This window comes from Pelophylax lessonae (assembly GCF_965119305.1).
Source record: "Pelophylax lessonae genome assembly, chromosome: 4".
NCBI lineage: Eukaryota > Metazoa > Chordata > Amphibia > Anura > Ranidae > Pelophylax > Pelophylax lessonae.
In genome coordinates this window covers 333,879,972-333,952,060 of record NC_138771.1, presented here as the reverse complement: position 1 = coordinate 333,952,060, position 72,089 = coordinate 333,879,972, and the positions used below count along the sequence as shown (strand labels likewise).

At 45.8% G+C, this 72,089-nt stretch overlaps 1 protein-coding gene across 1 annotated transcript; it reads right to left on the bottom strand.

The window, feature by feature from the left end:
- Positions 1-38,065: 38,065 nt before the first annotated feature.
- BNIP1 (BCL2 interacting protein 1) lies at positions 38,066-70,515 on the bottom strand. The gene is made up of 6 exons (XM_082256212.1): positions 70,378-70,515; positions 65,937-66,029; positions 57,834-57,925; positions 55,835-55,936; positions 43,673-43,791; positions 38,066-38,427 (listed from the first exon to the last, which is right to left on the bottom strand). Exons 1-6 carry the CDS (start codon positions 70,510-70,512, stop codon positions 38,234-38,236), a joined length of 735 nt encoding a protein of 244 aa, XP_082112338.1. The 5' UTR covers positions 70,513-70,515; the 3' UTR covers positions 38,066-38,233.
- Between the last annotated feature and the right edge of the window lie 1,574 nt (positions 70,516-72,089).

Below are 72,089 nucleotides of genomic sequence, written 5' to 3'. Positions count from 1 at the left end.
TCCCAACTTTTTTGGAATCGGGCTTGTGTGTATATATATATATATATTTTTTTTTTTTTTTAAGGATTTTTTACGGCATCACACTATGTGTATGATTTTCCTTTTTGCGAGTTCCTAATACCAATTCAGAGGAGAGGAAGGAGGGTTTTTCCAGGAAGGGCATAATATACAGCATTTTAAGAAGAGTGTAGCCCCCTCCAAGGTAGGTGTTAGAAGAGAGCAGGGCTTTTTTTCTGCCGGAACTCATCGGAACTTCGGCACCTCTGCCAGGGAGCAGAACTTTTTTTTTTTATATATAGCTTGCTGTATTTTTCTGCAGCCACGGAGTGAGCTGGTAGTCGCATAAGCTGACACAGCTCCTATAGAGCCAGCTGAAGCCTTAAGAGATTGGAGGGCGGAGAGATATCAGCTGCACTCTGCCTCTCCATGTAGCAGAGCCAATGGTTCTGTGGGAAAGAGATGCCATGTGGTGTCCTGTCCAAAGACTCCTGACTTCTCACTGCCTTAGGTACATTACATGCCTGCCTGAGTTAAGTACTTTGAATTTGGCAATTATTTAAACTGTCAATGTTGCTGCTGGGTACATATATAGGGTCTGCTTGGCTGTCTATTAATGCTGCCTGGATAGTAGCCTGTCTCTTGCTGCATATGGTGCCTGTCTCTTGCTGTATATGGTGACTGTCTCTTGCTGTATATGGTAGCTGTCTCTTGCTGTATATGGGCCTGTCTCTTGCTGTATATGGTGGCTGTCTCATGCTGTATATGGGGTCTGTCTCTTGCTGTAAATAGGGGCTGTCTATTGCTGTAAATGTAGGCTGTCTCTTGCTGTATATGGGGACTGCCTCTTACTGTATATGGGAGCTGTCTCTTACTGTATATGGGCCTGTCTCTTGTTGTATATGGGGACTGTCTCTTGCTGGATATGGGTGACTGTCTTTTACTCCATATAGGGACTGTCTCTTGGGGTGGGTGGGGGGTGGAGACAGGCATGACCTAGGGGAGGGGGGTGAGTTTCTGCACCTTTGCGCTGAGAAAAAAAGCCCTGAAAGAGAGTACAGTTTTTGGATCTTTCTGCTTACCAGAAAGATTGCCAGGTAAATGTATAGAGCTCTCTGACTACCATGGAGCAGGATTCATTGGTAGGGTCTGCTCATGGTACTTGGGTGAAGCTCAGTTTGTCTGAATGTATCACACTGGTCCACTAGGGAGGCATATTCGACAGTGGTAGGAAACCTGACAAATGAGGGCATAGGCATTGTTACAGCCCTGGTGATTGGCAGAGAAAGGTGCCTGGGTGTATGCTGGGTGACTGTATAAATGCCAAGGGCACATGTGTTCGGGGTCTTCCGCTGGAGAATGGGGTCCTGGAGGGAGGGGGCGGCTGCCCCTTCTCTGTAGAAGCTGCCATGTGGCCTTGGGTAGTCAACCTGAGGGCCAGAAAGTCAGTGAAGAGCTGAACCCAGATGTCCTGCAGAACTGACTGAAAGGGAGACACTAAAAAGAATTTGAATTTGCCTAAAATGAGTACAGATCTGTGTCATGGGGCCTGTTCTGTGAGGGCCATCTCTTCAAGTAGAAGAGCCAGTGGACGGGTGTCAGTAAAGGGGATGCTAGAGAGTGTCCTGAAGGTAAAGTAGTTGCATAAAGTCTGCTGCTAGAGAGAGCAAGAATACTTAATTCTTCCATACAAGTGGCAGTATGGTAAAAGCAGTGTGTCTGCTTCCACAAGTAATCTTGTGAGGCCAGTTGAGAGTTGTTCTTATCTACTGTGAATAATTCAGTTGGAGTATCCCACTGTTCCCTTCTTCCATCCAAGTTCCACAATAAATACAAAAACCCAAATACACTGGACTGTTTATTGGGTAATGAGCAAACGGGAGTAAGGAGGGATATGTGAAAAACCCCCAGCAACTATCTGGAGGTATTTAGAGGGAGGCCTAAGAAGTCAACACACAGCAAGTCCTACAGGGACAGTGCTACATTTGGGGGCGTCGTCCGGGATTTTCCTCTAAGAAATGCCATGTCTTCTTATGTAAAGTGCTGGAGTGTCAGTGAAGAAAGTAATGTCTGCTTCACCTTTTTAGCTCTGATTTTATGATTGATTGATGCTTTCTTCTGCTGGAGTTGCAGAGGTTCTAACGGGGTGCTTCTTGTCATGCAACTTTGAACTCTCAAGTTGCATGACAAGTCGCGGCAGTGTGAACTAGGGCTAAGGGAGAGAAAGTCTCCCCACTTCTGTGTTTGGATTTCACCATACTTCCTATTCAGGTGACAGGTGTCGGACAGAATGGAAAGAAAAATATTACCTTCTCCCTGGGGACAGAGCATGCCTTAAACCTGACAGACGTTATAACCCTTAAGTTGTGGCTGGAGTTTGGCTTTAAAAGACAAAACTTAACTTGCATAACATTGTGAGACAGACTGTCTGCAAGAAAGATAAGTGTGATGAAAGTCCTCTCTAAATTTAATTTTCTGACATGCAGACCCTTTTCATCTTCCAAAACACTAGATCCGTCCTCTGACCCAGCAATCTCTAAACACCTTCTTCCTCTAATGCATATTACAGCCTCTAGTTATTGCAGAGGAGAGATTTCTCATGTCTATGAGTTCTGATTTATAAAGGAAATGGATGCATTTGTATTACTTGGGATGACATTCAGATTTTCATACATCTTCATTGTCTTTAATGGCTCACCCATTACTTCGTGGTTTCCTCTAAAGACTGAGACAGCTGCCTGCCTTCCTGTTCACTACCAGAAAATGATTTGTCCTCTTTAGAGATGATGTTGAAGCCGCCATCTTAATGAACATCAGAGCCTTGTGAAGTAATGACTGTGGGTAGCAGCTGAGCTGCATCCATCATATGCGTGTACACGTCCCTGATCAAAAAAAGTTTGACTTAGGAAGTTATGATATTGAACTGTAAAAACAAATCATGAAAAACTGGCTATATTAAACCACGCTGAAAAGGTAGGCCTAGCCACTTGGGAAAATACTTTTTTTCAGCTTTCTTCCACTGCATGTTATAGATGTTGATTTTTAGATAGATGCTCCAGGTTTTGTAACCCCTTCCACTTATTTATTTGCTATACAGAAGGGTTGATTTACTAAAACTGGGGAGTGCAAAATCTGGTGCAGTTCTGCATAGAAACCTAACAGTTACCTGTTTTTTTGGCAAGGCTTATTTGAAGAAGCTGAACAATTTAGAAGCTGATTGGCTGCTATGCAAAGCTTCACCAGATTTTGCACTCTCCAGTTTTAGTAAATCAGTATTCAAATCACTTCAGTGTCCAGTTTGGGCACTTTCATAACCAGCAACATTAAACCTATTGTTTGTTTTCTGGGAAGATGTTTTCTAGAGCAAGACACGACTATAAATTGTGTCCACACTAGTGTGCTGGGCTGATAGACATCTGTATAGGTGGAATCAGCGAAGAATGGTGGTACGTACAAAACCAAGGCTTATCCCCACTCTGAAGAATGTATCAAGCTTTAGAAAGTCTTGGCATAGTGAATAGCAGTACATTGGTAGGAGGGAGAGACCATACAAAGAATGTTTGTCCTTCCTAGTCCGCTCCCATCACTACTTGGTCATTCTAGCTACGTTTCAGAGGTAGTCCAATTAACTCTGGTGAAGTATTTGTTTGTTCAGATATAAAACTGCAATTTTTTGTGAAGAATCAACAACAAGTGGGACACAATCATGAAGTGGAACAAAATGTATTGGATATTTCAAACTTTTTTTTTTTTATAAATTCAATGTTTATTGAAAAAGGAAAAAGGGCATACAATAGAATACAAGACAACAGAGCATATTGGTAGATGTCCAAGTACAATAGATGAACACTCAGCAGATCATGGAACAATCAAAAAGAAACACATGAGAGAACATGTGTACGAACCGCTATAACAGGATATTCAAACTTTTTTAACAAATAAAAAACTGAAAAATTGGGCGTGCAAAATATTCAGCCCCCTTAAGTTAATAGTTTGTAGCGCCACCTTTTGCTGCGATTACAGCTGTAAGTCGCTTGGGGTATGTCTCTATCAGTTTTGCACATCGAGAGACTGAAATTTTTGCCCATTCCTCCTTGTAAAACAGCTCGAGCTCAGTGAGGTTGGCCATTCTAACACCTGGATATGTTTATTTGTGAACCATTTGATGGTAGATTTTGCTTTATGTTTTGGATCATTGTCTTGTTGGAACACAAATCTCCGTCCCAGTCTCAGGTCTTTTGCAGACTCCATCAGGTTTTCTTCCAGAATGGTCCTGTATTTGGCTCCATCCATCTTCCCATCAATTTTAACCATCTTCCCTGTCCCTGCTGAAGAAAAGCAGGCCCAAACCATGATGCTGCCACCACCATGTTTGACAGTGGGGATGGTGTGTTCAGGGTGATGAGCTGTGTTGCTTTTACGCCAAACATAACGTTTTGCATTATTGCCAAAAAGTTAGACTTTGGTTTCATCTCACCAGGGCACCTTCTTCCACATGTTTGGTGTGTCTCCCAGATGGCTTGTGGCAAACTTTAAACGACACTTTTTATGGATATCTTTAACCGCTTGCCGACCGCCGCACGACTATATACTGCGGCGGTCAGCCCCTCACAGGCAGAGTGACGTAGCGGTACGTCACTAGCCTGGGAGGGTCTGGGGAGCGAGCGCGCGCCGCCGCCGGCGCGCTCCCGCTCCCGCGCGGTCACGGACCCCCCTGCGCGTGTGACCGGCGGACCCGATGTCCGCCGGCCACTCTGCGATCGGCGGGGGAGAGGGAGAAAGTCAGGCAGCTTGTGTAAACAAGCTGCCTGTCATTCTCCTCGGTGTAAAGACACTGATCACACGGATCTAGTATGTAGATCCGTTGATCAGTGTCCTTACAGCTCAAGCCACAGCCAATCACAGTAGAAAGCACGCCCCTAGGGACACACACAGCCCCTCCCTCCCAAATAAAGTTAACCCCTTCACTACCAGTGTATTTTTACAGTAACAGTGCATATGTATAGCACTGATTACTGTAGAAATGTCACTGGTAACCCCAAAAGTGTCAAAAATGTCAGTCAAGGGTCCGATCTGTCCGCCCCAATGTCGCAGTACCGCAAAAAAAATCGCAGATCGCCGCCATTACGCGTTAAAAAAAAAACAACAAAAATGACAGAAATCTTTCCCTTTGTTAGTAAACGCGATAACTTTTGCGCAAACCAATAAAAATACGCTTTTTGCGATTTTTTTTTTACCAAACATAGGTAGCATAAAACAAATTGGCCGAAAATGTTAAAAAATTTTGATTTTTACATTTTTTTTTTTGGGGAATTTCATATAAAAAAATGTGAAAAATATTGTTATTTTTGCAAAATTGACGCTCTTTTTTTGTTTATAGCGCGTGATCAAAAAATCGCACAGGTGATCAAATACCACCAAAAGAAAGCTCTGTTTGTGGGAAAAAAAGGACGCCAAATTAGTTTAGGTACAGCGTCGCACGACCGCGCAATTGTCCGCTAAAGTCACGCAGTGCCGAATCACAAAATACCCCCTGGTCGTTTAGCAGCCAAATCCTCCGGGGCTTAAGTGGTTAAGAAATGGATTTCTTCTTGCCACTCTTCCATAAAGGCCAGATTTGTGCAGTATACGACTGATTGTTGTCCTATGGACAGAGTCTCCCACCTCAGCTGTAGATCTCTGCAGTTCATCCAGAGTGATCATGGGCCTCTTGGCTGCATCTCTGATCAGTCTTCTCCTTGTATGAGCTGAAAGTTTAGAGGGACGGCCAGGTCTTCGTAGATTTGCAGTGGTCTGATACTCCTTCCATTTCAATATTATCACTTGCACAGTGCTCCTTGGGATGTTTAAAGCTTGGGAAATCTTTTGTATCCAAATCCGGCTTTAAACTTCTCCACAACAGTATCTCAGACCTGCTTGGTGTGTTCCTTGTTCTTCGTGATGCTCTCTGCACTTTAAACGGACCTCTGAGACTATCACAGTGCAGGTGCATTTATACGGAGACTTGATTACACACAGGTGGATTCCATTTATCATCATTAGTCATTTAGGTCAACATTGGATCATTCAGAGATCCTCACTGAACTTCTGGAGAGAGTTTGCTGCACTGAAAGTAAGGGGCTAAATAATTTTGCACGCCCAATTTTCCAGTTTTTTATTTGTTAACAAAGTTTGAAATATCCAATAAATTTCATTCCACTCCATGATTGTGTCCCACTTGTTGTTGATTCTTCACAAAAAATTACAGTTTTATATCTTTATGTTAGCCTGAAATGTGGCAAAAGGTTGAAAAGTTCAAGGGGGGCGAATACTTTCGCAAGGCACTGTGTATATATATATATATATATATATATATATATATATACAGTGGGTACGGAAAGTATTCAGACCCCCTTAAATTTTTCACTCTTTGTTATATTGCAGCCATTTGCTAAAATCATTTAAGTTCATTCTTCTTCCTCATGAATGTACACATAGCACCCCATACTGACAGAAAAACACAGAATTGTTGACATTGTTGCAGATTTATTAAAAAAGAAAAACTGAAATATCACATGGTCCTAAGTATTCAGACCCTTTGCTCAGTATTTAGTAGAAGCCCCCTTTTGATCTAATACAGCAAGGAGTCTTTTTGGGAAAGATGCAACAAGTCTTTCACACCTGGATTTGGGGATCCTCTGCCATTCCTCCTTGCAGATCCTCTCCAGTTCTGTCAGGTTGGATGGTAAACGTTGGTGGACAGCCATTTTTAGGTCTCTCCAGAGATGCTCAATTGGGTTTAAGTCAGGGCTCTGGCTGGGCCATTCAAGAACAGTCACGGAGTTGTTGTGAAGCCACTCCTTCGTTATTTTAGCTGTGTGCTTAGGGTCATTGTCTTGTTGGAAGGTAAACCTTCGGCCCAGTCTGAGGTCCAGAGCACTCTGGAGAAGGTTTTTGTCCAGGATATCCCTGTACTTGGCCGCATTCATCTTTCCCTCGATTGCAACCAGTCGTCCTGTCCCTGCAGCTGAAAAACACACCCACAGCATGATGCTGCCACCACCATGCTTCACTGTTGGGACTGTATTGGACAGGTGATGAGCAGTGCCTGTTTTTCTCCACACATACCGCTTAGAATTAAGGCCAAAAAGTTCTATTTTGGTCTCATCAGACCAGAGAATCTTATTTCTCACCATCTTGGAGTCCTTCAGGTGTTTTTTTAGCAAACTCCATGCGGGCTTTCATGTGTCTTACACTGAGGAGAGGCTTCCGTCGGGCCACTCTGCCATAAAGCCCCGACTGGTGGAGGGCTGCAGTGATGGTTGACTTTCTACAACTTTCTCCCATCTCCTGACTGCATCTCTGGAGCTCAGCCACAGTGATCTTTGGGTTCTTCTTTCCCTTTCTCACCAAGGCTCTTCTCCCCGATAGCTCAGTTTGGCCGGACGGCCAGCTCTAGGAAGGGTTCTGGTCGTCCCAAACATCTTCCATTTGAGGATTATGGAGGCCACTGTGCTCTTAGGAACCTAAAGTGCAGCAGAAATCTTTTTGTAACCTTGGCCAGATCTGTGCCTTGCCACAATTCTGTCTCTGAGCTCTTCAGGCAGTTCCTTTGACCTCATGATTCTCATTTGCTCTGACATGCATTGAGATCTGGAAGGTCTTATATAGACAGGTGTGTGGCTTTCCTAATCAAGTCCAATCAGTATAATCAAACACAGCTGGACTCAAATGAAGGTGTAGAACCATCTCAAGGATGATCAGAAGAAATGGAAAGCACCTGAGTTAAATATATGAGTGTCACAGCAAAGGGTCTGAATACTTAGGACCATGTGATATTTCAGTTTTTCTTTTTTAATAAATCTGCAACAATGTCAACAATTCTGTGTTTTTCTGTCAGTATGGGGTGCTATGTGTACATTCATGAGGAAGAAGAATGAACCTAAATGATTTTAGCAAATGGCTGCAATATAACAAAGAGTGAAAAATTTAAGGGGGTCTGAATACTTTCCGTACCCACTGTATATATATATATATATATATATATATATATATATATATATATATATATAATTTTTTTTTTTTTTTTTTTACATAAACTATAACATTGCCTTGTCCATTATTTTAACTGTTTGCATATAAACTTTTTTTTTGGTTTGTTTGTTTTTCTAGTATTGCATTACAAAATGCGCAACAAAAAAGAAAACGTCCATATTTCATGTATAAATAACAATGCTGTGCTTTGTACCATAATTTGATGTTGTTATAGACAGGACAAATCATAGAATAAAATTTGCACTTTTTAAAAAATATATTTTTCACCATGCCACACTTTTCACATCACAGCACTTCCCCTCCTAGTAATGAATTATGTAGGTTAAGGGTTGGTGAAAATTCTTGGCAAAGTGCATGGTGACAAAAAGAGAAAATGTGTAATGGGAAGTATTTGAACACATACATCACAGCTGCCATAGACAAGTCTGGATGTGTCCTGTGGTACTGCTTTTCTATGGTTTATTTATACATGTTTGCAGGGTTTTTTTTCTCAAAGAATAGGTGCAGGTACTCCCCACTTCTGGGACACCCTTGTCTCCACCCTTCCTCCGAGCACCATCCCTACCCACTGTCCAGTACCGCCCCTTTTAGAGAATACATAACCAATATAAATTTTTGGCGCTAAGTAATTTGAATGGAATTTTTTGATAACAGGAAAAGCAGTCAAATAGATCCCCTGCAGCCAACAACAATAGCCCCCTCCCCCCAGCAAAAATGGATCCACCTAAAAATAATAGACCCACTCAGCAACAATAGATTCCCCACAACAAAATATCCCCAAGCAACAATAGATACACCACAGCAACAACAGACCCCAACAAGTAACAATAGATCTCCCAGCAGCCAACAATAACCGACCCTACGGCAGCCAGCAACAATAGCCCCTCCCAGAAACAAATGACCCCCCCAGCAACAAATGTTCCCCTACCAGCAGCAATAGACATTCCCAGCAACAATAAATCCCCTAGCAGCCAGGATCAATAGACCCTCAAGCACACCCAACACCCCTTTCATTAGTCCCCCGCATTCCCACTGAAAAATAGCCCTGCTTGTTTGTTTTCCTGCTGTAAAGCACATGTATTTAATGTATTTGTAGCACTACACCCGAAGGAGCCGCTGTATTTCGAGCCTATTTCCCCCTTACAGCACCCACAGCCAGGCAAATGGTGTTTTCCACCCTGTTTCCAAAAGCTCAATAATCAGTCAAGGTTTTTTCTAGTCTAGTGTTGGTTTTTTTGGTGTTTTATTGGGAACAGTCAACTTGGATGGGGATGCGAGCATTGGATATCCCAAACTGGAACAAAACTGTGGAACTTTGTACACAAAAACTGAGACCTGCTAAGTCTCTGGCTGCTTTAAAACAGGTTGCAAGCTGTATTGCACAGCAGTATGTGGCAGTGTCATGTAAAACACTCTTAGAAAGTAGTACTGGTGAAAAATAGCAGTAGTAGTAGTTGAAATAGTAGTACAACGCTTGGCTGTCTTGCACTGCACCTGTTTGAACTAGCTTAGTTGCTGAGAGTTGGTGTGCCACTGGCCATTTTGCACCTGCTCCTGACTGCACCTGGACCTGATAGGTGAGGTATTGCGTTCCACAGTTACCTCTCCCTTACCTTACCCTTTAGAATATTTATGAGTTCATTCCCTACCTTATTATACATCTTAGCTACTGTAAGTAGATCCCTACCACTAGCTGACTAAGCTGTATACACTCTAAATTACACATTTTCCTGAAAGATTAGAAAACATTAGTACATACATATACATTCTAGGTAAGAGAACCGTCTCCGCAGAGATGATCCTCCACCCACAGCAATTCAACCTAACTAAAGTTCCATGACCCCAATATGGAATTCACCTAATGGTCAATGTTGACACGTCGCATCTCCCCAGAGCCCTGGGACGAAGGACATGCCCTAACTAATGGTTACTATAATGCTATCTACAATGTATACACATGCTCTGCACAACAAAAGTGTACAACACTTTGAACTCAGAATTGGCTCTGTAGACCCAGAGTCCTTGATTTGACTGCACACTAGGGAAGGAAACTTTAGGGAACAGATCTCCTTCCCTTAAAGTAGTAAGGCCAAACTGGCCAATCCCCCCAACATTAAAACTTCTTTAACAGCAGAGGGTGTGGACAAACAACAAACCGACCAACGTCTGTGAGAAAGGCAGAGGGTCCACTCTGCAGCAAAAGAGGTCTTCATGAGAATTCTTCTTTCCTCTCAGAAGAACTTGAGGGCTTAGAGTTCCAGCAGTAGCCCCCTTTAGTAATAACAAAATCTGAGTACAGACCCAGGTAGCAGCTGAGATTATGAAAGTCATTCCTGCTCAGCAGTAATAATGAGGATCTGGGACTTGGACCATCCTTCCACCCGGCCCCCAGATATTGATGTAGAACAAATTGGAAAAAAAAAACCTTGATTGGACTTTACCAGCCTAAATATTATTATGCAATTGTCCTAAAAAGGTAAGTTATCAACAGAGTATTTAAAAAATCCATACAAATTTTATAAAACAAATTGTTAATAAGAAGCAACAATAGTGTCTGGTTCATCCACCGTGTCCCCCAAGTAGACTGCATTCTCAACCTCCCGCAGACTTGATTGAATTTTGCTTTCTATGCTTTTCCCTTTCTTGAGGTGCCAACCGCCAGGTCTCACTGGACCTCACTTGGGTACCATTAATATTAAAACCACATCTCTTCCTGGGCTAATGCCATGGACATCACTGACTGTTTTTATTAATTTTGTGGCTATTGTATGGAAGTTCTTTCTTTTGTCAACATAAGTGATATACACCCCTGAGGAAAAAATTTACTTCTGAAACCCGTCAGGTGTTTTCCTTGCTCATTCTGCCATGGTGATCTCATCCTGGTAGTCTAGGTCCTTCCACACATGCCAGGGTGCTCGGTGTAATCCTAGACTCTGACCTCTCCTTCAGCCCCCCACATCCAATCACTGGCTAAATCTTGCCGCCTTAACCTCCTTAACATCTCCAGAATTCACCCCTTCCTAACGACACCACAAAACAACTTATTCATTCCTTGGTTATTTCCCTCCTCACTAGTCCACCTTTACACAGGCTATCCCCCCTTCAGTCTATCATGAATGCTGCTGCCAGATTAATACATCTTACTAACCGATCCGTGATTGCTTCTCCCCTCTGCCAATCTCTTCACTGGCTTCCCATACCACATCGCATAAAATTCAAAACACTAACCACAACATACAAGGCCATACACAACATCACCCTCAGCTACATCACCAACCTAATCTGAAGATATCTCCCAAATCGTCCTCTTTGTTCCTCCCAGGACCTCCTGCTCTCTAGCTCCCTTGTTACCTCCTCCCACGCTCGCCTCCAGGACTTCTCAAGAACCTCCCCCCTCCTCTGGAACTCCCTGCCCCAGTATGTCCGATCAGCTCCTACCCTGTCCACCTTTAGGCGATCCTTGAAAATACACCTATTCAGGGAAGCCTACCCCACCTCCACCTAAGATCTGTACTTGAGTCCCTTCCATCAGATCATCCCCCGCAGCCACTCATTTTGTACCACCTCCCCCTCCCTTTAGATTGTAAGCTCCATGAGCAAAGCCCTCCTATTCCTTTTGTATTGAACTGTATTGTAAATTGTGCTGTTTCCCTTTTTTATTGTAAAGCACTGCATAAACTGTTGGCGCTATATAAATCCTGTATAATAATAATAATATTGATGTCGTGGCGGACTGGCTTTCCCAATTTCACCAACGTTACATGCTCCATGTAGATATAATGCCCCAAGCTCCACTCCTTTATGTCTTGGAAACTGACCTACACTTTTGGACGGTGAGGCCTCCTGCAAGGCCTCAGCATGTGAAGAAAGTTCTACACTAAGTCCTCCTCCCATTGGAACCAGGTAGCTTTCCATTTGATCCATAATGTGTCCAGGAACAAAGGGATAATCAAAGCTCCACTCTTGGGCAGTCCTCTTTTGAACTTTCTGCTGGAACCCTGAAAAGCGGGATAGCTTTTTATTGTTCCCTTTCCCTGGTGGGACATACGATTCTGTGAACCCTAAAATAAGTTCCTTGAAAGCATAGTTCTTCACCTGGGCTCGGGCCTAGGAAGTGGGTGGGTCAGATTGAACCCTTTGCTCAACATAGACCTTCTCCAGTTGCCATTCATTGGTGCTCTGCAATATTTGCACCACTGCAGCTTCTCAATCTGCTGTGTCAGAGTGATTGACTTTTCCTGAGACCCTGCACATATTGCCTCCTTCCAGCCTGGGTTGCCCCCCCCCCCCCCCCAGTCCCATTTAATATCAGGTGAACTGGCCGCTGCCCAGTCACCCATATCTGCCTAAATGGACATGAAGCTTGTCCTAACTCTTGGGGAACCCAGGTCTATTGGCCTGCCACTGTCACTCCCCACTGGCTCACATGATGACTTATCCAGCTCCTTCCGAGTGGTTGAAATCAGTGGTGTACCAACAGGGGGGTGGGGGTCCAACCCAGGTGCCACACATTAGGAGGTATAAGGGAGCACCAGGGTGACACCCAGGACCGGCCACCAGACTGCCTCCGCCGCTTATTGACACAGAAGAGCGGAGCAGGAGGAACTGTTTCAAGCAGAACAGGAGAGTGAGAGAGACTCACCAGCGCTGAATAAACAGCGGGCGCTGCCAGAGTTAACTTTGCTAGTTAATTAGCAGGTGATTGGTTGCTAGGACCCCCTAGCAATCAATCACCTGCTCATCAACTAGCAATGTTAACTCTGGCAGTTTCCGCTGTTTATTCAGCGCTGTTGAGTCTCTCTCTCTCCCGTTCTGCTTCAGACACAATGCCTCCTGCTCCGCTCTCCTCCTAATAACAGGGTTCGTACGGTCCTTGAAAACCTGGAAAAGTTTTGGAATTTGTAGATGACACTTTCCAGGCCTGGAAAGGTCATGGAAACTTAGGAAACACACTAAGGTTTTGGAAAAGTCATGGAATTTACTGTGGAGGAGCGGGTAGCGGCGGGGTGGGGGGGGGGGGGAATGCTTAATTATTTTAATTTATTATTTTATTCCCTAATGTTATTTTATTGCCAGTGCCACATACTATTTACTTCCCTTCCGGGTCCGTGCTGTCACTGGCCAGCAGCAGCCGAGGAGATGACCGTGAACCAATCAGGCAGCGGGGAGGGCCGGCCGCGGTTTGCCTGGAGACACTGTGACTGGCCAGCAGCAGCAATAACAGCCGGGAGATAACAAACCAATCACAGGCAGCGGAAGCGTCACTGGAGGACGGGCCGGCCGCATGAACGTGATGATGACGCGGAAGGGGGCGGTAATCGTTTTGGTTGCCGCACCCCAGCATCATCACGTTCATGCGGCCGGCCCGCCTTCCAGTGACGCTTCCGCTGCCTGTGATTGGTTTGTTATCTCCCGGCTGTTATTGCTGCTGCTGGCCAGTCACAGTGTCTCCAGGCAAACCGCGGCCGGCCCTCCCCGCTGCCTGATTGGTTCACGATCATCTCCTCGGCTGCTGCTGGCCAGTGACTGACAGTAAGGGCAAACTGCGGACCCGGAAGGACACCTACCTGTACCAGTGCTATACGCTGAATGTAAAAATGCCCCCCCTCAGTGCTCTTTAGCCCCCCCCAGTGTTCATTAGCCCCCCCGTGTTCTTTAGCCCCCCCCAGTGTTCTTTAGCCCCCCCCAGTGTTCTTTAGCGCCCCCCCAGTGTTCTTTAATCCCCCCCAGTGCTCTTTAGCCCCCCCCGGTGCTCTTTAGTCCCCCCCCCCGGTGCTCTTAGCCTCCCCCCGGTGCTCTTCAGCTCCCCACAGTGTTTTTCATCTCTTTCCCCCCCCCCCCCATGCTTTCTGGCTCCCCCAGTGCTCTCCAGCTCCCTGGCTCCCCCCTCAGTGATTTCCAGTTCCCCCCAGACAGTGCTCTCCAGTCCCCCCCCCTCCCCCTGTGCTCTCCATCCCCCTGATTTTCCATGCTCCCCCCCCCCCCGCGCCTTCCAACCCCCTGGCAATGCTTTCCAAACCCCCCCCCCCTTAATTCTCTCCAGTCCCCCCCCCCCCCGTGCCCTTCAGCTCCTCCAGTGCTCTCTGCTTCCCCTGTGCTCTTCTATCTTCTATCATGTCCGCAGCCTCTGACTACCTCCTGTATCATATCCGCAGCCTCTGACCACCTCCTGTATCATGTCCGCAGCCTCTGACCACCTCCTGTATCATGTCTGCAGTCTCTGACCTTCTCTTGTATCATGTCCGCAGCCTCTGACCACCTCCTGTATCATGTCCGCAGCCTCTGACCACCTCCTGTATCATGTCTGCAGTCTCTGACCTTCTCTTGTATCATGTCCGCAGCCTCTGACCACCTCCTGTATCATGTCCGCAGCCTCTGACCACCTCCTGTATCATGTCTGCAGTCTCTTACCACCTCCTGTATCATGTCTGCAGCCTCTGACCTTGTCCTGTATCATGTCCGCAGCCTCTGACCTTCTCCTGTATCATGTTCGCAGCCTCTGACCTTCTCCTGTATCATGTCCGCTAAATGTACAGTGTGTGTGGTAAAACGTTTGACATTTCGAACATGGGAGAGGCAGCGCTGTCTAGCCACGCTAAAGGTGCAAAGCACCAGTCTGCAGCTGCGTGCTTGACAGCTTCCAATCCGATCGCTGGCTTTTTCACCCGTGCGCCTGAAGTGACACCGGCTCCCAGCTGCGGCAGCGGTGCTTCCATCTCATCCACTTTAAAACAAGGGACCATTTTGAGTCACGCTGTATCCAGAAACGAAACCCTAACTGCAGAGGTACTGTACACTACAAAGATTGTCATTTATTTTAGTAAAAATAAGCTGGGTGTGACATGGATTTTCTTCTTATTTGAAACATTAGGTCATGAATATTTACGTGAAGTCATGGAAAAGTCATGGAATTTTATTGGTGAAAATGTGTATGAACCCTGTAATAAGGTAGGAAGGGGAGGGGCAGTGGCTTTGTATTGTAAAGGGTTACATTGGGGGGGCCGTGTAATGTAAAGGGTTCTATTGGGGGGGCCGGGGCTGTATAATGTAAAGGGTTCTATGGGGGGGAGGCTGTATAATGTAAAGGGTTCCATGGGGGGGCGGGGGCTGTGTAATGTAAAGGGTTCTATTGGGAGGGCTGTATAATGTAAAGGTTTCCATGGGGGGGCTGTATAATGTAAAGGGGTTCATAGGGGGCTGGATAATGTAAAGGGGTGCATGGGGGTGGCTCTGTTGTTTAGCCCCCCCAGTGTTCTTTAGCCCCCCTAGTGTTCTTTAGCCCCCCCGTGTTCTTTAGCCCCCCCAGTGTTCTTTAGCCCCCCCCGGTGCTCTTTAGCCCCCCCCCCCCCGGTGCTTTCAGCTCCCCACAGTGCTTTTCATCTCTCCCCCCCCCCCCATGCTCTCTGGCTCCCCCAGTGCTCTCCAGCGCATGGGGGTGGCTCTTTAATGTAAAGGGGTCCATGGGGGGAGCTGTGTAATGTAAAAGGGTTCAGAGGTGTGAGGGGAGCTGTGTAATGTAAAGGGGTTTATGGGGGGGCTGTGTAATGTAAAGGGGCCCATGGTGGAGCTGTGTAATGTAAAGGGGTCCATGAGGGGGCTGTGTAATGTAAAAGTGTTCAGAGGTGTGGGGGGAGCTGTGTAATGTGAAGGGGTCTAGAGGTGTGAACCCCTTTACATTACACAGCTCCCCCCCCCCAAAACCTCTGTAATGTAAAGGGGGCGATAGGTGTGGGGGGCTGTGTAATGTAAAGGGGGCGATAGGTGTGGGGGGGCTGTGTAATGTAAAGGGGTCCTAAGGTGTGGGGGGCTGTGTAATGTAAAGGGGTCAATAGGTGTGGGGGGGCTGTGTAATGTAAAGGAGTCCAGAGGTGCGGGGGCTGTGTAATTGAAAGGGGTCCAGAGGTGCAGCAGCTGTGAACTGTAGAGGGGTCCAGAGGTGCAGTGGCTGTGAATTGTTAAGGGGTCCAGAGATATGGGGGCTGTGTAATGGGAAGAGGTCCAGAGGTATAGGGGCTGTGTCATTTGAAGGGGTCCAGATGTATGGGGGCTGTGTAATGTGAAGGGGTCCAGAGGTGGGGGGATGTGTAATGTGAAGAGGTGCAGAAGTACGGGGGCTGTGTAATGTAAAGGGGTCCAGAAGTACAGGGCTGTGTAATGTAAAGGGGTCCAGAAGTACGGGGGCTGTGTAATGTAAAGGGGTCCAGAGGTACGGGGGCTGTGTAATGTAAAGTGGGTCTTCCTACATTTTACCCGCAGTTATAGCTGCAGTCCTATAGATTTTTATTAGGTTGCACAGTTTTTTCTGCATTTTCTGAAAGCGCACCAAAAGTCCCGCATGAGGCATCTTTGGCGCATTGTCAGAAAAGATGAAAATTATTTTTTTGGGGGGGGGGGGTCCATGTTTTACTGCACCAGGTGACACCAACCCTAGTGACGCCATTGGAAGTAGCACACAGTAAGTGTGCCACTGCCAGTTACATGTTTTTCTGTCTGGCGCCTCAGGTCAGTCGACGCCATTTTTGCAGAGGAGGAGGGGCCTGGCCACCGGGTGGAGCAGAGGGAGGAGGATTCCAGGCCGCAGTGTGCGGAGGCGCTACCCACGACGTCATTTGATGACACATCAATGTGCAGTGCGTCACCTGTCCGTCTGGGAGCGGGGGTGGTGCCAGATATAGGATCCATCCCGGGTGTCAAATGCTCTAGGTACGCCCCTGGTGGTAATAGGGTGGACAGTAGCTGCCTCCACGTCTGTGTTCCTTCCCACTCAGGTGTTGCAGTTCCGCTGCATGCTATCGGCTATCCCTCTGTGGTAGACTTGTCCAGAAGCTCCTGTGTGCCTTGAATAGCTACGGGCCTCCTACCCCGGCACAGGTGAACTCCAACACTCCCCGGCTTAACTGTACTTGAAACACAGCCTGGCTGTGTTCCTCCCACGACTGGGATGTTTCTGCCACCTTCATTCATGGTCCTATGTGCAGTTTTACAGTGTAGTTATAAATCAAGTCGCGCTATTAATGAGCAATGAAGATGCAAAGTCCATAAAAGTCCAACAATAAGTATAAACTCAATTCCGGACCAGACCCCTTAAGGATGTGTGCTTACCAAATAAGGTAAGATAAAATGCAGGTTCTCTATATTAGATCTTGTCACCTTGATGGAAGATCCGGACCAGTGTACTCGTGATAACTCAATGGTCGATGAATCATGAAATTAAATAAAGAACGCAATAGCTTAAAACCACAAATGATTTATAGTGACTAAGACACCACAGTGATCATTCAGTGATAGGCTTGTAAAATGGTGAATAACCTCCACCAATGTGAATGTTCACAAATCAATAATGATTGAAAATTTAAATTGTATGTATTAAAATTCCATGCAGAAGGACATGTGATATATACCCCTTACCAATGTGTAATAAGGGTTAACACCAAACAATAAAGTGTATCCTACACCAGCTGGAGTCGCCTCTTACATGGCAGATATAGGTAATTGCCAAAGTGAAAAGGAAATAATGGTGTAGATAATGCGTGCTGAGCCTCCACCAGCTAAAATCGCCTCTTACCGTGTGAAATAAATGATCAAGCCAAAGTGTACCAAACACAATCCGGTGTACCACTTAAGAACCAGTGCCAGCTAACACCAGTAGGGGTCACCTCTTACCACATTGAGTTGTTAAACAAGCCTGGAGATACATCAGAAGTCCTGCAGTGTATTCTAGCCCGGATATCTCCAGAGATAGTCAGGGTGTTCACCACCATAAAGAGAGAGAGACTCCCATAGCGTAAAACCACTTTTAAATTTATTAAAAAAGGCAAATAAACTTACAATAGACCAGGAATAAGAGAGCCAAGAATGTAGCTGCCGGCCGGACGGCTCCGCTCGTCCGCACTCCCCGGTCGCAATCCGATGACATCAGTACGCCATGACCTTTTATAACTGTATATTGGGGTGTGGTCACACTTGAAGTTGCAGCTGTACACATTTTTTGTTTCCTTTAGCGCGGTTACTATCCCTTATTCTAGTTTTACAGTGTAATTTGTGGGTGGTAAGATGCTTGGTGTTAACTTCATCAGTGGCTCACCTCAATGCCTGCACTTTACCCATGCTCCGACTACTGCTGTGGGTCTCCCATATCCTGCAAACACCAGGCACAATCTCTCTGCTTCTCCACTCATGGCCAAACCGTGCTCCAACCGAACTCTAATATCCTCCTGCCACTCTGGCGTTTGGTCCTGACTCCTGAGCTCCAGGCATCGCAGCGCTGTACACCTGCATGAAAGCCACCATCTTGCTTCTCTCACACACACTTTGGGTGTACTTCTCCCTAAATGACTCACAGCCCCCCCACCTCTAGACACATTATAACCTGCTGCCAGGTGACTCTGGGTCGGGTCACAGGAGAGCAAAATTAAGTGCATTCCTGTGACTCACAAGACAAGTATGGCCAAAATAGTTTTGGCAATCCTTCTGTTTTAATGGTGGTGTTAGAGTGCCCAGAGCCAGCACAAGGAGCTCAATCTAGGTACCTTTATTTTTACAGCAAATGGTGACTATAGTGTGTCAGTACTTCTGGCCACTGTTTTCGTAAAGAACAGACTGGTGATAATATCTTATTTCAGAGAAATTGTGACTATCAGGGATGATTACTCCCCCCGTCTGACACAGAATATACAATGTCTCATGCATGATGGATCAGTCCCTTGGGAAGGCCTAATTTTCCATCAGACGTTTTTGTCATTGTTTTGCTCTATCCGTCCCATGGCTCCTGCGATTTAGTATGACCTACTGTGAATAGTCTTCATACGCTTACGAGAGTCTCTAATTGAAAAGCTAATTGCAATTAATCCTTTGCTGCAAATACTTCAAAATATAAAGCTTGCAGCTGTTCCCTAACCTTCAAAGTCAGCAGAGTAAGGCTGCATTCTTATACATGTCTGCAACAGGAAACATTTCAATGAAATGTGAGTGACCTGTTGACAGGACTGGCCAGAATCCAGACTGGGAATGTATACTGAATATTAGCAGCTGGACAGCAGCTCTCCTGTTGCAGAGGAGCAAAAACGTTGCCACCAGGACAAGACTCAAGGCCTGGGAACAGTTTAAATGAATCTTTTCAATAACATTTGAGCAGCTAGTCTTTGAGGTCCTTGCAGCAAATTTATGTATCTCATGCCCATGTGACAGTACAATGAAGCACTTTGTTCTTAATTATAACACATTATTTCCTACTAGCGTAAGGATTGGCTTGGATCACCTTTTTTTACAAAAGTGTTCATATAATACCATATCAGTAAATATAAGATGACATAAGTTGATTTATAAATGTTGGAATTATGGTATACAATACCTTCATTATACATACATAGAGCCTCTGTTGTTTTTTTGTATAATTCATTTTTATAGTTTGTGTACTGAAAAATACAAATGCAAAAATAGGGGCATTACAATTTCTTCACGTAGATGATGTATAGATCTCTAGGAAGGTAAGTACCATGTAATGCAATTAAAAGTCATACATTGGGGGGCGTGGCCAAGCAAGGCATGTGAGCGGACGCGCATCACGGAGCTCCCGCTGTTACCCTGCACACCGATACTTCCACCGGTATCTACCTTACCTCTAACCGGCACGAAAACCTTCCTCTCCCCCTGGGGACTCCTCTGATACCCTTTGTGCCTTGCTCCGCACGATGCTGACCCGGAAAACCCGCGAGGACTCTGCCGACCTAGAAATCCAACATGGCGCCGCGGCCTCCACGCTGAAAGGGACGCCGCGCACCACTGACAAGGGCAAGGATCCCGGGGGTAAGTCAGGCAAACCCTGCAAGGAGGGCACCAAGGACATGCTATACTATGCCCAGAAACTTACCTATGCCCAGGCGACAGGCCCCCAGATTGGTGGTGCGGGGGGGGCGGCTCTGACCCTGGCGCCCGGCCTGGACGCGGACCCCTCATCCAGTTTACCAGATGCTGACACCCCTGCTGATATGGACTTGGGGATGGATGGGGATGCAGTGGATGGCGATTCTCAGCCCACCCTGGGTCAGATACTCTCGGCGGTGCAGCAATGCACGGCCTCTGTTGGCAAGGTGGAGGAGAAGCTGGGGGGGCTCACTGAGGAGGTCTCCCTGCTCCGGCATGACCTCCAGAAAATGCGGGAATGGACTACTGCAGTGGAGGGCCGCATAACTGAAGTTGAGGACAAATTACCCTCCATTATCACGAGACCCGGGCAACTACATCCCTGGCCAGGGTGGTTCAAGATAAAACGGATGATATCGAGAACCGACTAAGACTTAACAACATCAGGATCGTGGGGCTCCCGGAGAAGGTGGAGGGCAGGGACCCCACGGAGTTCGTGGAACAGTGGTTCTGGAGACCTTTGGCAGGGATGCCGTCTCCCCCCTATTTGCTGTGGAGCGGGCCAATCGCACTCCTTCCCGGGCCATTCCGGGCAATGCACCGCGTCCTATGCTGGCGCGTCTCCTGCACTACCGTGACCGTGAAAAGGCCCTTAGGTTGGCAAGGGAGAAGACACTCATTAAGTTTAATGGGGTCCGGGTGTCTCTGTATCCGGACTTCTCGGCGGAGGTGCAGAAGAGGCGTGCTAAATTTCACGAAGTTAAACAATGCCTGCAGAAGGTCCACCTGCCGTATGCGATGCTCTACCCTGCTCGGCTGAGAGTGACCGCCGGAGGGCAAGCCCACTTTTTCCAGACCGCGGGCGAGGCTGCGGAGTGGCTAGATGTAAACGAACCGTCTTTGCGGCCCGACAGCGAGAGGGAGCGGATCCTTGAGGTTGCCTTAGCCGTTTGGATGTTTTCCTGCGTCTTTCCTGATGGAGGGGATTTTCTTTGCCTTACCGGAGGCCTTTTACCGTTGGCCTGTTCTGGCTGGATGGCTCTACATTTCCTGTGATGGTGAAGTATACCAAAGTTATGCGATGCTTACTGTACTATCTGATGGAGTGTGTTTGCACGTTGCCTACTCCTCGGGTATCTCCTGTGCCATGTTGGCACCGTTTTGTTTTTTACCTTTTTTGTTTTTTTCCTGGCCCCGGATGTCTTGACTCTGGGACATGTTTCTACTTTCATTTAACACACAGGCTTTCATTTTTTGTTTTTCTGCTGGTATCTTCTGGTGGAGGACTGCTTCCTGCCCTATGAGAGACCCAGGATGCTGGGTCCTGCTGCAACTGTGCTTGCTAACTTTTTTTATTGCACTCCTTACCCTTACTGTACTTATGCACTTTATGGAATATGTCTAGTGTACCTTTAGTGTCCTGGAATATCCGTGGCTTGGGGGATCCCCTCAAGCGGGCTATGGTGAGCTCTGTTCTGCGCAAGTATCACCCGGCGATTGTTGGCCTTCAGGAGACACATCTCACTGTGGACACAGTCGGCTGTGTACGGTATGCTTGGGCCCAACAGATTTACCATTCCACCCATACCTCCTTCTCTAGGGGGGTGTGTATTTTGGTTCATCGATCGGTGGACTACCAGGAAATTTCTAAATTGTGTGACTCGGAGGTAGATTTATATTCTTGTAGTGTACTATTTGTTCCCATACCTGTGTAATTGCTATGGTGTATGTCCTGCCTCCCTTCTTGCTTCATGTGCTGAGGGAGCTGGTGAGATTCACTTTGGACAAGCCCTGTGCACTGTTGTATGTGCTGGGGGATTTCAATGGGGTGCTGGATCCTTCCAAAGATAGACACCCACCTCCCAGTGTAGGGCCAGGCACCCGTGGTACCCCGTTGGCCCGTTTTCTGGGGGAGATGTCTTGGGTGGATATGTGGCGGACCCGGCACCTTGCTGCTACCAAATTTTCCTGCTACTCTAAAATGCATGGGTCGTTGTCCCGCATAGATCTCTGTGTGGGGACTCCTTTCTCCTTGGCAACGGTGTCTAAAATACAGTATGCCCCTAGGGGTGTTTCTGACCACTCCCCCCTGATATGCTGGCTGGAATTGGGACCTCAGTCGTCCCTGTCTCGGGTCCCTTGGCGTCTCAATGCCTCCTGGTTGAAACTTTTTCCCCCTGATAGTGATCTGCCCAGAGCTATGTCCCGATTCTTTTTGGATAATGATCTCTATCCCGATGTGTTGGTTCAATGGGATGCGTTTAAATGCTATCTTAGGGGGGTGTTTATAGATGTCATCAACCAGGTTAAATCTTCTACTAAGGAATGGGAGGCTCACTTGACTGCGCATTTGAGGGATCGAGAGGAGGAGTATATTGGCCAACCCACTGAAGCATCTCGGGCGGCTTGGTTGTCTGCCCAGGATGCGCTAACTAGTTTTATTTCACATAGGGCAGAGCGCAATTTTTTCTTTTCTAAAGTTACTTTTTATGAAGAGGGGGAGCAGACTGGCCGCCTCCTGGCAAAACTTGTTAATGTCCGCCCCGCAGTCCCTGCTATAGGGGCCCTTAAACTGCCCTCGGGCACCCTGGTTAACTCTTCGGAGCAAGTTATGGAGGAGTTGGTTCGCTTCTATACTGAGCTCTATTCCTCTAGAGCGTCCTATACTGACCTGGAATTGGCTGACTACCTTCAGGGAGTGGATCTCCCCGCTTTATCAGCAGCGCATAGGCGCCAATTGGATGCTCCTCTTACACTGGAGGAGCTTCGGGAGGCGGCTAGCTCTTTTCCCACCTTTAAGGCTCCGGGGGATGACGGATTGCCCATGGAGGTGTACCAGTCCTTCCCTGACACCTGGGTGCCACGACTGTTGCGGGTCTTTAATGAGGCTTTGCGCAGTGGTCGCCTGCCCTCGTCCATGTCTGGTGCCAGTATTACCCTAATACTGAAGCCGGACAAGTCCCCGGTAGACCCCGGCTCTTATAGACCAATATCTTTGTTACAATCTGATGTTAAGATTCTGGCCAAGGTGCTCGCTCGGCGCTTGAACCTTGTGGTGGCTACCATTGTTCATGATGATCAGGCGGGGTTTATGCCCAACAAATCTACAGCTGTTAATCTCCGTAGGCTCTATGTTAATATGCAGAGTAGAGTGGACAATGTGGGCTCTCGGGCCCTCTTGTCCCTTGATGCTAATAAAGCCTTCGACAGTGTCGAGTGGGGGTATCTTTGGGCGGTGCTGAAGAAATTCGGTTTCGGCCCTACGTTCATAGCATGGGTTCGCCTTCTTTACCAGGCCCCGCGAGCGGTTATAAGAGAGAAGGGCAAACAGTCGGCACCGTTTCTCCTGGAGAGGGGGATTAGGCAGGGCTGCCCTCTGTCCCCTTTACTGTTTGCTCTGGCCATAGAGCCTCTGGCGGCGAGGATTCGGGCCAGTGCCTCGGTGGTGGGCTTTCAGTACGGGACACTGAAGGAAAAGATACTTTTGTACGCTGATGACATGTTGCTGCTCCTGGGTGACACAGGCCCGTCCCTTCGGGTAACGATGCGCATCATTACGAAGTTTGGTGGCTTCTCGGGTCTGACCATCAACTGGTCCAAGTCGGCCTTGTTGCCGCTGGACCAGGGGGTGGATCCCCGGTTGCCTGATTTTTGCCCGGTACAGGTAGTGCAACGGTTCAAATACTTGGGGGTGGTGATCTCCGCTGTCATTACCGATTATTGTCGCCTGAATCTCTTCCCACTTTTGATGAGATTCAGGGACAGGGTGGCCATTTGGTCCAAACTTTGGCTCTCAGTAGCTGGTAGAGCTAACTTGGTGAAGATGATCTTAATGCCCCAACTTTTGTATTTCCTCCATAATTCCCCCGTAGTCATTCCTTTGAGGCTGTTCCGTCTGGTGAACTCCATCTTCCGCTCCTTGTTGTGGAGGTCGGGTGTAGCCAGAATACGCCTTGAACAACTATACAGGCCCAAGGATAGGGGAGGCTTGGCCTTTCTTAACCCTTGGATTTACTATTTGGCGGCGCAGTTGCAGCACTTGGTAAAGGCCCTCTGTGGGGGGGACCGGGGCGACGGGGATTCTACGGTTCAGGTTGTACTTCATGAGGTTGCGGCGCGCGGGGTCCCGGAGGCACTAGAATCGCAGCTCTTCCTGAAATCTAACAAATTATTCCCCACCTATAGATTAATGCATAAAATATGGTCAAAGGCGAAACAGTTGCAGGGGGTTACCGGCTTTACCGAATATAGTTTACTATGGGATAACTTGACCTATCCGGAGCTGGCCAATCTGCCATGTGCGGCGTGTTGGCGAGCGTGGGGAATTACTCACCTCAAGCAGGTGTTCCTCCGGGGACGCTTGCTGGACTTTGCCCAGCTTAGTGCAGTCTATGACCTACCTCCGAGCATGCAGTTTTCATATTTGCAGCTGCGGCATGCAGTCCGAGCTCAGCCCTCCCTGCTGGGCCCGGAACTGTCCCCGACTCCAGTCTTTACTATGATGAGACGCTGCATTACGACTAAGAGGTTAATATCGGAATGTTACTCTATGCTGCTAACGGATTACCTGGAGAAATTTCCTAGCCCTGCTAAATCTCATTGGGAGGCGGATGTTGGGGTTATCAGTGATGATCAGTGGGATGAGGCCTTGGAGTCGGTGCGTACATGCTCCCTTGGCGTTGCGCAGCGACTCTCCCAACTTTACATACTCCTGGTGCACCACACCCCCCTCCGCCTTTACGGGATGGGTCTTAGAACTGACTCCTTGTGCACCAGGTGTAGAAGAGACTGTGGAGACCTCATTCACCTTCTGTGGCGCTGCCCCAAGCTCCACAGGTATTGGACGGTGGTGGTCCAGACTGTTAACGCTGCATTTTCCTTATCTGTGCCGATGGATCCGAAGCCGTGCCTCCTTGGCATGGTGGAGGACTATTCGCCTGATGTCAACGTGCGATTAGCGTTGTCGAGGTCTTTTTTTCAGGCCCGGAAACTTATTTTGCAGCACTGGACGTCTCCGTCCCCTCCCTCACTGGAGATGTGGGTGAAGGCAGTGGGCGCTACCCTACGGTATGAACGCCTAATTTATCAGCATAGAGGTGTCCCGCTAAGATATGACAAAATCTGGGCTGGGTGGCTGGCACAACCAGGCCTGGCTCCTGCTGATCTTACCATGGATCGCTTATTGCAATAGTCTCCTACATGTTCTGATTACAGAATGTGGAGAGGGTACTGGATGTGTAATTCTGTTACCATGCTCGGGCGTATGGATATACTTTCTTTAATGGGAATGCACTCTTTTGGGGATGTCATGTATCTGTTATTTGATTGCCTATACTCTCTTTGCAAGAGAGCTTGCTGTGTTGAAGCCTGTTAATTTTCAATTTTGTTCAATAAACTTTGTTTCTGATTTAAAAAAAAAAAAAGTCATACATAAATTAAGCAGAAAAGTAAGTGGGTAATAGAGTATAAATTTTACACATACACTAGTGGAATGACTCAGGATATCATCCTGATATGGATAATAAAATAAAAAGATGCGTTGTCTCAATTTGTGCACAGTGATAGTTAAGAGATTGTTATGAACCAAAGCATATAATCAAATGTGGCACCTAGGATGGTGTGTGCCCTTTATAAAACAGACACTAACACTAACAGACACATGACACTAACTAACGAAAAATTTTCTGTTGATCATCATTTATTGTATTGTAAACGTATATCGGTTTTGTCTTGTTTATTTTTACAGAGAATACTGATTGGCCCATGTTTGACATGTTCCCGAAGAAGGGCTAGGGCACAAAACATGTGGAACACACTGTCAAAATTTGTGCCACTTCGTCAATGTGGACATCCCACCACTTTAACTATCTTCTGCCAGACCTCAGGATCCTGGATTTAAGTTAACTTGGGTTGTTATTGTCTGCATTGACGGTTAGGGTGAACTGAAGGGTTGTTTTATTGTCATAGGTCTCGTCTACAGTCAATATACTGTTGCACTTGCACTTCATTGTTGTCTATATACAATTTTAATGAAATTATTAAAATGTATCTTTTTATAATAGTATTTTGTAGTTATAAATTATGTTGTGCCACTAAAGTCCATCTTGTTGCTCTATAATTCTTTATAATGTATGATGCCTAGTCATGGAAACCAGGAAGTAACTGAAGAAATGTGAAAAAAAGGTTAAAACAAGTTAATATGATATACTTTACCATATATTTACTAATGCTAGCAACATAGGGATTAAAAGTAGTCAAAGTTGATTTTGAGAGAGTGAAGTTCCACGTTAAGTGGGTCTTTATGCTCAGGTGGCGCTACAGACTGCCAGATAATGCGACTGTGATTGGCTGCCACAGTGGTCCCATGATTGTGAGCCCACTCTGCCAGCTTCAAATCATTTCTAGAGACCATAAACTTCTATGTATTACAGCCTGGTCACTGTGCTGGCAGTGTGCTCTCAGCACCGGAACCTCAACCGTCCATGTGTTAAAGCCCACTCTCTGCCACCGCACAAATGCATTATATGGGTGGCATGAGGTTATTTTTTTTTAAGCAACAGGGTCACAATAAGGACAGACTTTGATGGCATACAGTCATGTGAAAAAATGAAGTACGTTCAATGTAAATTGTTGATTTTTTTCAACATATTTGAACAGGCAAACATTCAATATTTATCCAAAGAGTGTCTACAGATTACAGTGATTGATATATTTAAATAAAAACACAAGAATATTTTACCTTTTCAATCTTTTATTCAACAAAAATATTAATAGACATAATGGTGTACTGTGGAAAAAAGTAAATATACCCTTTGCATCAAAAGCTGGCATTGTCCCGTTTAGCAAAAGTGACTCCTTGTAGACGTTTGTATAACTGCCCACCAGTTTGCGACAATGTAAAAATCGTGACTGCTTTTTAATGTAAAATCCCTTCAGGTGCAAGATAGTTGTGGGTTTCCTTACATGAACTTACAGTCTTTGAACAGGAATTAAATCAGGGCTTTGACTAGGGCAGTCCATCCCCCTCTATTTTTAAACTTTGTGTGCTTCAGATCATTATTGCGTTGAAAAACCCATTTCCAGTTAAACTGTTGAACAGACAGCCTCACTTTCTCACAAAGTACACTTTGATATTATGTGAAATGTCTAGTTGACTTAATGACTGCAAGTTGCACAGGCCCAAAGCTACATAGCTAGCCCACACCATAAAATTTCCACCACCACACTTCACAGTTGTTATCGAGGTTCTTCTCCTGAAATGGTGTCTTCAGTTTGCACAAAACATGCCTACTGCTACTGTGACCAAACAATTCTATATTTGATTGATCGACCTTTAGCACATTGTTCCAAAAGGCCTGTTCTTCTGGCAAACTGTAGTCTTGCTCTAATGTTCTTTTTGGACAGTAAAGGCTTTTTCTTTACACACCTGAGACCTCTTATGCAGGTTAAATTGCTGCAACCTCTATCTGATTGCAGATGTGTGCGTTTGACCCCCAACTGTTGCAAAAGTTATCTGAATACCCAGCAATAAATTTTGAGTTTCTTGGAGACTTATTTTAGCATCAAACAGTCAGCTCTTGGGCTGAATTTGCTGGGACAGCCAGACCTGGAAAAAAATTAGTTGTTTGGAATCTATACTAACCATGGATTGTTTTCTTTACAGAGCAATGATATATATTTTAAATCAATTGGTGATCTTTTCAAATCTCTTGCCAGACTCAGACATTCATAATTTTTTTTTTCTGAGGGCCTTACAGAGCTCTATTGGTCTTGGCATTACAACACAAGCATTAATAGTAAAGAGAACACCAGACCCTGGAAATCTGAGGTTAAAAAATAAAAAAGACCGGCTCCACTTGCATACTCCCCAAGGAGGTTCTAATCAATGTCACCTAACCTGGAACACCCCTTTCTAATTCCATGGATTTAAAGTGGTAGTAAATGTAGGGCTATACTTATTTCGTACATTTTCGAATTAGGTCATTTTGATCATAAAAATGAATACACCATGTAATTATTTTTTTCTTGTTCATTTTTTTTTAATTTTAATTTAGAACACTATCACTTTTATCTCTAGGCACTATTCGAATAAAGATCTAATGTTTGCATGTTGAAAATGTCAACATTGGAAATGGAATGTACATTTCTTTTTTGCATGACTGTATGTAGAAATATACAGATTTTACAGCAAAAACAAATCCTGCTCTTCACAACTACAATGTAAAGATGACTGAAGTGTAACTGAAAAAAATGAAGATACAGGATTGATGAGATGGCTTTTAAATCCCTCTACCAATTGACGTGGCAGTGGTTTAAACACCAAAAATATGTTTTTAGAAAATGGAGTTTTGGAAAGAAAAATGGTCCATGTGTACACAGGAAATCTGTCCCCATGGCCTTCCTCTAGTGGATTGACAAGTGATAATTTAGGCATACACTGCCCACAGTGTCACAAGCACAGCTAGCCTGCATCACTATTAATTGGTAAGAAAGAATACATTTTAGATAAAACCACAGGAATTTTTCTTCAAAATTCTTAGAGGAATATTTTTTTCATGCAATTTTTAGGAAGCACTGTTGTGAAGTTGAAAAGTAGAGCTTTGTGCAATGGAGCATCTAGTGGCCTTTTCATCACTTGTTTTCTGAAAAGCACATAGAGTTATATGGATCAGTAAATATGGAAATTCAGCTAAATGCTTTTCTTAGCCCATGGTACAATTATTACCTTTTGTACCACTTGCCCTCCCTTTTAGATTGTAAACTCCCACAAGCAGGGCCCTCCTAATACTCTTAGATTCAATTGAATTGTATTGTAACTTTACTGTCTCCCCTACATCGTAAAGTGCTGCTCAAGTGGATGGCATTATATAAATCATGTATAATAATAATATAGAATATTTAGCACTGGCACTGTCATTCTCACCAACGTCAATAGATTCCCTGGAGGCATCACACCCCCAACCAACAGACAAGGTTGCAATCTGTTGGTTTTGTTTTTATTTTTTTTTTTTAAAAAGTTGGATGTAAAACTTAAACAAGTAGTTTTAAGGCTCGGTTCACACTATGGCGACACAACTCCTTACTACTTCGGGGGCGACTTGTGCATTACCATGCACCGCAACTTCGGAGCGACTTGCAGGGACTTCACATAATGGAAGTCTATGCAAGTCGCTCCGAGGTCGCCCTGAAGTAGTACAGGACCCTTTTTCTAAGTCGGAGCGACTTGTGTCGCTCCTATTAGAACGGGTCCTGTAGCGGTCAATGGACCGCGAGGGAGCACGACTTGTCAGGCTGACAAGTCGCCTGACAAGTCACGCTAGTGTGGACCGGCTCTAACAGTTTCTTTCTTTTGGAGCTTCAAGTGAATTAGTCTACTGAAGTGGTTCTCAACTCTTGCCTTTAGGACCAACTAACAGGTCAGGTTTGCAAGATAACTGAAAAAGATCACAGGTGATATAATTTGCTGCTCAGTGATTGCAGTATTCTAGTCTGCCTCTCCCCAAGGTAATACTTAAATTCTGCACAAACACAAAAACCCTCCTGCGCTTGGAAGTGTGCTCTTAAAGTGTACATAGGCTATATCACAGTGCTGGCTTGTATAGACGAACTTCGTCTTTCTGCCCTCTTAAGACTGGAGAAGTCTGGAACAACTGAAATCACAAGACAGAGAGGGCGCACAGACTGCTAGGGGATTCCAGCAAATATGAGAGACTCCTGCGGGACCCCCTTCCTGAATAAAAATTAGCCCTTGAATTACTGGAGGAGGCATTAGCCAACCAGATATTTTCCAAAAACGAGTACCAATTCTTGTTAAGAGAACACCCTCTGACACCAAATTTTTATCACATACCCAAAATACACAAAGATCAGGTCAATCCTCCTGGTAAACCTATCATAGCGGGTTTAGATAGTATCACTAGCAACCTTGGGTGCTACATTGATTATTTTCTCCAGGATTTGATAGCGGAAACTACCATCCTACGAGAGACTCCGCACACATGTTGGATATACACTGCACAAAAAAATTAAAGGAACACTTTGAAAACACATCAGATCTCAATGGGGAAAAATATCTTGCTGAATATCTATACAGATATGAACTGGGTAAGGGTAATGTGTTAGGAACGAAAGGATGCCACATCGTTTGATGGAAATTAAAATTATCAACCTACAGAGGGCTGAGTTCAAAGACACCCCAAAAATAAAAATGAAAAAATGATGCAGCAGGCTAGTCCATTTTGCTGAAATTTCATTGCAGCAACTCAAAATGGTACTCAGTACTCATACTTGTATGGCCCCCACATGCTTGTTTGCATGCCTGACAACATTGGGGCATGTTCCTAATAAGATAATGGATGGTTTCCTGGGGTATTTCCCGCCAGATCTGGACCAGGGCATCACTGAGCTCCTGAACGACAGAGGTGCAAACTGGCGGCGTCGGATGGACCCAAACATAATGTCCCAGAGGTGTTCTATCAGATTTAGGTCAGGCGAGCGTGGGGGCCATTCATTGGTATTATTTACTTCATCTTCCAGGAACTGGCTGCATACTCTCGCCACATGAGGCCAGTCATTGTCATGCACCAGGAGGAACCCAGGACCCACTGCACCAGCGTAGGATCTGATGATGGGTCCAAGGATTTCATCCGGATACCAAATGGCAGACAGGGTGCCATTGTCTAGCCTGTGGAGGTCTGTGCAACCCTCCATTGATATGCCTTTCCAGACCATCCCTGACCCACCACCAAACCGGTCATGCTAAATGATGTTACAGGCAGCATAACATTCTCCATAGCTTCTCCAGACCCTTTCACACGTCTGTCACATGTGCTCAGGGTGAACCTTCTCTTATCTGGTAAAAGCACAGTGTGCCAGTGGCGGATTGCCAACTCTGGTGTTCAAAGGCAAATGCCAATCGAGCTCCATGGTGCTGGGCAGTGGGCACAGGGTCTATTAGAGGATGTCGGATCCTCAGGCCACCCTCATGAAGTCTGTTTCCGATTGTTTGGTCAGAGACATTCACACCAGTGGCCTGCTGGAGGTCATTTTGTAGGGCTCTGGCAGTGCTCATCCTTTTTCTGCTTGCAGAAGCAGATACTGGTCCTGCTGATGGGTTAAGGACCTTCTATGGCCCTGTCCAGCTCTCCTAGAGTAATTGCCTGTCTATTGGAATTTCCTCCATGCTCTTGAGACTGTGCTGGGAGACACAGCAAACCTTCTGGCAATGGCACATATTGGAGGAGTTGGACTGCCTGTGTAACCTCTATATGGTCCAGGCATCGCCTCATGCTTCCAGTAGGGACACTGATCCTATCCAAATGCAAAACTAGTGAAAAACAGAAAAGATGAGCAGGGGGAAAAAAAAATGTATTTGCCCCCACCTGTAAAACCAATCCTGTTTTGGAGGTTGTCTCATTATTGCCTATCTAGTGCACCTGCTTTTAATTTCAACACCAAAAGCAGCTGAAACTGAATAACAACCCCCTCTGCTACTTAACTGATCAGATCAATATCCCAGGAGTTTAATTGACTTCATGTTACACTCCGATTCAAAAGTGTTCCTTTAATTTTTTTTGAGCAGTGTACTATCCTCCTTCACCTGGCGCCCACAGTACAGATGGCTCTCGTTAGACGTTTCATCTCTGTATACATCCATAGAACATCAGTATGGTCTCATGACGGTAAAACATTACTTAGAGACTCTAGCAACTTACATCCAGCACAAGCCACCTTTCTGATGAACTCTATACAGTACACCCTAACACACAACTATTTCTCCTATTTAGAGAATTCTATAGGCAGATCAAGGGTACAGCTATGGGGGCCAGATTCATCCTGAGTTATGCTAATTTATTCATGGGGTACTGGGGGGAACAGTATGTGTGGAACAACAACCGGTATCGGGCGAATCTGCCCCCCCTATGCGAGGTACATTGATGACATTTTGATAATCTGGGATGGGGTGAGAGAAGAACTTGGAGGCTTCCTTACAAGCTGCAATTCCAAGCCTTCCAACATCGGGTTCACCTATGTAGTAGATGGGAATTGCCTGATATTCTTGGATTTAGAATTACGATCTGACACGACAGGGAACATTTATTCGAGAATCCATTTCAAGCCAAGTGCAGGCAATTCCTATCTACATGCGAACAGTAATCACCACCCCAGGTGGATCTGCAATGTCCCCTTTGGGCAATTTTGCAGATTGAGGAGGACATGTACTAGAAGGGTAGATTATGAAGAACAAGGTGAAATACTCAGAAGGAAGTTTTTAGAGAAGGGGTACAATGAAGCAATTATAGAAGAAGCATATCTCAAATATTGGGTCAAATATGATGAAGGTACACCTCAGGGACTTCATGAGATGAAGCCAATTACTGGATCGGATCATAGACATGTAAATACTAATCAAAGAGAACATATGAGATTTTGTACTAGATAGAACACCAAAGCTTTTCAAATACAACATATCTTTAAACAAAATTGGAAAATCTTGAAACAGGATCCAGTCTTAGGGCAATATCTAGCTTCCACACATGAAACTATTTTTAGGAAACAGAGACTAGAGGAGCTTTTTTGCACTGAGCACAGTTCGAAAACCATGTCGATTGGACACCTTTATAGCAGGTCACTGGCCCTTGATATCTGACCCAAGGGGCAGGGACAGATGCGGGGTGAAAAACTGTAGAGCTTGCATGTACATGTGGCATTGCAAGAAATAAATTATAGGATAGATGGCCGCAAACACGACATGAAGCAATTTATCATATGTCCTTTATGGAATCATCTGGCCTGTTATACGTATGAAGGACCATACGCCCCTTGAGGGTTAGATTTGGGGAGCATGTGTAACATCAGTAACACTAAAGAAGATATGATAGAAGATGCCAAAACAAATAAATAAATAAAAAGAATTACTCTATCCCTCTGTATTTTAAACAATACCACAGTAGTGACCCATCAGGTATGAAAGTTAAAAAACTCTGCAAACAAGAATAGTATTGGATATTCACCTTAGGATCCCTTGCCCCTGGAGGCTTAAATGAGAATTTAGAGATCCACTGGGTAGTGTAATAAACCGGTCAGCGATTGGAACAGGTATGATAAAGGGGACTGTTTGACCATATTCTGGCCTAGTTGACATACAATTGGCCTATATATAGTTGCTAGGCCACAAGGGTGTCAAGCTTAATAAAAGTGTGCTACTTATACGTCTTACAGGTGTTACACACATGTACAAGTGTGTTCAGGTACCAATTTTATGTATCAATTTACGCATAAATTGATGAATTTATTTTTATATCTGTATACATACATGCATTTTTGGATTTTTTGTTTATGAAAGGAAAAAAATAGAAATTGCTATTGGCCTTTGACAACGTATCTAGTTCAGTTTTAGGAGAAAATAGTCGTATACTGATCCATCATATTCCCTTGGTATATTACTAGGCCATTGCACAGCCTGCTATTAGTAGGTTCCTCCACTGGGGGGGCATAAAGATCTAATTTCACTGGTTTAAATTAGTGATTGACCCATATCGTTTTTTTAGTGCCGATAACGATATTTTGGTCATCGGATATCGGCCGATATTTTCAGACATTTAAAAAAAATTGTATTATTTTTTTTCCCCCACAGGTACAGTTGTGGAGGGATTTGGGGGTCTAAAAGTCCCCAAACCCTCTTCTGCACTTAAAAGCATTCAAAACAGCCAAGTTTGGCTGTTTTGAATGCGGTCATTTTTTTAAATCTGGCGTTAAATATCCAGAAATGATGTCATGACATCACTTTCGAGTTTTTACATGGAGACCCGATCAGAGCCAAATGCGGCTTTGATCGGGTCTTCTCTTTGGCGGCCGTGGTGGTAAGTTGCCCGGGTCTCCCGGTGGGACGGGAGACCTGGGCGAGCCGCAGAAGGGAGGAGACATCCCCTCCTGCTCCTTGTAATGACAGCCGAGCGGCTTCTCAGCCGCATCGGTTGTCATTACAAGACATCCGACCTTTGGCTATGGACGCCGGTACCGGGGTGATGCCTCTAGCTGCAAGCATCACTACGGTACAGCACTTTCCTGGAATATCGGCAATATCGGTAACCTCAGGGGCCAATTCCGATACATCGGGGAAAGTGCATATCGGCCCCCCGATAGATCGGCATTGCCGATAAACGGTCGATCCCTAGTTTAAATCAGTTAGAACAGTTGTATTCAGAGTCAAAGCAAGTGTTTTACACTCCTCCAACCACTCAGGACTCTAGTTCGGTGTTTTTGTGGTCACTATGAGTTCCAAGCTGGAGGGCATCATAGGATCACTACTCCCAGCTAGGAGAAGAAGAATCATATACTGGCTGGAACGCACAGTGCGGCCGCATTTCCGGATAGGCAGTGCGGGCATGCGTTCAATGAACAACCCCATCAGCAGCATGGGCAAGTACAAAATAAATTAAACAAAGAAATGAATAAATGGCGCTATAAGCAAATACAGTTAAAAATACTAATTGCCAGGGATGATGGAAATTGGTGGTGGCTAAGGCAAGCAATAGTCCTCGGGACATCTAGGTTGGAGTGGATTATTTTACATTAGTATATACAGAATCTCACAAAAGTGAGTACACCCCTCACATTTTTATAAATATTTGATTATTATTTATTATGATCTTTCATGTGACGACACTGAAAAAAAGACACTTTGCTACAATGTAAAGTAGTGAGTGTACAGCTTGTATAAACAGTGGAAATTTGCTGTCCCCTCAAAATAACTCAACACACAGCCATTAATGTCTAAGCCACTGGCAACAAAAATAAGTACAACCCTAAGTTAGAATGTCCAAATTGGACCCAAATTGTCAATATTTTGTGTGGCCACCATTATTTTCAAGCACTGTCTCAAACCTCTTGAGCATGGAGTTTTCCAGAGCTTCGCAGGTTGCCACTGGAGTCCTCTTCCCCTCCTCCATGACAACATCACAGAGCTGGTGGATGTTAGGGACCTTGTGCTCCTCCACCTTCCATTTGAGGATGCCCCACAGATGCTCAATAGGGTTTAAGTTTGGAGACATGCTTGGCCAGTCCATCACCTTTATCCTCAGCTTCTTTAGAAAGGCAGTGATCATCTTGGAGGTGTGTTTGGGGTCATTATGTTGGAATACTGACCTACGGCCCAGTGTCTGAAGGGAGGGGGGGGGGGGGATCATGCTCTGCTTCAGTAAGTCACTGTACATGTTGGCATTCATGGTTCCCTCAATGAACTGTAGCTGCCCAGTGCTGGCAGCACTCATGCAGCCCCAAACCATAACACTCCCACCACCATGCTTGACTACCACGCTTGATACCATCTGAACCAAATAGGTTTATCTTGGTCTCATGAGACCACAGAACATGGTTCGAGTAATCCATGTCTTTAGTCTGCTTGTCTTCAGCAAACTGTTTCGAGTGCATCATCATTAGAAGAGGCTTCCTTGAGGGATGACAGCCATGAAGACCAATTTGATGCAGTGTGCGGCGTATGGTCTGAGCACTGACCGGCTGACCCCCCCCACCCCTTCCACCTCTGCCGCAATGCTGGCAGCACTCATACATCCATTTCCCAAAGACAACCTCTGGATATGACGCTGAGCACGTGCACTCAACTTCTTTGGTGGACTATGGCGAGGCCTGTTCCTGATGCTGAGACTAGGACTGTACCCCCTCTCTGTCTTTTAATCTTTTCAATACATAAATGCTGGCCTGTTAGTAGGACCTGAGGACAGAAGTTGAGAACCCCTGTTCTACTGCTTATTACAAACCACCAATGAAGGAAGAGAGTCTTCCCTTGAAAACCCATACAAAACCACTAAGAAAGGAAGAGTCTTCCCTTGGAAACTCATACAACCTCTACAGTAGGAACCTCTTAATCAGGGTTCAACCAGAGATTTCTAGGGGTTCCCTTAGCAGTGGTGAACTGAATTCCCCCCGGATGGTGCCTGAAGAGTTCCAACTATTGACACCGACCCCTTAAGTAAAGGGACAATGCCTACTAATAAATTTGACATTCTTCTAACTGACCCCCTAATGTAGCGCTGCAGTCCTTCCACTGACCAATACTGTAGGAAGGAACAACACTGAACACCAAAGTATGGGGAATTCTTCCCCCTGACCCTCAATGTGGGGGGGGGGGGTGCTACACTGGACTCCAATGTAAGGAGGCACTACACTGACCACTAATGTAGAGAAAGGGGCAATTCTTCACTGGTCATCAGTGTGAGGAGCATTTCAACACTGCCCATCAATATTAAGGGACTCAATTTCACTACCTTCCTTTCTATTCTGACCATTTCTTTTATGATTACTCCTGAAAAAAAGTTTATTTTAGTACAGAGTGGAGGGTGTTAAAAAAGTATCTGCTCTAACAATTTACACAAAAAAAAAAAAAATCTGCATGTCATATGTTAAAGAGGTATTAAACCCTAGTTTTTCAATTAAAATAACAAACATGCCAATACTTACATGCTCTGTGCAATACTTTTGCACAGAGCAGCCCCGATCCTCTTCTTCTAAGGTCCCCAACCGGTACTGCAGGCCCCTCCTCTTCAGCGGGTTCCCCCACGGAAAGCCACCTTCCCTGAGGGCACCCGTGCGTTCTCACTCCCAAGTCTCGCTGTCTGCATTGACACAGACAGTAGGATCACGGATCCTATTTGTTTAGTTAACACACATTTGTGCTAGCAGGCAGGAGCTTACCTTCTAACAATATATTTTTTTAATCAGGGCAGAGTTACACTCAGAAAAGTATTGTCCCCAATAAGATTGAGCAAATAGGTGGCAATGGGAAGTGTATACTTGGAGGACATCCAACTGGTCCCAGTTTGTCTAATACAGGCAAGGATTACACTAATGTAGCACTCATGTCTGTTTCAGCTGTCATAAATTAACTGGAAAAACTGGTTGCTGTGTGAAGGAGAAAAAAACAGAACATATCTAAACACAGACAATTTTCTAATAAATATAAAATTATTATAAAATATTTACAGGAACTTACACATTGCACATTTGGAGGGACATCTCAACAACTAGCCCAAGCCTTAAGTATAATTCAGTTGTCATGTGATTGTGTGTGTGTTTTTTTTTTCACAGTGCATAGACTACCAATGGTTAAATTGGCTTTGTTTTTATAATGTTCCCATGGTATTTTATTAGTACATTTCACAGGGTAGCATTTCCTAAACTTAAACGTTATGTTCTTTCTGGAAAACATGACCTGTTAGTGCCAGCTGATGTGTGGAGAACACCGACTACCATGTTCACCGAAATTACCAAGAGGTTCTTCTGTCATATGATGGCAGAGCACTAAAATATCTGACATGGTCTACAAGAAACTGTAAATTCGATGAACAACCTTTAAAAAGCATACATTTGGCAGATCTAAAACAAGCACCATCACATATCCATATGCAATCAAAGTAAGCATGTCTTGGAGTTTAAGGGAAGCATCAGGCAATCAGCCAAAGACATGGTAACTGCTTTATCTTCCACAGAATCTCTAAGGACCCGTGTTGATGACATCAGTTTGGAATGCTTCCGGGATCATTCAGAATTCAGTGCAGTGGACCTGCAGTTGACCACCTTCTGACCTGCTTCAAGCGGGTTCTGCATTACCATAGGGTTGTATAGGAAAGCAAAACCCATGACACAGGCCTAATTCTATTAACCCAGTCTTGCAATTGACTTGCCTCTGCCAAAGTGTACAGTCACAAAGGACTGTACCAACACAGGAATACTGGAGTCATCGTCCAGGCAACACAATCTGACAAAGATGTGTGAATCACAAGACTGGCTCTATAGAAGAACAAATTATTATGCAATTCTATGTACTTATCTATTTATCTGGATTTTTCTTTAAAGGCCTTAAGTACTTTCCTTAACGCTCTCTACATAAAGACCCTTAGTTTCTCTTTGAAGTTGACAGCTTCACCCAAGTCTTCTTCTGAGTTCGGGATCTTTGACCATCTTGATTGACAAGTCGCACGTGCACAGGAGTTTGTTCTTTCTGGGACCGAAGTGTGTCTAGAATGTAAACTAAGCTGGGCTTGCACAGCTCAGTGTACAGTCTAAAGAAGATTGTGAACAGACGGGTAAGTTTGTTTACTGCAAGAGACATAGCATGCCCCTTCGGCAATAAAAAGCCTGCTTGCAATTTGCAATTGATGTGCTCAAAGGCCTTCTTCCAACAGAGAAATATACACGCTCATAGCAGACAGAGTTTGTATGTTGTTATCCATCTGCTTTGCCTCATCGGGTCCATATTGGGGGCACACAGGTTTAGGCTAGCAGCCATCATTAAGTACGGTCCTAGAGTGTGGGGCCACTGTTAGAATGGAAAGAGTCTTTTCTTTAAGATATAGAGTACAGTTGCCAGAAACAAGGCAAGTGCAAGGAAAATGAGCAACTTGTCCGTCAGCTCACGGCGGTTATATTTAGTAATAAGTTTACGGCCAAGCTGGATGGTTCCAGACATGGATTTGAATTCTTCATTGGCCTCCTGGATTGTCCTGGATGAGGTAGCTGAAGAGAGGAAGAAAAGTTAAAATAAACAGAACCCTATGGGAAAAACACAATTATTTTAAAAATCAGCCATTTACTGAACTACAAACACTCTTTAAGAAAGATTGACTTATTTCTAAAGACTAAAACTCCTGCAGTTCTTTGAGCACAATTTGCATGGGCATTATGCCACTCTGCGCACCCCAGCTGCAGGAATTTACAGATTCCTGCTGTTGGGATTGACAGCTGCTTGCGAATAGCAGAGATAGTCGAGACTGTATACTGATAGTCTGATCCACTTCTGTTGAAGGGACATGTTGGAAAATTGTTCTCGATCAGTGGCTACAACTGTGAATCAAAATATTATGACAGCGGTAGGTCCCGCTGTCAAAATTCAGGGTGGTTGATTTACTAAAAGCAAATATACTGTGCACTGAAAGTGTACTTTAAGTGCATTTGTTCTAGATCTGAGGGGAAGCTTTGCTGGTTTCCATCAACCAATCATGTACAAACAAAAATGCTGGTTTTCTTTTTTTTTTCTCCTTGCATGTGATTGTGTATTATCTGCAAAGTGAAGTTTTATCTCATTTACTAAGCTCTGGAGCAAGTGTCCTTGCAGAGCACAGTATTTTTGCCTTTAGTAAATCAACCCTAATGTCTCTACGGGTGGGATTCTGCCATCCATCTTGTTTGATGGAGGAATCTGTTTTTTTTTCATTCAGCCTGTTAGGTCGTTGTTCCTTCTGAGTCATTTAGGTTTTATTTTTAGCACAGAAGCTATAAGGAAGTAATTTCATACAACAGAGTTCTAATTCTATACTGAACAAAATTATAAAACGCAACAATTGTTTTTGCCCCCATTTTTCATGAGCTGAACTCAAAGATCTAAGAGAACCGGGATTCATCCGTGAGTAGACCACCTTTCCAAAGTGCCAGATGCCATTGAATGTGAGCATTTGCCCACTCAAGTCAGTTACGACGATGAACTGCAGTAAGGTTGAGACCCCGATAAGGACAACAAGCATGCAGATGAGCTTTCCTGAGATGGTTTCTGACAGTTTGTGCAGAAATTCTTTGGCTATGCAAACCGATTGTTGCAGCAGCTGTCCGGGTGGCTGGTCTCAGACGATGTTGGAGGTGAAGATGCTGGATGTGGAGGTCCTGGGCTGGTGTGGTTACACGTGGTCTGCGGTTGTGAGGCCGGTTAGATGTACTGCCAAATTCTCTGAAACGCCTTTGGAGACAGCTTATGGTAGAGAAATGAACATTCAATTCACGGGCAACAGCTCTGGTGGACATTCCTGCAGTCAGCATGCCAATCGCACGCTCCCTCAAAACTTGTCACATCTGTGGCATTGTGCTGTGTGATAAAACTGCACAGTTTAGAATGGCCTTTTATTGTGGCCAGCCTAAGGCACACCTATGCAATAATCATGCTGTCTAATCAGCATCTTGATATGCCACACCTGTGAGGTGGATGGATTATCTCGGCGAAGGAAAAGTGCTCACTAACACAGATTTACACAGATTTGTGAACAATATTTGAGAGAAATAGGCCTTTTGTGTACATAGAAAACGTCTTAGATCTTTGAGTTCTGCTCATGAAAAATGGGGGCAAAAACAAAAGTGTTGCCTTTATAATTTTGTTCAGTGTAGTAGCGCTAGTATAGTTATAAAGTGGAAGACCAAGTAAATGCCAAAAAAAAAAAAAAAAACAGCTTAAATGAATACAAATTTACTTTTTATCCTGTTAAAAGATTTGCAGTTCTGCTCATTATAGTGATACACATACCTGCCCCACTGCACAGCCAGGTAGATTACTCTAATACTTCTAAGCTCAACATTACTGCTTCCAGGATCACATCTCTGCTAGGGGTCCATTCACACTGCCCAAGCAAAAAGGGTGCTGCGCACCCCCTGCCATGTGGCAGGGGGTGGTGTGATGCACGTTTTATCGCCTTGCATGGTCCCTTCCCCACCTTTTTTTTTTTTTTGACAGATCTTTATATGAAGTGTACAAACAGACACTTCATTCATGTCATTGCACAGCAGCATGGTGCACTGGTGTATAGGACCATGCAGAGCGGTGCAATATTATCTAAACATGTTGCATAAGATCACACAACTCTGGAATGCAGTGAAACACTGATTTCAGGTGTGAACACAGAAAACTACTACTAATGTGAAAATACGCAGGTAACTACACACACACAGTGGGAATGAGCCCTAAGTACATACATCGATTCTATTAGGTTTATACCACAAGATAGATGCAGAGAGGTGCTACGGATGATACATTGCTGAACCAGGAAATAAACGCGTCACCTACTTTAGTGTACTGTGTTGCAGATGTAAACTACAAGAATGGCTGATCAGAACAACAAACCTTTGCATTTACCTGTTTGCTTACAGGTATGCTCAGTTTACAGTGTAATGTTTTTTAGATAGAGTATTGAGTGATTAGAACCTTTGTCAGGTTTAAATTGCGGTCTATGTCTCTGCTAGGAAGATTCACTTTCTAAATGTGCCAGTCACCATAGTTACTGGGACGAAAGCCTATTTCACATGGGGCAAATCCGTTTTGACGGATTCCACTGATCCCTGCTGAGCAGGCGGATGACAGGTCCATTTCCGCTCACTGTGCAGAGACAGACCTGTCAGAGTCCCGCTCTCCTCTATGGGTATAGCCTGTCCGTTTTCATCCTATCCCATCCGGTCCGAACCGCTGGATGGATGGCGAATGTATCACCATACGTCTGTTTTCAGCGGATCTTGTCGGATCGGATGCCAGGTGGGTGGCAGCGGACACATGTCCGCTGACATCCGCCTCCCCATAGAGGAGAATGAGTGGCCTGATCAGGTCCGCCTGAAAAACTGACAGGCGCATCCGATCGGTCCGATCCTGTGAAAGGGGCCTAATAGTGAGGAAAATGGAAATATTTTCAGTTGTCACTAGAACAGGAGTGTGAGTGAGGGGAAATGCTTGTTCTGTTGGCAACTGTTAAAGAGGGAAGTTCCCTCACTTTGGAGAGTTTTCCTCTCACGTCTCATATCTACAGAACACGATCTAGCCCTGTAAAGAAGATATCAGTATACATACCTTTTTTAAAGCCGATCCGATCCAGTCTCCAGTGGCGGAAGCTCTGCAGAGGACACGGCTGACAATGGCTGTGAAATGAATGGGAAGTGACGTCACCCATAGAGTTACTATGGGGCATCAGTTGTTGGCTGCCTCCTCTGCACCCTGCACAGCGAAGCCCCCGCTGACAGCTCAGCGTATGATGGCCTAGAATGGCTTCAGAAAAGGTATGTATAGCAATTTCTTCTTCACAGGGCTAGATAGGCTAGTGTTAGATCGTAGATGTCTATAGATGTAGCAATTTTAGAGTTAGGCTGGACTTCTCTTTTAACCATTCCACACACTATCCAAAACTAAAAAAGGCAGTTGGGCTTTGGATATCCTTTAAGGGTTATATTTAAGGAAACGTATTTCTATTGTAGGCAGAACAGTGCCTTAGTAGTTAGCACCAAAGCCTTGCAGCTCTGAGGTCCTTGGTTTGAATCTCAGCAAGAACACTATTTGCATTGACTTTGCATGGGTTTCTCCTAGGTGCTTTCCTTCCTGCCAGTCCCAAGCTAAGCATTTGGGCAGGGTTGAGGAAAGGCCTGACAGTTTACCTTGTAAAAAATGTATGCAAAAAAAAAAAAAAATCTAGGAAAAAGAACTTAGGTGGTCCACCTGGAAGAAGGAGAGGGTACCTACCAAAACTAGGTATCCGCTCCCAAACCAAACCCCCCCCCCCCACCCAGAAAAAAAAAATGTCCAAAAGTGTTACAGGAAGGGAGGAGGACATCAAGCAGGACTTCCTATTTAGGGTTTAGGCATTATCCTTGCAGCACTAATGTATTATTTCTAACAGAAAAAGACAAACCAAAAAGAGATTATTTACTAATGGAGTAAGTGAATATTCACTGAGCTTAGTGTTCACTTCAATTAACCAACTATCTGCTAACAAAAATCACTTTTTACATTTGCCTTGCACATGATTGGGTACTCAAAGAAAAGGGTATTTGTTCCTTTAGTAAATCAACCCCAAAATCTTCTGATACACTGCACAGGCAGAGCTCACTGAAGATTTGAGGTGTCAGTGGTCAGAAAGGGACATCTGTGGATTATGCAGAAGGTACCACTCAGTATACTGAACGGGTGGAGCTCTGGAACATCCATTCCCTGATCATCCCTGCGATATATGAACCAGGAAGCAACAAGGAATTTGTCACTTCCAGTTTCGGTTCATTCATTCCCTGGCTACTGTAGCTGGGTAAGCAGTTAACCAAGCAATATATGCGCTTGATTAGCTGCAGTGGACAGAGGAGAAATTGGGGGTCTAATGTCACGTGTATGTAAACTGCAATTGTACCACGTATATGAGAAATCACCACAAACTTTGGAGTGCAATAATTATAGAGCCAAAATTCACAAAAGCTCTACACTGAAATCTTGAGTTCTGTCGTTTTTTGCTATTTCACAGGCACACGCAATACTAAAGCTGGCCATGCACTATACGAAAAATCGCTCAAACTCATTTTCGAAAAACTAACACTCGGCCGTGAGAGCAAACGATGGTGCCATCATGTAATGACCGATAAATCGTTCAATGGACATAAATGAATCAGTTTTTTGTTCGTTTTTTCACATATACCTAGTGCAAACAGTTTGGACGAGAAACACATTATTAACCTTTCAATTTATCGTTCGTTCGGTAGAAAATTACTAAACTTGTTCTTTCGTTTTTTCGACTCAAAAACGTCACAACCGATTACCGCTTCGTGCCCATTACCTGGCCAAAAAAACTAACGGACTGTCCAAATGACTGAATTTCGGCCAATTTTTCGTATAGTGTATGACCAGCATAACAACCATACTAACACTATAGGAGCGTTTGTTAAGCGTTAATTTAGTCAAGTGTGAACAGGCCCTTAAGACTCATGTTAATGAGCTTTAGCATGAGTGTTAGACTGGCATTTTACAAGTATTATTGACAAGTTAGAAATGCTTCCCAAACACCCTATGGGCAGTTTTGAAGCATTTGATGAGAGTAAAGGTGTGTTAAAACCGCTCCACAAACGCCTATTCTATTACAGGAAATAAACAAATCTTAACACCCTGCACAACATAAACATATCATTGTAAAGAATGTGATGCTGCAAGTCAGTGTTTTGCACTCAGCGTATTGTAGTATATGTAATACAAGTATGGTCATACCTAGAGTATGCATAGTTATTTCACTTTGTTGCACCTGCTGAGCCATCATTCGGCTGACACTCATTAGGCTCTCCGTGATGTTGCTTGTGGACTCTGTTAGGTTTTCTTTGGTTATTTTTCTGTGGGGCAGAAAAATATAAAATGTTCTATTTGTTTCATGCATGCAACTTTCCATGAGAACAGTAGACATAGCATACTACTAAACATCATGCCATCTGTATGGTATTATTGTTAGGTTTCTTCAAGTTTCTATCTTCTTTATACTGTAACTTGCGTACATTGTAAAGCACTGTGAAAACTGTTGGTACTATATAAATCCTGTAAAATAATAATATAATGATGATAATAATTATCTAGACCAGCCTTTCTCCAATTTTTTTATCATGCAGGAATCCTTTGCAAAGTTTTCAGGTTCTAGGACCCCCACCCCAAAAAAAAATATCTACAGTTTAAAATGGTTGTAAACCCTTACATATACCCAGTCAAGTGAGTGGCCAAAGGTGATACACAACGATGAAGCAGATCCTCATACATAAGTTGAACCTGTTTATCTGCAGTTATCTTTCTCCTACATCCATTAAAAGTGCAGAATTTACACAGGATCTCTCAGCTCTGAAAAGCAGTTCATCGGGGCTGACTGGGCTGTGCTGATGGGGGCTGGCGAGGGCTGCGCTCATCAGCGCAGCCCTCGCCAGCGCAGCCCCGCCAGCGCCCACCAGCACAGCCCCGCCAGCGCCCATCAGCACAGCCCCGCCAGCGCCCATCAGCACAGCCCCGCCAGCGCCCATCAGCACAGCCCCGTCAGTGCCCATCAGCACAGCCTTACCAGTGCACGGGATCAGAGAGAGAGGCAAGCCGGCCAAAATCAGAGTGGGGACCTCCTGCTGTGACATGGCTTTGATTTTAATTGCCCTGCAGCCACAGTCAAACAAAGTCTCGCCTCCTGGACCAGCTCTTATAATACAGTGGGTACGGAAAGTATAATGAAATTAGTCATAAATGAGTCCTTATCAGACTGGAACGGATTACATGGAGTCCAGGAGAAATGGGACTACTTAAAAGGTGCATTATTGAAGGCAACAGAAAATTGCATTAGACTTGTCAGTAAAAGCAAAAAAAGGAAGAGACCACTGTGGTACTCAGCAGAAGTGGCCCAAATCATTAAAAATAAAAAGCTAGCATTTTGTAATTATAAAAAAACCCAGAGCAATGAAGATAAGGAAATCTACAAGATTAGGCAGAAAGAGGCCAAGCAAGTTATAAGAACTTCTAAAGCGCAGGCAGAAGAAAAACTAGCTCAGTCTATGAAAAAGGGGGATAAGACATTCTTCAGATATATAAATGAAAAAAGGAAATTAAAACAAGGAATAACTAAATTAAAAACAAAGGACGGAAGGTAGAAGAGAATAAAGGGCTAGCCGACTGCCTTAATGAATACTTCTGTTCAGTTTTTACAGAAGAAAAAGAAGGAGAAGGACCTCCACTTGAAAGGATGACTAATGAATCATTTGATGCATGTGTCTTTACAGAGGAAGACGCTCTAAGATTGCTGTCTAAAGTGAAGACAAATAAGTCACAGGGTCCTGATGGGATACACCCAAGATTATTAAAAGAGCTTAGTGGTGAGCTGGCAAAACCATTAACAGATCTATTTAACCAATCATTAGTAACAGGAGTCGTCCCGGAAGATTGGAAATTGGCAAATGTCGTGCCCATTCACAAGAAAGGTAGTAGGGAGGAATCGAGCAACTATAGACCAGTGAGTCTGACATCAATAGTAGGCAAATTAATGGAAACCCTATTAAAGGATAGGATTCTGGAACATCTTAAATCCCATGGATTGCAAGATGAAAAACAACATGGGTTTACTTCAGGGAGATCATGTCAAACAAATCTTATAGATTTTTTTGACTGGGTGACTAAAATAATAGACGGTGGAGGTGCAGTAGACATTGCATATCTAGATTTTAGTAAGGCTTTTGACACTGTCCCACATAGAAGACTTATCAATAAACTGCAGTCATTGAGCATGGACTCCCATATTGTTGAGTGGATTAGGCAGTGGCTGAGTGACAGACAACAAAGGGTTGTAGTCAATGGAGAACATTCAGAACAAGGTCATGTTACCAGTGGGGTACCTCAGGGATCTGTACTGGGACCAATTTTGTTTAATATCTTCATAAGTGATATTGCAAAAGGCCTCGATGGTAAGGTTTGTCTTTTTGCTGATGACACAAAGATATGTAACAGGGTTGATGTTCCTGGAGGGAAACGCCAAATGGAAAAGGATTTAGGAAAACTAGAAGAATGGTCAGAACTCTGGCAACTGAAATTTAATGTGGATAAGTGCAAGATAATGCACCTGGGGCGTAAAAACCCAAGGGCAGAATATAGAATATTTGACACAGTCCTGACCTCAGTATCTGAGGAAAGGGATTTAGGAGTAATTATTTCAGAAGACTTAAAGGTGGGAAGACAATGTAATAGAGCAGCACGAAATGCCAGCAGAATGCTTGGATGTATAGGGAGAGGTATAAGCAGTAGAAAGAGAGAAGTGCTTATGCCGCTGTACAGAACACTGGTGAGACCTCACTTGGAGTATTGTGCGCAGTACTGGAGGCCATATCTCCAGAAGGATATAGATACTCTAGCGAGAGTTCAGAGAAGAGCTACTAAACTAGTACATGGATTGCAGGAAAAAAAAACTTACCAGGAAAGGATAAAGGACCTTAACATGTAATGCTTGGAAGAAAGAAGAGACAGAGGGGATATGATAGAAACTTTTAAATACATAAAGGGAATCAACTCGGTAAAGGAGGAGAGCATATTTAAAAGAAGAAAAACTACCACAAGAGGACACAGTTTTAAATTAGAGGGGCAAAGGTTTAAAAGTAATATGAGGAAGTATTACTTTACTGAGAGAGTAGTGGATGCATGGAATAACCTTCCTGCAGAAGTGGTAGCTGCAAATACAGTGAAGGAGTTTAAGCATGCATGGGATAGGCATAAGGCTATCCTTCATATAAGATAGGGCCAGGGACTATTCATAGGATTCAGATATATTGGGCAGACAAGATGGGCCAAATGGTTCTTATCTGCCGACACATTCTATGTTTCTATGTTTCTATTCAGACCCCCTTACATTTTTTACTCTTTGTTATATTGCAGCCATTTGCTAAAATCATTTAAGTTCATTCTTCTTCCTCATGAATGTACACATAGCACCCCATACTGACAGAAAAACACAGAATTGTTGACATTGTTGCAGATTTATTAAAAAAGAAAAACTGAAATATCACATGGTCCTAAGTATTCAGACCCTTTGCTGTGACACTCATATATTTAACTCAGGTGCTTTCCATTTCTTCTGATCATCCTTGAGATGGTTCTACACCTTCATTTGAGTCCAGCTGTGTTTGATTATACTGATTGGACTTGATTAGGAAAGCCACACACCTGTCTATATAAGACCTTCCAGATCACAATGCATGTCAGAGCAAATGAGAATCATGAGGTCAAAGGAACTGCCTGAAGAGCTCAGAGACAGAATTGTGGCAAGTCACAGATCTGGCCAAGGTTACAAAAAGATTTCTGCTGCACTTAAGGTTCCTAAGAGCACAGTGGCCTCCATAATCCTCAAATGGAAGACGTTTGGGACGACCAGAACCCTTCCTAGATAGAGCTGGCCGTCCGGCCAAACTGAGCTATCGGGGGAGAAGAGCCTTGGTGAGAGAGGTAAAGAAGAACCCAAAGATCACTGTGGCTGAGCTCCAGAGATGCAGTCAGGAGATGGGAGAAAGTTGTAGAAAGTCAACCATCACTGCAGCCCTCCACCAGTCGGGGCTTTATGGCAGAGTGGCCCGACGGAAGCCTCTCCTCAGTGTAAGACACATGAAAGCCCGCATGGAGTTTGCTAAAAAACACCTGAAGGACTCCAAGATGGTGAGAAATAAGATTCTCTGGTCTGATGAGACCAAAATAGAACTTTTTGGCCTTAATTCTAAGCGGTATGTGTGGAGAAAACCAGGCACTGCTCATCACCTGTCCAATACAGTCCCAACAGTGAAGCATGGTGGTGGCAGCATCATGCTGTGGGGGTGTTTTTCAGCTGCAGGAACAGGACGACTGGTTGCAATCGAGGGAAAGATGAATGCGATCAAGTACAGGGATATCCTGGACAAAAACCTTCTCCAGAGTGCTCTGGACCTCAGACTGGGCCGAAGGTTTACCTTCCAACAAGACAATGACCCTAAGCACACAGCTAAAATAACGAAGGAGTGGCTTCACAACAACTCCGTGACTGTTCTTGAATGGCCCAGCCAGAGCCCTGACTTAAACCCAATTGAGCATCTCTGGAGAGACCTAAAAATGGCTGTCCGGGGGCGTGGTCTGGACATGGACGGCTGAAGTTGTGCTTTCCCCGAGCTCCGTGCCTGTCCGACCCTTACCTGGCCGACGTTCACTGCTGACGCCCGGGATGAGATCAGCGAGGCGCAGGAGGTCAAGGGAAACGGCTGGACCACCGAATACACCCCGCCGGAACCCGGTTCGTGGAGCTATTCAGCACTTCTTTTCTCCTACACCGGCTCCCGCCGCCGCCTCCAACATGGCGGCTGCACGCTCTCCCCCTCTGCAGGATGCGAGCCCTCCTCCAGCATCGCCGGCTTCCACCGCTGCCTCGGAAACCCTGTTGGACACTCCGGCTGCCTTTGGAGCCCCGGGACCCAGCCCTTCCCGTCCGACTACCCAAGTGGAGGTGGACTCTGAACTCCGCGCCCTGTTGCGCGCCCTCCCCACAAAGGCCGACATCGAGGCGATCGTGGGTCGCCTGGAAGCGAAACACCGCCAGGAAGTGACCGCGGTCCGGGCTGAGGTACAGACTGTGGCTGATCGGGTATCGGCGGGGGAGACCACCATACAGGCTATGGAGGGACGCCTGGCCTCGGTGGAGGCTGCACTGCGGTCCCAGGAGGAGGTGACCATTGCCATGCAGATCCATATGGAGGATCTGGAGGACCGCAGTCGGCGGAACAATGTCCGGATTAAGGGCCTGCCCGAGGCCACGGGTGCTGATGACCTTCCGGCCACGGTCACCGCGATCTTTGCGCAGCTATTGGGGGAAGATTTACCCCCCCGCATGGACTTTGACCGCCTGCACAGAGCGCTGGGCCCGCGTTCTTCGGACCCGGACAGGCCACGTGACGTACTGTGCCGCCTGCATAGGTTTGCCCACCGTGAACTTATCATCCGGAAAGCGTGGGATGTGGGCACCCTGGACTTTGATGGAGCGGCCCTCAAGTTGATGCCGGACCTCTCCAGGGCCACGTTATACCGCAGGGCCTTGCTGAGACCTCTACTGGACCTGGCTCGCCGCAGTGGCGTCACCTACAGATGGGGATACCCGCTTTCTGTCACCTTCCGCAAGCCGAACTCCTCCTTCACACTCCGCTCCCGAGCGGAGCTCCCTGCGCTCTTTGCCTTTTTGGAAGCTGACCCTATTCAGGTACCCAACTGGCTCCTTCTACTGCCCAGGCCGTCGGATCGCAGACCACCTTCCTCCGGAGGCTTTCTGGGATCTCCCCGTCCTCAACGTTCCAGACGGAATTCCAGGCCCCGGGCGCCGGAAGCACGTAGAGAACCTTGAATGTATTTACCCTTCGTCCCGGGCACCCTCTGATGCCCCGAAGCACCCCGTCAGCTGGCTGAACTGATCCCTGGTTCCTTCACCTTGCCCTGCAGATGACGGCTTGACTCAGGTTTGCTTGTTGATGGTAACCCCCCCCCCCTTTTTTTTTCTGTCCGGGTTGTGCCTCCCCGCAGATGCCCCTGCTTCGCCTGCCTGCATGGACTGGCCTTGCTGCCCCCCCACTGACTGGCAATTACTTCACCCGCTGCCCCCACTGTCCGAGGCGGGGGGGTGCTAGGTCCGGGCACTGCCAAGACTGACGTCATGGACCGTTCTATTGTCCCCACTTTGGGTGCCCACAGCTGCTGCAGCCTGCACTGCCATCCGCAGTGCTGTGCATGGAGTCCCAGGGGTGGTTGCCTGGGGGGGGTCGCCTGTGGGCTCCCCGTGGGTTGTGTGGGGTGGGGAGGGGGATTGGGGTGACCTGCTGTGGGGACCTGCACTTGTTCTCTGGGGGATCTGTTACCGGGGACGTTATGTTCTTATTGTTATTGTTTATTGCACTGTTCGCTCCTGCGATCCTCGCATGCCCCAGAGCGGGGGGGGGGGGTCCTCTGACCCCTGGTCTTTTGTGGGCCACTTAGCGATGATGCAGATGGCTGTGGTTACACTACCTGTTTTCATTATGTGCCTTAGATGCTACTGTGGGTACTAGACTTGCCCTGAGGGGCCCTCGGTCTGCCCCCTCCCCTTCCAGACACGCTGCTTTTCCTTGCTTCTGTTTCTGACGTCTATCCTACATACCATACTCACTAATGGGTCTCTCTCTCTCATGACGGTATCCTGTCTCCCTCGCCTCCTACTCTCTACTCTCCCTCCTATACACGTACACAGTGCCGGGTGGGCCGGACAGCCGGACTCGGGTTCCATTTTTCCTGTTTTTTTTTTTTTTCTTTTTTGTACTTCCTGGTCTGTCCTTCTCCAACCCCCGACCCCCAGTAGGTTGACGCCTGGTGGGCTCCGTGCCTCCTGGCGCTCGTGCAGTAATTTCTGCTCTCTAGTTTTGCTATCTCCTCCCCTCCTCTGCTTCTTTCTCCCTCTCGCACTCTCTCTATCCCCTCCTACTCCCATTCTTGTCTACTCCTGACCTTTGCCCCTTCTCACCCCCCTCCCCTTGTTTGTGTGTACCCCCCGCTCCGTACGGGCTCATGGACGCCATTCATATTGTTTCTTTGAACGCCAAGGGGCTCAACGTCCCCGAGAAACGGAAAGTCCTCCTCAATGAACTTCGCCGCAGTAAGGCGGATGTAGCTTTCATTCAGGAGACCCACTTTCGGGACGATCGCCTTCCACTCCTTAAGAACCGTTTCTATCCCTTTGCATACCATGCCACTAACCCTGTGGCGAAATCTAAGGGAGTCTCGATCCTCCTCTCTGCTAAAGCTCCCTGGCATTGTGAAGGAACGCTGGTGGACCCTGCGGGCCGTTATCTGTTTTTGAAAGGGACTCTGGGCCCGGCTCGCCTCACCTTCGCGTGCGTGTACGCTCCTAACGAGGGACAGGCCTCATTCATGGTGGGCGTTCTGGAGAAATTGAACGCGTTTCAGGAGGGACAACTCGTTCTGGGGGGGGAGACCTCAACCTGCCACTAGTGCCCGATGTGGATACCTCCTCGGGGACGTCCTCGATTCCCCACGGACACCGGAAGAGGTTTTTGCAAGCCCTCCACGGTGCACAGCTGGTGGATGTCTGGAGACTCCAGCATGGGGGGGGAGCGGGACTACTCGTTCTATTCCCCACCCCATCAGACATACTCCCGTATCGATTATTTCTTGGTGCCACACCGCCAACTCCACGCGGTGCGGTCCACCTCGATAGGATCCATCACCTTTTCAGATCACGCGCCCGTCTCCCTGACCTACTCCCTGACTGAGGGATCGGAGCTGGGGTCCAGGGTGTGGCGTTTGAGCGACTCGCTCCTCCAGAACGCCGAGGTACAAGCGGAGATTCAACACGAGCCTTCTGAGTTCTTTCGGGTAAATGTCCCGGACGACTGTGACGCAGGCATGATATGGGAGGCCCACAAGACAGTGGTGCGGGGACTTTTTATTAAGCACGGCTCCCGTCTCAAGAAACAGCGCCAGCAGCTACTGGAGCGACTGTTGGACGAGATCCATGCCCTGGAAATTAGACATAAGCGTTCCTTTTCGAGAGAATTGGAACTGGAATTGATTGCACTCCGCCAAAAGGTTCAGGACATCCTCTTTATGAAGGCTAAAGCTGACTTGCAGAGGGCTCGTCAGAAGTTCTATCTTTCTGGCGACAAATGTGGCCGGCTGCTGGCGTCCTCCATTCGGGCGCAGAGGTTGGCTAACTACGTCCCACACGTTCTGTCCCCGTCGGGGCAGCGGGTTGCTCTCCCGAAACAGATCGCCGCGACCTTTCGCGACTTTTTCTCCACCTTATACAACCTCCCCCCCTCAGTGTCCCCCGCATCTCATCTAGAGGAATATATCGCCTCAGCGCACTTGCCCTCCCTCGCGGCAGAAGACTGAGTCGCTGGAATCCCCGATCACGCTGCTGGAGTTGCAGGGCGCTCTAGGCTCCTGTAAGGCGGGTAAGGCCCCATGGCCTGACGGCTTCACACTCCCCTACTTCACCACTTTCCTACCCACCCTCGACCCTCACTGGGTGAAGTGGCTCAACCTTCTGGGATCTGGGGAGTCTGCCTTCCCGAGGGACTCCCTTAGGGCACACATCTCCCTCATCCCGAAGGAAGGAAAGGACCCCTCAGCCTGCGCCAGTTATCGCCCGATTTCATTATTAAATGTGGACCTGAAAGTGTTCGCTAAAATCTTGGCGAATCGACTTGGACCTTACATGTCCCGTTTAGTCCATTTGGACCAGGTCGGCTTTATACCATCCAGGGAAGCTCGTGATAACACGACCAAGGTCCTCAACCTCATCCATGTTGCCCGGTCCACTAATACCCCTTGCGTTTTCCTGAACACGGATGCCGAAAAGGCCTTCGACCGGGTCAGCTGGAGGTTTATGACGTCCACCTTGCGTACTGTGGGCCTCGGTGCCACCATGCTTTCCTGGATTGGACATCTCTACTCGAACCCGACTGCGCAGGTGAAGTGCAATGGAGTCCTCTCAGACTCCTTCTCGATCTCCAATGGCACTCGTCAGGGCTGCCCTCTCTCCCCCCTTCTCTTCGCCCTCTCCCTAGAGCCCTTTCTGTGTAGGGTGAGGGCGAACCCGGACATCACCGGACTTACCGTTGGGGACTTTGAATGTAAGGTCTCTGCATACGCGGACGACCTGATGTTTTCCTTGACCAACCCTGTCGTCTCTGCGCCTAACCTTCTCAAGGAGTTGACGCTATACGGTACACATGCTAACCTGAAGATCAACTTCGGTAAGTCAGAGGCGATGGGGGTCGCTATCCCCCCGACCTTAATGGCCACCATTTCTTCCTCGCTGCCTTTCCGCTGGACCAAAGGGGCGCTTACGTACCTGGGCACCCGTATAGCGCCGATTATCTCACAGCTTTACGAGCTCAACTTCGCCCCACTGCTCGTCACGGTCCGCCGCCTCCTTGAGGCCTGGTCAACCGGCCTTCACTCCTGGTTCGGGAGGTGCAACCTGCTGAAGATGACGGTCCTCCCTAAGGTTTTGTACCTGCTTCAGGCTCTCCCAATCAAACTTCCATCTGCCTTTTTTAAACAGCTGCACTCTCTCTTTGTACGGTTCATCTGGGCCACGGGTGCCCCACGCTTGTCCCGGGCACTTTTGACGTTACCCAAGCACTGTGGCGGCCTGGCCCTGCCGGATGTGCACAAATATTACTTGGCGACGCACCTCGGTCGCCTTCTCGACTGGCGCAGGCACTCCACATACAAGTTGTGGGTTGGCCTGGAACTGGCGCAATCTACGATACCCCTAGGGGGCGCCCCCTGGTGTAAGGGGCACTGGCCACCTGCTCTGGTATCCCACCCTACGATTGGGGTTACCCTCTCTGTGTTGTCCCCGGTAATCCTTAACCCTGCTATTTCTTCTGCAACTTCCCCGCTGTTTCCGATTTTGGGGAATCCGGCGTTCTCTCCGGGCCTGATAGATCGGACGTTCCAACCGCTGGTTGACCGTGATAAGAGAGTGGCGTCTCGCTTTACGTGTCCAGGTGGCTGGCCCTCCATAGCAGAACTGTCAGACCCGACGGGGCACTTTGCCCTTACCTTTTGGCCGGCTGTGCAATTACACCACTTTCTCCTTTCCCTCCCGGAACCTGACCTTTTCAACAGGGAATTGACCCCTTTTGAGGAACTTTGTGAGGGTGAGGGTATGCTCCCACACACACTGTCTCAGGCTTATCACCTCCTGATCTCCCCGCCGGAGGATTTCACCCCTCCTTTCCTTTCCAAATGGGAACAGGATCTCCAGATTTCTCTCTCACCGGCGCAGAAGCTCAACATCTGCACAATAGCTTTAAAGACGCCGACCTGTACCAGACTGCAGGAGTCCAACTATAAGTTACTCACCAGGTGGTACAGGGTCCCTTCCCGTCTGAGAAAAATCTTCCCGGGGACCTCCGATACCTGTTGGCGCTGTCAGGAAGACAGGGGTACCCTGCTTCATGTATTCTGGTCCTGCCCGAAACTGCGAGACTTTTGGACCGCGGTGGGCTCCCTACTGCGTGATCTGACCGAACATACTATTCCGGACACGCCGGAATTTTTCCTCTTACAACGCACCAGCATCCCTCTGAGGAAATATAAACTTTCTATTGTGCCCCATGTCCTCTGTGCGGCTAAATCCTGCATTCCGCAGTACTGGAAGACCTCCCGATCGCCCACCATCAGGGACTGCATGCGGAGGCTGGTCGAGGTGAACAGACTGGAAGATTTGACCCTTACAGCGCTCCACCAGCGTGAGAAGTATGAGAAGGTATGGGGATACTGGAGGGTTTTCGTCCTGTCAGAACGGGGAACTTCTCTGTTGGGCTCCTGAGTCTGGCCGAGAAAGTCATCCTCGGAGGGAGTGGTCCCCGGGATCCGGTGCGGAGCGGTCCCCCCCCCCACCTCCCCCTCTTTTCCCCTTCCTTCCCCCCCTCCCCCCTACCCCCTTGCCCCCCCCTGTCGATGTGTGTTTGTCCCCCACTCTGTCTGTCCTCCTCTTTCTCTTTCCTGCTCTTTCTTTTATCTCTCTAATGCTGTCTTAGCCTTACTTCCTAAACCTTGAACTGGAACTGTGCTGCGCAGACGATGAGTCTGCATTGGTCACTATCACTTATTTGGTACTAGCGCACAACAACCTTGCATACCTCCACATGGGCCTAGTGCCCCGGAAACTTGATTATTTGTATTTGTCGATGCTTATATGACACGCTTGTTTTCCTCTGTTGATGCTTCCGTATTTGTCCTGACCTTTGCACTAACAGCACGTATGTGCGTGCTTTCTTTTTATTTACTTGGTGCTTGCCTCGGTGATTTACATGTTTTTGGTTATATTACACTGTACTGTACTGTTTATCTGGTTCAACTTTTACAATAAAATCATATTTGAAAAAAAAATGGCTGTCCACCAACGTTTACCATCCAACCTGACAGAACTGGAGAGGATCTGCAAGGAGGAATGGCAGAGGATCCCAAATCCAGGTGTGAAAGACTTGTTGCATCTTTCCCAAAAAGACTCCTGGCTGTATTAGATCAAAAGGGGGCTTCTACTAAATACTGAGCAAAGGGTCTGAATACTTAGGACCATGTGATATTTCAGTTTTTCTTTTTTAATAAATCTGCAACAATGTCAACAATTCTGTGTTTTTCTGTCAGTATGGGGTGCTATGTGTACATTCATGAGGAAGAAGAATGAACTTAAATGATTTTAGCAAATGGCTGCAATATAACAAAGAGTGAAAAATTTAAGGGGGTCTGAATACTTTCCGTACCCACTGTAGATATCACATGTCCTGGTGGGACTTCATTTGACTGCGACAGCCTGGCAATTCAAATCAAAGCTGTGTCACAGTGGGAGATTCCAGCTGTGTGATATGGCCGGCTCTCCTCTTCCTTTCCCCTCTCTTCCCCAGGTTCCTAGCCTATCACTGGGAGGAGAACGGTTCCCGTTCAACTTGACCTGCCGGGGCAAACGCCCACCCACTGTACATAAAAAGGTATGCCTGGTAGAATACTCTCTGGGCTCTTTCTGCATTTGCTTAGGCTGCAGTAGAATAGTTGTGCATCAGGCTCCTAGAATCCTCATCCACAGCCTGCTCTAATTCCAGGAAAAGTTCAAAACATGTAAAGGAATGATGAGATAAAGGGCTCCAAAATGATGGGGAATATCTGCCTAGATACAACTGCACTTGGTAAACGTGCCCTCAGTTCTTGTGTATGGATTATAAATATATCTGCACATGGAGCATCCCTACTGTCAGTGGACTCTTTACTAGGTTCACCTGCTCCATAGGGCAAAGGCATGGTCAACATTATAACACCGGACACAATGAAACCTGTAATTTAAAAAAAAGACGGTACCTCTGTCTTGTAGAATCACCACCTTCAAGTAGTTCATCCTTCTCAGAGTTATCTATCGCCAGCTTAGAGGAAAGATTTGCCTTCCTCCACACAGTCTGATTGCTGAAATAGATGTAATGCATATACTATTACACACAATGTCATTTTTTTTTAGCAACATTATGAATGTACAGCTCTGGACAAATCTGGACAGGTTAGTACAAAGAACAAGAACAATTAATGTGCAAAATAACCCACAGCAGTTTTAAGCGAATTTTAGATATAATGTTCTGCTAATAATGGTGGAACAGTGTGTGTAAAGTGGAACTAAAGTCCAGCTGTAAAAAAACAATGAGCAGGCGGGCTTTTAATGCAGAAGAGACATGCACTGTCTATTCTGCAATAAAATGCCCCTACCTGCCTGCTCGCTGTCTCCTGCAGCTCTGTAAGCTGAGCTGTGCATGCGCAGCTCAGCTTATAGTGCCTCCTGTGCATGCGCAGCTCAGCTTATAGTGCCTCCTGTGCATGCGCAGCTCAGCTTATAGTGCCTCCTGTGCATGCGCAGGAGTGATGTCTTCGCCCACTGGCCAATGAAGAGGTCCGAAAACTGATGCTGGATCGTTAGACAGGTAAGTATGAAGACTAGGGATGTATGAGATATTAAGACCGAGTATGAGTACCGATGCTTTTCCTCAAGTACTCACCGATACCCATTTTAGGGTCATGTGACAGTTTTTTTTTCTTTTTTTTTTTTTTTTAGACTATTGAATGCAGTGTTGAATGGATGTATGCACTGCTCGCAGCAGATAGATAGATGGATGGATGAGCTTAATGAACTAGAAGTGCATGCACAGTTGGATTTGCCGGCTGTAAGCTTGGATAGATGGATGATCAACTCCTCTGCTGTAGATCAATGCAGTACTGAGTGGGTACGTGAGCTGCTATCTCACAATGGATGGATGGATAGGCTGCAAACTGACCATAAAGTATCTATAGCACAGTACTGAAAGTATGACCAAGATAAGCCGTGATAGTGTACAGCCCTGATGGCATGTAGGTCTAGTGCAATAAACATAGGCTAACGGTCCAAAGCAGTAAAAGTTGTATAGGCCATTCTGTGTGATAACACCATGAGACATGTGGGACATTTAACAGCACTCACCGCTATGTGGGGGGACGCAATCCTATCCGCCCCCAAGCTGATGTTACTTCACATTTGCACGAGTAACGATATTCATGCAAATGCTTAGTATCGGCACATATACCGGTATTGGCACAACTCTAATAGAGAATTTAGTTCCACTTTAGGGTCTCATTCAGTGAGATAACAGAGCAGACAAAATTTGATTTTAAGACTTTGGAGCGGATATCCCCTTTTCATAAGGCTAGGTGACAAAGAGAAAAGGGTTAACAGGCGCATGGGCTGCAGCCCTAAAGGAGTCCATTTAAAAGTAAATTTTTAAGGAGAGAATATTTAATGGTGGCTGATCAAAGATAAAAAGTCCAGAGACTAAGGGCTGCCATCAATAGGAACAATCTGAGAGGAAAATGGTTGCATAAGAGGTGTCCGGTCTCGAAATGTCAAATCTACGCAGTTTGCTAGTGTCCATCCCATCAGTCAAGCTAAATCGTTTCGGTGAGGCTGCCCCAACACAAGGCAACCAATGCATGAGAGATTTTACTGCTGTGTAACCACTGGGCAGATCTAATCTCATTTGTCCCAGGGACCATTGTCACCAAGACAGAAAATGACATGAAATGCAAACTTTAACAGTTATCACCAATACAGGAGGTAAGTAAAAAGTTTCCATTGGGTACGAGGGCAAATGTGTACAAGGGGATAATCCCCTCATGTTAGAGATATTTCTTCACTTTTCTTCTTTTTCTCCAAATGACAGAAAATCTGCACAATAGAATGCAAGCAGCAAAAAAAAAAAAACTGATGGATTTAATCCATTCCCTGCTTAAACAGGTTTTGGGTTTAGATACACTTTAGCTAAATCTTTGCCTCAATACCCACCTGAGCATCTGTTTTTTGTGGCATTCCATCTCTTTTAGCAAAGTTTGCTTGTCTGACTCCTTGTCTTGTTCTTTGGCCATCTGCTCCAGGTCCTTTCAGGTAAAACATATTAGACACATTAAAACTAAACCCCGGTAGATTAAAAAATGCACAGATTATTGCAGCACTTTATTCATTAATACACTCTTAAAGTGATTGCAAAGTCTCTTTTTTTTTTAGTTTAAAATAACAAACATGTGCAGTGATTTTGCACAGAGCAGCCCAGATCCTCTTCTTCTCAGGTCCCTCTTTAGCACTCCTGGCTCCTCCCGCAAGTTGAGTGCCCCCCACAGCAGGCAGCTTGCTATGGGGGCACCCGAGCCGAATCACAGCTCTCTGTGTCCAATCAGACATGGAGCCCAGCCCTGCCCCTTTCTCTCCTCATTGGCTTACTGACTTTTATTGACAGCAGCAGGAGCCAATGGTGCTGCACTGCCATCTCAGCCATTGAAGAGGGCAGTCCCAGGCAGCGAAGACACTCGTGCAACATTGCTGGATCTAGAGGGACTTCAGGTAAGTATTAGGGGGTGCTGGGAGGCTGCTGCACACAGAAGGCTTTTTATCTTATTGCATAGAATGTATTAGGATAAAAAAAACAGCTGCCTTTACAACTACTTTAAATATTTGTTATTGCAAGCAGTGTGTGTAAAGCCAGCTATAGGTAGGAAAGTGATTTTCTTTCCTGAAACTGGAATCCCGCCCATTGAGCCATTGTGTTCTCCCTGCAGGAAGGGAGGGGCAGACAGAGCCGTCCATGCCAGCAGAACACAGTGATTACTGCTAGTGGCTATAATAACTGCTAGCAATAATCACATGTACAATCCGACAGGCTGGTTGTACCCAAGTTCATCAATCAACTTGGATATATTCACCATGCCCATACATGGTTCGAATCTCTTCCAGTCCCTGCTGAACCGGCTTTAATACACTTGACTTCAGCATCTTTCAGTCCTCTATAAAGCAGCAGCAGTCTGATTGGAAGATGGCGATACAGCACTAGGAGACAATTAGGTGTGCTACATGCAAATAAGGAAAATTATCATAGGAAGATCTCATCAGTCTCCTGCTGCTCTTTAACCAGTTCCCTACCGGCGGCATTGTAAAATTACACCGGCAGGAACACTTTCTCCCTCCGGGCGGGCATCGTATGACGTCTGCCTGTTCTCGGCGCACAGTGTGGAGATCAGGAATGAGGTGTGTCCCTCAGGACACAACGCATCTCCGATCACTGTAAAGAGCCAATAAAAATGGCTCTTTACCATGGGACCAGCTGTGTTCAATCACAGCCGGCCACATGCACTGTCTTTGTGCACAGCGTGCAGGGAAGCGATCGGGGATGAAGAGTGTTACTTTGACACAGCCCATCCCAGATCAGGGTAAAGAACCAATGAAATTGGCTCTTTACTGTGTGACCGGCTGTGTCCAATCACAGCCGGTCACAGAATACAAACAAACCGCGGTAACTAGCTGTTACCAGGTTCTCCTCCTCACACACCGATCCTGTACGAGGAGGAGATTGCGATAACAGCTAGTTACTACTTACAGCACAAAGTAAAACACACTGATTGCCCACTAATAAAGAGTACCTGTCACTCACAACCCCTCAAAGTACCCGAGTACCTGTCTCCAGCCCATCAGAGTACCCGAGTACCTGTCTCCAGCACATCAGAGAACCCGAGTACCTGTCTCCAGCCCATCAGAGTACCCGAGTACCTGTCTCCAGCCCATCAGAGTACCCGAGTACCTGTCTCCAGCCCATCAGAGTACCCGAGTACCTGTCTCCAGCCCATCAGAGTACCCGAGTACCTGTCTCCAGCCCATCAGAGTACCCGAGTACCTGTCTCCAGCCCATCACAGTACCCGAGTACCTGTCTCCAGCCCAACAGAGTACCCGAGTACCTGTCTCCAGCCCATCAGAGTACCCGAGTACCTGTCTCCAGCCCATCAGAGTACCTATCTCCAGCCCATCAGAGTACCCGAGTACTTGTCCCCAGGCCATCAGAGTTACTGTCTCCAGCCTAGAGTACCCAAAGTACCTGTCTCCAGCCCATAGTACCCGAGTACCTATATCAGAGTACCCGATCTGCACCCCATCAGATTACTAGAGTACCCGTCTCCAGCCCATCACCGTAACCAAGTACCTCTCTGAAGCACAGAGTACCCGAGGTACCTGTCTCCAGCCAATTAGAGTACCCGAGTACCTATATCAGAGTACCCGAGTAATCTGCAGCCCATCAGATTACTCGAGTACGTGTCCCCAGCCCATCAGAGTACCCAAGTACCTCTCTGCAACCCATCAGAGTACCCGAGTACCTGTCTCCAGCCCATGAGAGTACCCAAGTACTGGTCCCCAACCCATCAGAGTACCCATCTCCAGCCCATCAGAGTACACATCTCCAGCCCATCAAAGTACCTGAGTACTTGTTCCCAGCCCATCAGAGTAACTGTCTCCAGCCCAGAGTACCTAAGTACCTGTCTCCAGCCCAGAGTACCCAAGTACCTATATCACAGTACCCGAGTACCTATCTGCAGCCCATCAGATTACTTGAGTACGTGTCCCCAGCCCACCAGAGTACCCAAGCACCTCTCTGCAACCCAGAGTACCCGAGTACCTATCTGCAGCTCATCAGAGTATCTGCAGCCCATGCCTCATAGATTATACATTGGGGTGTTTACTTTCCAAAATGGGGTCATTTTTGTGGGGGTTTCCATTGTCCTGGTGCTCCAAGGCCTTAAAAAGTGTGAAAGGTAGTCAGGAAATTATATGTGTAATTTATGTTTCTAGAATGCCTGAAGGTGCTACTTGGATGTAAAAGTCTCATACATGTGGTATCGCCATACTCAGGAGGAGCAGCAGAATGTGTTTTGGGTTGTAATTTTTGCTATGTACATGCTATGTGTTAGAAATATCTTGTCAATTGACAACTTTGTGTAAAAAAAATAAAAATAACTTATTTTTTAGTTTTAATTTAATTTTCTTTCCACATTTTCCAAACTTGTGGAAACAAAGACATGTTCAAAAGGCTTATGATGCCTCATAGAATATACATTGGGGTATTTGCTTTCCAAAATGGGGTCATTTTGTGGGCAATTCCACTGTCCTGGTGTTTCAGGGCCTTCAAAAATGTGATAGGTCGTTAGGAAATTATATGTGTATTCATGCTCCTAGAACACCTGACGGTGCTTCTTGGATGTTGGGCCTCTGTATGTGGCCAGGCTGTGACAAAGTCTCACATATGTGGTATCGCCATACTCAGGAAGAGTAGCAGAATGTATTTTGGGGTGTAATTGCAAGTATGCATATGCTGTGAGCGAGAAATAACTCGACAATTTTGTGTAAAAAAAAAATAAAAATCTATTTCCTAATTTTCCCAAGAATTGTGGGAAAAATTACAACTTCAAAAAAAATCACCATGCCTCTTACTAAATACCTTGGAATGTCTACTTTCCAAAAAAGGGTAATTTTGGGGGTATTTTTACTGTCCTGTCCTTCCAGGGCCTCAAGAAATGAGGCCGTCAGTACATCAGGTGTGATCAATTATAATGATTGGCACCATAGCTTGTAGACTCTATAACTTTCACACAGACTAAATAATATCCACTAATTTGGGCTATTTTTTATCAAAGATATGTAGCAGTGTAAATTTTGGCCCAAATTTTGAACAAAATTTACTTATTTGCAAAATTTTATAATAGAAACTAAAAAAAAAAGTGGGGGTTTTTTTTCAAAATTTTTGCTCTTTTTTCACTAATATCCCAAAAAATAAAAAAAACAGTGGTGATCAAATACCACCAAAAAAAAGCTCTTTTTGAGTGAAAAAAAAAATTATAAAAAGTTGATTGGGTAGTGTTACATGACTGAGTAAATGTCATTCAAAGTGTGACAGCGCTGAAAGCTAAAAATTAGTCTCGGCAGGAAGGGGGGGTGAAAGTGCCCTGTATTGAAGTGGTTAACTAAAATCTAGCTACTTTAGGGCTTGTTCACATGGCTCTTCAATGGTAGTACACTGACCAAATCATTGTTTGTCTTCTGGTAGGTCCAGTCAGGGGTTTATGACAGCTGTGGCTATTCAGCCTGTGTAAATCAATGTCAAACTGACACTATCTGCAGCTTCTCATACGTAATCACACATAGAGCGATTTTCTGTGATTAAGGACAGATGAGCAACCCTGGATGCCAGCTCTTGTAGGGGGCCCGAGCACACAGGGGGGGGGGATTAGTGATGAATGACATTTACAGAAATTTTCCTCCAGCAGCTGAAAGCTGATCTCTCCCCCTCTCCCTGCTGCATTTATCTGCTGAGAAAGTCAGTTGTCCCCCCTTAATCCCCTCCCTGTGTGGGCCCCCCTCTCAGCCCTGGCACCAATGTCAGCTCTGCTCCTAAGTTTGTTATCGCTGTAACTATGTTTCTCTTCCTGCAGTTCTTCCTATACTCCTTGTCCCAGCCTGTATTTTTTTCCTCTCTCTCCCATTGCTCTGTCTTCCTGACACAGGCACAGCTGATCAGCTGCATTCCCATAGGGTGAAGAATTTGCTGTTATACCGGTTCTATAGCTGCCTGTTATCTTGTCCCAGTGCAGTTTAGTGTGCTTTATGTAGCTGGGCTTCCCACTCCTCTCCCCCAGACTGCTTCCTGACCTATGCAACTTTGCTTCTCCCCTACACTGTCAGTTCCCTCTGCAAATTCATGTATCAACTCCTTCTATTTAACCATTTACTAACTGATCTGGCAGTAGTAAACTCCAGTTTTTATCTTGTATCTGCAGGTAAGCCTATATTAGGTCTTACCTGTAGGTACAGTGAATATCTCCTAAACGTAGCAGCTGGTGATAGCACCAACGCATGTGCACTGCGCTCTCAATGGAGGGCATACCATCCATTGAGAGAGCCGTGCTGTGACCATGACACCCGTGCGCATGCATGTGAGTTACATCATCGCAGTTTGGCCAAACAACTGGAGCCCAAGAAACCAAAGAGAAGACCAGATGAAGATGGAATCCCTCTTAGTAGTGACAGCACACTGCTGGAGAGATCTGTTTTTTAGGTTAGAAAAATATAATTAAGGGTACAAACCTCTGGCTGTGTGAAGGAGGGGTTCAGGCTGGAGCCACCTGTCATTCTAAGGGGATGCAGTGCCGGTATGAACACAGCCGCAGGCCCTAATTGGACAGGTGTGCAGGTGAGTGGCCCTCAAATGCACACCGTCTGTGTTCGGACTGTACACCTGCATCCCCACGCCTGTCAGATTAGGATCTGCAGCTGTGATCAGACACATGCATCCCCACGTCTGTCAGATTAGGATCTGCAGCTGTGATCATACACATGCATCCCCACGTCTGTCAGATTAGGACCTGCAGCTGTGTTCATACACATGCATTCCTACGTCTGTCAGATTAGGACCTGCAGCTGTGATCAGACACCTGCATCCCCACGTCTGTCAGATTAGGACCTGCAGCTGTGTTCATACACATGCATTCCTACGTCTGTCAGATTAGGACCTGCAGCTGTGATCAGACACCTGCATCCCCACGTTTGTCAGATTAGGGCCTGCAGCTGTGTTCGTACACATGCATCTGTACGTCTGTCAGATTAGGATCTGCAGCTGTGTTCATACAGCTCCAGGTGGCTCAAGCCACATACAGTGGGTACGGAAAGTATTCAGACCCCCTTAAATTTTTCACTCTTTGTTATATTGCAGCCATTTGCTAAAATCATTTAGTTTCATTCTTCTTCCTCATGAATGTACACATAGCACCCCATACTGACAGAAAAACACAGAATTGTTGACATTGTTGCAGATTTATTAAAAAAGAAAAACTGAAATATCACATGGTCCTAAGTATTCAGACCCTTTGCTGTGACACTCATATATTTAACTCAGGTGCTTTCCATTTCTTCTGATCATCCTTGAGATGGTTCTACACCTTCATTTGAGTTCAGCTGTGTTTGATTATACTGATTGGACTTGATTAGGAAAGACACACACCTGTCTATATAAGACCTTCCAGATCACAATGCATGTCAGAGCAAATGAGAATCATGAGGTCAAAGGAACTGCCTGAAGAGCTCAGAGACAAAATTGTGGCAAGGCACAGATCTGGCCAAGGTTACAAAAAGATTTCTGCTGCACTTAAGGTTCCTAAGAGCACAGTGGCCTCCATAATCCTCAAATGGAAGACGTTTGGGACGACCAGAACCCTTCCTAGAGCTGGCCGTCCGGCCAAACTGTGCTATCGGGGGGAGAAGAGCCTTGGTGAGAGAGGTAAAGAAGAACCCAAAGATCACTGTGGCTGAGCTCCAGAGATGCAGTCAGGAGATGGGAGAAAGTTGTAGAAAGTCAACCATCACTGCAGCCCTCCACCAGTCGGGGCTTTATGGCAGAGCGGGCCGACGGAAGCCTCTCCTCAGTGTAAGACACATGAAAGCCCGCATGGAGTTTGCTAAAAAACACCTGAAGGACTCCAAGATGGTGAGAAATAAGATTCTCTGGTCTGATGAGACCAAAATAGAACTTTTTGGCCTTAATTCTAAGCGGTATGTGTGGAGAAAACCAGGCACTGCTCATCACCTGTCCAATACAGTCCCAACAGTGAAGCATGGTGGTGGCAGCATCATGCTGTGGGGGTGTTTTTCAGCTGCAGGGACAGGACGACTGGTTGCAATCGAGGGAAAGATGAATGCGGCCAAGTACAGGGATATCCTGGACAAAAACCTTCTCCAGAGTGCTCTGGACCTCAGACTGGGCCGAAGGTTTACCTTCCAACAAGACAATGACCCTAAGCACACAGCTAAAATAACGAAGGAGTGGCTTCACAACAACTCCGTGACTGTTCTTGAATGGCCCAGCCAGAGCCCTGACTTAAACCCAATTGAGCATCTCTGGAGAGACCTAAAAATGGCTGTCCACCAACGTTTACCATCCAACCTGACAGATCTGGAGAGGATCTGCAAGGAGGAATGGCAGAGGATCCCCAAATCCAGGTGTGAAAGACTTGTTGCATCTTTCCCAAAAAGACTCCTGGCTGTATTAGATCAAAAGGGGGCTTCTACTAAACACTGAGCAAAGGGTCTGAATACTTAGGACCATGTCATATTTCAGTTTTTCTTTTTTAATAAATCTGCAACAATGTCAACAATTCTGTGTTTTTCTGTCAGTATGGGGAGCTATGTGTACATTCATGAGGAAGAAGAATGAACGTAAATGATTTTAGCAAATGGCTGCAATATAACAAAGAGTGAAAAATTTAAGGGGGTCTGAATACTTTCCGTACCCACTGTAAATGAACCACTGATTCACACTGTACAGACCCCAGCACCCATGTGCATGACCCCCAACACAGAGATTTATTTATCAACTCAGTTTAATCTTTTAGATTTATAAGGAATTCTGTGAGTTATGTTGTATTTGTGCCTGCTAATAATGATTTTATTGTATTTTTATTGAAATATAGCTTAAATATTTTTCCTGGGGGGGGGGGGGCTGTCAGGTAGTCTGTACGGGGCCCCGCAAATTTCTATCAGCAGCCCTGCCTATAACAAGGCTTACCTATAGGTATTGTAAAAATGTCCTAAACTTACACCATTTAGGAGATATTTACACTGCATGCAGCCGATGACGTCATCGGCGCATGCGCTCTGAAGAAAGGTCTGCCATGCCGTTTCTTCAGAGCCCTGTGCCGCGATTGGTGGCTCCCTCCCCCGCACATGCGCAGGGGGGACGTCACGTGGCTTCGGCTAGTAGCACAGCCGGAGTCCGCAGACCCGGAAGGGAGACGGATGGGGCCTCCAGCGGGGATGACGCGGGCTTCGCTTGCATGTGAGTGTCACATAATGTGCTAGTATGCCTTGCATACTAGCACATTATGCATTTACTTTGCAGGTAACCAAAAAGAACATTTTTTCCCCAGGCTTTACTTCCTCTTTAAACCCCTTACTGTACCCACATTCACTTTTGTCACCCTTACTGTACCCACCGCAGAAAAAAAGCTGATCCTTGCAGTGTACAGCCATGGAAGGGTGTGTGAATGAACCAATAGAAATGCCCATTTGTAGTCTCCTATTACCTGTATCCTCAGTCTCAGGAGCTGGAACTTTTCTTTTACTTGAGCATTGAGGTCATTTAGTGTGCCGATTGGTCCCATGCATTCCCTGATATCCTGTAAACAGAAGAGAAAATAAATTACTCCTGTACGGATGTACACTAACCTACAGCTGTGTGTTTGTGTGTATGTTATATATGCATCCTACAAAATTAGAGTCTGGAGGAGGAGTGGAGGGGCACAGAATCCAAGTTGCATGAGGTCCAGTGTGATGTTTCCACAATCAGTGATGATTTGGGGAGCCATGTCATCTGCTGATATTGGTGCACTGTGTTTTATCAAGTCCAAAGCCAACACAGCCCTCTACCAGGAAATTCTAGAGCATTTCATACTTCCCTCTGCTGACCAGCTTTATGGAGATGCTGATTTCATTTTCCAGCAGGACTTGGCTGCCAAAAGTACCAATACCTGGTTTAATGATCATGGTATCACTGTGCTTGATTGGCCAGCAAACTTGCCTGACCTAAACCCCATTGAGAATCTGTGGGGTATTGTCAAGAGGAAGATGAGACACACCAGACTCAACAATGGGATGAGCTGAAAGCCACTATCAAAGAAACCTAAGCTTCCATAACACCTCAGCAGTGCCACAGGCTGATCACCTCCATGCCACACCATATTAATGCAGTAATTTATGCAAAAGGAGCCCCCGACCAAGCATTGAGTGCATACTATACTGTACATGGACATACTTTTCTGTAAGCCAACATTTCTGTATAAGGAAAAAAAAATTATTATTTTTTATTTATTGGTCTTATGTAATATTCTAATTTTCTGAGATACTAAACTGGCACAACAAAATGTGCGCATCAGTGTGCCCCTTAACAAAATATGCCCACCAGCGATCCCCATTAAAAAAAAAATGTGCCCCACATACCTTTAGGGCAGGAGTTGGCACAGGTGGCAAGCTGCAGAGGGCAGAAGCTGCAAGGTATCATACCTCACAAGGAGTGAGAGCCGGGAGCCAGGATCTGCAAAAAGCAGGGGGTGGGGCACACATGTCATGTCACACCTCAACTTGCGGCCCGGCCGGGAGTGAGAGCCGCGGCCAGCAGCAGGGGGCGGGGCGCAGATGCGACATCACTGGTTGCTGAGACACCCGCAGCAACCAATGACTGCTAAAATGTGGCACTACACTGGTGGCTTGACGGTCCAGAAAGGAACATCGCTCGATCCATCATTTAATGACCGCTGCTGTAAAGCATAAACACCGATCCATGCCTTTCACTAGTAAAAGAACCTCCCCCACTACACTGAAACATTAGCTAGGCACACATTTAACCCTTTGATCGCTCTGTTAACCCGATCCCTGCCAGCGTCATTAGTACAGTGACAGTGCACACCCCCCCCCCCCCCCAGATTTAACCCTTGCAGTGCAGGGGGCCGGCTACAAGGGTATTTTTGTATAATTCCCAAAGATCAACTTTACCCACTTCCAGGCCACCCACCGTGTATTTACGTTGGCACTTTGACGTTAAATACCGGTGTTATGGCAGCAGATAGCTGCCATAACCCTGGTATTTTCTTATGGGCCGGCGGTTCTCTTTCACATAAAAGTGTTTCCAGCGGCAAATTCGCCGCAGGATCACTTTTATGGGCGGCGGGAGAGGTGCCCCCCTTCCCGGTCTTTTTTCCGCTTACAGGAGCCGTCGGTAACAGGGAAACGATCCAGCCCATTGTAGTCCTAGGCAGGAAGTCGAGAGAGGGCAAGATGGCCCCCCACTCGACTCTATGGCCTTGGAGGACCGGAGCAACGTCATACATTGCTTCCTCCCAACGACCTTAAAGGGCCCTTTTTTTTTCTAGCAGAAAAATAAATAAATAAATGTTATTTTTTTTTAAGTGTAGATGTGAGGTCTGAGGTCTTTCTGACCCCAGATCTCACATTAGCCACTTAAGCCCCAGCCCTATTTCGGACACTTTTTGTTTACAAGTTTAAACCAGTATTTTTTCCTAGAAAACTACTTAGAACCCCCAAACATTATAAATATTTTTTTAGCAAAGACTCTGGAGAATAAAATTTCGGTCATTGCAATATTTTTTGGTATTTGCGCAGCAGTCTTTAAAACGCCATTTTTTTGGAAAAATTTGGAAAAATCACATTTCACTGCATTTAAAAAATACTAAACAGTAAAGTTAGCCCATTTTTTTTTGTATATTGTGAAAGATGATGTCACGCCGAGTAAATAGATACCCAACATGTTACAGTTTAAAATTGCACCCCCCCCCCCTCCGTGGGATGGCGACAAACTACGGTCAATAGAGATCTCAATAGGCGACGCTTTACATTTTTTTAACGGTTACCAGTTTAGAGTTAGGCTGGCCATACACTATACAATTTTCTTATTCAATTTCCTTTAGATTTACCTTAAACTATGCAGTGCAAGGGCCTGCCTGACTGCATACAAATTGAAAGTGTTTAGGTTTGACCCTATATTACATGGTTTTGGTAAATCTAAAGGAAAGTTGAACAAGAAAATTGTATAGTGTATGGCCAGCCTTAGAGTGTAGCTCTTTTTTTTTTTTAATATTGCTCACGCTCTGGCGATCGCAACGATACCTCACATGTGTGGTTTGAACAGCGATTTCATTCGCGGCTCGACTTCCATATACGTTTTTTTTTTTGCGCGCGAACTAACGGTGACGGGGGTGGCTAAAAATGTTTTTTTTTCCTATTTATTTTATTTTTTTAACTTTATTACAGGTTTTTAAAAAAAAAAAAAAATCTGATCACTTTTATTGCTGTCACAAGCAATGTAAACATCCCTTGTGACACCAATATGCAGTGACAGGTACTCTTTATGGAGGGATCGAGGGTCTAAAAGACCCTAGACCCCTCCACTACACTTCCATGTATGCAAAACGAAGTTTTTGCATACAGCCGTTTTTTAAATTTGCCGCCTTTTGCAGCACAGTAACCCGGAAGTGACGTCATGGACGCCGCCTCCGGGTTACGTCATCGTTTCCGGCTTTGATCGGGACTCCATCCAGCCGGCGGACGTGCCGGCTGGGTGCTCGGGTCTCCCGGTGGGACGGGAGGCCCGTTCAAAGTCACGGAAGGCGGCGGGAGGGGGGGGGGGACGTCCCCTTCCGCTCACCCGGGTAACCATCGAGCGGCTCCCGAGCCACATCGGTCATCACTGACAGAAAGCCGACCGTCGACTGTAAACCACGGTACTGGGATGATGCCTCTAGCTAAAGGCCTCATCCCGGTATAACCCCGCAAAGTTTGCCGATGTAGTCCTACGTCACTTTGCGGTAAGGGGTTAAAGGACCTGTCCTGCTTATTTCTACTACAAGGGATGTTTACAGATCTTGTAATAGGAATAAAAGTGATCAAAAAAATTTTTTTTTATAAAGGGACAGTGTAAAAATAAAAAATAAAAAAGGTAAAATAAATAAGAAAAAAAAAATTAAAGCACCCCGTCAATTCGAGCTTGCGTGCAGAAGAGAAAGCATACGCAAGTCGCGCTCACATATGTCAACAGTGTTCAAACCACACATGTGAGGTATCGCCGCGATTGTTAGCGCGAGAGCAATAATTTTAGACCTCTGTAACTCTAAACTGGTAACCTATAGAAATTTTTAAAGCATCACCTATGGAGATTTTTTAATTCGCCATTCCACGAGTGTGCGAAATTTGGAAGTGTGACAGGTTAGGTATCATTTTACTAGGCATAACATTATCTTTCACATGATAGAAAAAAATTGGGCAAGCTTTACTGCTTTCTTATTTTTTAAATTAAAAAAACGTGTATTTTTTTTCCCCAAAAAAAAAAAAAAAAATTGTGTTTGTAAGAACGCCGAGCAAATATGGTGTGACAGTTTTACAAGGATCTCCATTTTTATCTAGGGCAGTGATTTGGAAGTACATTTCCCATGATCCTCACCCACACTGAAAGAGTGCATGAGCATCATGGGAAAGGTAGTTCTGAAACATCTGGGATGCCAAGGTTCGCCATCATTGCTCTAGGGTCTCTGCTATATATATATATATATAAAGTTTGGAGGTTTTAAGTAGTTTTCTAGCAAAAAAAAAAAAAAATCAGATTTTCACTAGTAAACAACAAGTGTCAGAAAAAGGTCTGGTCCTTAAGTGGTTAACCCTTGCATTGCTGATGGGGATGAAAAGCATAGGAACAATGTCTTAGTGGGTGATGGTTGTTTTCTGCCCCCCAGCCCCCTTCGGACAGTTGTGCTGTCACATGACGTGATGTCAGCTGATCACTGGGCAGTGCTGAGGAATATGTTCCTGTACAGATTGTGTATTAGAATCGCCATCATGTTTAGAATACGATCAGACTTGCTCAGGATCCATTCATTCATTTGTATAAGGAGGTGTAAGTGCCCACAGCGGATCCCTCCTCCCCTGCATTGTACACTGACACCCCGGCCACTCATTTACCTGGATCAGCGCTTTTATCTCCAGGTCATACTTGACGATCTCCTGGTGACAGATCTCTACGTGGACATCCCGGGAAGACGCCATGTCTCCTGTACGGCGTCCGGAGAGGGACAAATCCTGCCCACTCAGCTTCATGCCTGCCTCTGCCGCCACCTGCTGGTTACATGGAGGATACACCGTACCGTTACACACCTGCTTCTGCCGCCACCTGCAGGTTACATAGAGGAACTACAGGCCAGACTCCCATCCCAGCTGCAAAGAATGCGAGCACCAGTGTTCAATTTGACATCAAAATTCAAATTCGTTTTAGTTATAGTCTTTTCAGTAAAGCTGGATACACACTATACAACTTTTGTAGGTAGATTTCCTTTAGGCCCTTTTTCTCCGTCTACGGAGCCGTTCTGCGCAGCGGGGGATCGATCCGCCGATCCCCGCTGAGCGGGCGGATGACAGGTTCGTCTCCGCTCTGTGTGCGGAGAGGGAGGTGTCAGAGCCTCACTCCCCCTCTATGGGGGAATCGGGTGAGAACGGACCGCCTGTCTGTTCTCATCCCATCCGATCCGCCAGATGGATGGAAAAATATTGTTTTTGTTTTCAAAATTGTCGCTCCTTTTTTCAAAAACTAAAGATCGCAGAGGTGATCAAATACCACCAAAAGAAAGCTCTATTTGTGGGGAAAAAAAGGACATAATTTGGGTACAGCGTCGCACGACCGCGCAATTGTCCGTTAAGGTAACGCAGTGCCGAATCGCAAAATATAGCCTGGTCAGGAATGGGGAAAAATCTTCCAGTCTTAAAGTGGTTAAATATACGCTCATTGAGAATTTTTTGTCAAAGACATGTAGCTAAATACATTTTGGCCTAAATATATGACAAAAATTGAATATATTGGACATTTTCTAACTGTCAAAGTAGAAAATGTCAATTTTTTCGCAAAATTTTTTGCTCTTTTTTTATTAATATCGCAAAAAATTAAAAGTGCAGAGGTGATCAAATACCACTAAAAGAAAGCTCTGTTTGTGGGGAAAAAAAAGGGCATAAATTTGGTTTGGGTACGGCGTTGCATGACCGCGCAATTGTCAGTTAAAGTCACGCAGTACCAAGTTGAAAAAAGTGGCCTGGACGTTAAGCAGGAAAATCCTCTGTCCCTAAAGTGGTTAAGTCATCTGAGTCATTTTAGTTTTAGTGGTATTTTAGTATTTTAACTAATATGCCATTTTAGTTTTAGTCGTATCTTAGTCATCTGAATTGTTTTAGTTTTTAGTGCTGTTTTATTTGACTAAAATAGTATTAATTTAGTCAACGAAAATATTTTAGTCGACAAAAATAACACTGGGGAGCACTGACCGAGGCCTCGGAGTTCTGTAAAACATCCAATAGTTCTTAAAGTGTAAGTCCACCCTAAAACTATTTTATATATATAAATCTCTACATCTATAGACACCCACGATCTAACACCAACCTATCTAGTCTTGCAAAGAAGAAATCTGAATATATACCTTTTTTGAAGCGGCTCCAGTCCAGTCTCCAGGGGCGGAAGCTCTGCAGAAGACACGGCCGACAACGGCTGTGAAATGAATGGGACGTCACCCATAGACCTTCTATGGGGCTTCCGTTGTCGGCTGCCTCCTCTGCACCCACCTACACAGCGAAGCCGCGGCTGACAGCTCGGCATGGGATCGGTTTGGATCAGCTTCAAAAAAAGGTATTCA

Excerpts from the sequence above, each read along its gene's own strand:
- BNIP1 (XM_082256212.1), bottom strand. The coding sequence starts at position 70,512 with ATGAAGCTGAGTGGGCAGGATTTGTCCCTCTCCGGACGCCGTACAGGA. Across the intron at positions 57,926-65,936 it reads TCCTGAGACTGAGGATACAG|GACCTGGAGCAGATGGCCAA; the intron begins GTAATAGGAGAC and ends TTTACCTGAAAG. Across the intron at positions 38,428-43,672 it reads AATAACTATGCATACTCTAG|CTACCTCATCCAGGACAATC; the intron begins GTATGACCATAC and ends TCCTCTCTTCAG.